Here is a 72,089-nt window from a genome sequence, read left to right as displayed (position 1 = left end):
AACATCAAAATCAAGATTACGAACATGAAATGTTCCAACAGAAACCATAGTCAATCTCAATATCAATATCTCAATCGATGTCAATAGATCCATCTGCATAATACAAGGAGCACTAGCGGCCTCATTCATGTAAATCATAATGAATCAGGTAAGAGCATAATAAACGACATAAACACATTAATTGTTTATACGAGTAACTGGACATTACAACATACGTCTCGATTTTAACCCGAATCGACTAAAAATTTTATCAAACTTAAATCATATCTTATTAACACCTAATTAACCCTTTTTCAACCTAATTCAAGCCGTTTGGTATCTTTAGAATAGCCTAGACAACCACTAGAATTTTCTGCCCATATTTCGAAAACCCTAGCCTTAACCAACCATAAAGTTGTTCGACCCTAGACCATAACCGAGTGGACCAGACCCTGACCAACCCTCCTAAGACCTAGATCGAGCCCTTAGCAAGCTGCTGAACCAGCCTCTACAGCCCATGCACTTGCAACCATAAGTCGTGCCCCTACAAGCCTTGCGCGATCATGCCTCACGCTCCATGCCCAGCCCTTGCACCAGCCTCCACTTCACCCCTATAGGAACATGACTCGACCCCCTAGGGATCTCTAGACACATCCCAACAGCAGCTAGTAGCCTGCTCCTTCCTAGACACCAAATCGAAACCTTAACCCCCTTACAACCCAAATTTTTGTTCAGGATAATTCCCTTCTTGTCCAGCCCTTAGCCATGCCTCTTATGACCCTTAAACCTACTGAAAAACATCTATCTTCATAAGCCTATCATGGCAGCCTCTTTGTGCAACAAAAACATGTACTTAAAAGCAAGAAAACTCAAGTTTTGTTCATTTATTGCAATAAAAACGAGAATATAAGAAATTGTATCATATCTTTCATGCAATCATGTTAAATACACATAATATGGTATGAACGATGAATGAAAAAAGATTAAGCATGTCATTGCGCGTTTCACGCACGAAAACAATCATTGACGCGAGGGACGTTGGCGGAGAGACGGGAACTTGCTGCGTTTTTGTCCTTCAAACTCACGTGAACAGCCCTTAACATGGTGTGTGTGCATGTTGCTGCTGTTGGAGAGAGACCTAGTTCATTATGATGTTGTGTGTGTGAGTTTGGCTTGGAAATTAGGGTTTAGAAGATCAAAATTTGATATAAATAAAGATGTAGTAAGTTAGGCCCAATAACTTAGGTATAATTGGCTCATTAGAATAAAGGAAAATTATTTCGTGTGTATTGAAGTTACTACACTGAGACATTTAGGAGAATGTGCATTAACTTTTGTGTGCAATGCTTAAATTGAGTGAGGCTAACGGAAAATGAAAGCCAAGACATGATATCCAATTTTTATGTTGACAACTTTTGCTAATTCAAAGTGCAAATAGAGTTTCGGATAGAAAAAAGCATGCACGCGTGTAGTGAAGAGACACGCCCACGCCAAACACCTTCCAGACAGCACCAGGCGCCAAAATTTTGCACACATACCGCTTTAGCTGCGTGAGATTTAAGGCTGATAAGCATGGTTTTGGCCATTATTTTCAGATCTTCTAGACCAATCATTTATATAGTTGTCATCAGCTTAATTTCTTTTATCATACAGTTTTAATCAGATTGATATTTATTCTTCGTAGATTAAAGGTTTTTACATTACTCTTTGGTTTAATAAGGGTTCAATAACAAATGGTGGTGGTAACTTTCCTTCCAAAATCTTTTTATTAGAACTTAATTATTGTTATAGAGCTTGAATTCTTGTTTGAATATATTCTAATGTTCCAAGAATTTCTTCTTATTTTCAAGGATTTTTCAATTTTATGTGGTAAATAGTATAGCTGATTGCCATAGTTTTGTACCATCTTTTGGATCTCTCTAAGATCTCCGAGACTATTTCTAGGAATCTATTACTTTGAATAATAAATTTACCTTAGAATTCTGATGTATTCCTCTTTGCTCCTAATGTCTAACATTGGTTAGTTCTTCTTGTTAATATTCTAAGGTATTAGAATAAGTTTTGTAAATATTTATTTTTGAACATATATTAGGATCCATAATTTTTGATAAAAATCCCCTCCTCAAACATTTAATTACAGAGTAATAATAACATTATATATTTGAATTAATTTTAACTCAACTCTGATGTCATTTCTGGCCCAATTATAAAACCAACTATAATTTTTATATTTTGTCAAAATTGAAGAATTCAAACTAAAATTTTATGTCATAGGAAGTAAATCATAAAGTGAAACTTGAATTTGATATTTTTCTCTAATTTACCATGTTAAATCCCCTTATTACTATTATTATTAGTAGTAGTAGTAGTAGTACGTACATTAATATTATCATTAGGGCTACAACAATTGTAATTAATAATAATTATATTAAAAAATATTGTAATAATAAATATATCAACAACTTTAAACTTTATTATTTTAATTTATCTAAAAAATTAACAGTTTAACTTATAAAACAACTTATAAATTATTTTAATTAAATTAATTAAAAATCATCTAAATATTGTTTGATGGATCGGTTCAGGCACCTGTAAGGATGCTTCAAACACAATATTCTCAATGAGCTGCAATAGCTCGTGTTCTAAGAATGCATACACCGATGAATTAGATCGAGTTTGGTTTCAAATCGAGCGGAAAATACTCGAAGTAATCATTCGTTAAGAAAAATTGAAAGATTTTAATATCTAATCACTTGTGTAAACTGATCGAATGAAATACGGGGAATCAGTTATGGCTTCTATCAATTCAGCTATGGACAGAACTGAACTGATATCAGCTGAAATGATCAAGTCAGTTTAAAAATACAGTTAAGCAGTTAATACACAAGATATGTTTATGGATGTTCGGAGACTTCAACTGCTCCTACGTCATCCCTTCTACCACCTCGGGTAAGATCCACTAGAAGATTAATCAGTTGATACTTTCATTTTGCATTCTTCGATAGCTTCAGTTTTGGCTCGATAACTGATCAGTTCGAGTCCTGATCAGTTTCAGTTTCTGCGCACTTAGGTAAAATAATCAGAAATAAAATAACAAGTTTTGTTAACATCAAAATCAAGATTACGAACATGAAAAAAAACTTTTAATTTAACATTATATTTTATATATTGTTGTTTTCGTCGTTGTCCTCAATTTGAATCAAATTTTAAAAACTTATTTAACTTTTTTGAATCTCCAAACGTGATCCCACAGTATTTTGCTATATATTTTCAGTCTCAGTTTTATAAAGATCAAACTTTTTCAATCATTAAGAGCCATATAAAAATAATAAAAAAACATTATTATTTTACTCGTTTGTTCAATTTTAACTTTAATATCAAAATAATTTTTTAATCATTTCATAAAGTAATTAAGTTTCCATGTTACAATTCATGTAAAAAATATCGTTTTGAAGTTTAATAAAGTAGTTAATAATATATTCAAATCTTCTAAATTATTGTTTTATAGAAGTGATTAAATCTATAGATTGTTAAGAAGTAGAATCAGAAGTAGCCAAGTGGTTAGTGTTTGGAAATAAAGCTGTCTGACAAAATTAGTAAGTTCCCACAAAAACTCAAATTCTATGAAAGGAAATAATTATCTGGATGTGTAATTATGCATACAGTAATATATGTTTGAATCATTTGTTTCTATTCATTTTTAAAAATAATGTTTTCAAGATATTTCGAATTCCTTTTAAAATTAGAATTTGAATATGAGATCTCTTGCAAATATAAACTATATTTAAATGTTTTTATTTATTATATCAACTCATTTTAATTTTTACTATCGTGTTGTACATATAAATATAAACTCTCAATTATTTCTACATAATCCAATACTGTTAGGATCGATTAGGGGGATCATCGTTGAACTACAATAGCTCGGTTCTTAAAATATTGAACACCGATGAATTAAATCGAGTTTGGTGTTCAAACCAAGCGGAAAATACTTGAAATAATTCTTCGTAGAAACCGATTAAATATTTTGTAAAGCATTTAAAATATATGCAAGTTGAATGAGTAAAAATATTTTAGTTGAAGCATTTTATCATACACTTGGTATGCAATATTTTGGTATTTGAAAACACATAAAATGCTTCGACAATGTATCTTTAAAACTATGAAAAAAATAAGTAAATACAATAAACAAATAGACACGAATTTTTTTATGGATGTTCGGAGACTTCAAATGCTTCTACGTCACCCCTTCTTCCCCTTAGGAAGGATTTACTAGAAGACTTTGATCGATACAAAGGTTTGTACAGACCCACTCAGCTTAGGACTTACACTACTTCCTAACTGAACTCCTAGCTCTCAAGATCGTAGGCAACACCTCACAATCAGCATATTGTTTAATGTCTCATATGCAAAGACTACATACACAAGTTTATTATCTTTGTGCAAGACTCACTCAACTAATCTTTGAAGTTCAACTCTCTTGTATATGTGTGAGTGATGGTGTGTGAGGAATTTATTATTTACAGTGTACATCTCAAATGTATACTCACACAAGGGCTTGTGCTCTCAACTAGCTGATTTCTTCATGCTAATTGCCCATGCTTTGAGTCCTCTTCAAAAGCTCTTGTTTGATCTTCAAGATGTTGTATTTATAAGTCCCAATAATGATATACACGTTAGACACAAGAATATGACTGTTTGGAAAGTTTCTGTACTGTTTCTGAAATTGCAACAGGTCAAATTCTGTCTTGCTAGGCATTTTCCGACTGGTCGACTCTGGTCAACTCAACTGATTTTTCAGTTCCACTGGTCAGCAGCTGGTTCAAATCAATTCAGTTGGTCAGCTGTTGATTCGGTTCAGTTCAGTTGGTCTGCTGGTTCAGTTCAACTGGTCTGATTCAGTTTAATTGGTTCGGTTCAGTTTCAACTAGTTCAGTTTCAGTTGGTCAGCAGCAGCTGGTTCAGCTCAGTTGGTCAGCTGCTGGTTCAGTTCAATTCAGTTCAGCTGGTTCAATTGGTCTGGTTCAACTGGTCTTCAGCTGGTGTGCTGAAATCAGCCTAGCTGATTTCAGATCGTGCAGAACCAGTAGCTTCATCGCCATTTGTTAGCATCTTAAGCTTCGATTCAGACTTTTACTTCTGAAGAGGATTTGTAGATCATTGTCTTATCATTCCAACGCATACTAAATCGCTTCATTTCGATAACCGAGCTAAGATATATGACCAAAATACCGCAGCTGCTCAAACCCAATTGATTGTTGTTTTCGTGTGATCAGTTTGGTAATTCAGCGATCAGTTAGACCATGATAACATCCGACTTTGCCCAACTGACATGAAATATGACTTGTTTCAAATTGAGTTTTCTGATCAGTTAAGTTGGCGGATTGTCATTTGGATAATCCAGCTGAGAGATATCTTCAAAACACCAAAGCTCGCCAGAAATTCAGTTTGGCTGAATTCCAATTCAGTTTGCTTCTTGTGTTTACAACTTCACACTTGAGTAAATATGTTAGAAAGACAATAACTAGTTTTGTCAACATCAAAATCAAGATTGAGAACATGAAATGTTCCAACAAATACATATCGACAATCATTTTTCAATATTAATAATAATAATAAATTTGATTTCATTGTTCAGTGTCATCAGTAAAAAAAATCATTCGAAAATATATAGGATGGTTAAACTCTGATTGCTTCATTGTTACGACCTATTTTCGTACAAAAACGATGAAGTTTTCAGTCTGGAATGCATCTTCCATGATCAAGCGGTCATTAATTTTTTCATTAGTTTTTTTCCTGATTAGAAGGTGTATTTATATTTTTTTCATTGATCTAAATTTTCTAGAATTTTAAATGTTATTTTTTTTTTAGATTTATAATTGATTTAGTCTTTATTTTAAATAATTATTCAAACACCCATTCACCAATTTTTCTTGAGACTGATATTTAAATTTAACTCAAACTCAAAAACTAGCTAACTGATAGATGATTATCCAAGTATATTTATACAACTCCCAAAGACTTAATACAGCTTGTGTTGGAATATTTCATGTTCGCGATCTTGATTTGATTTTATCAAAACTTGTTGTTGTATTTCTAATATATTTACTCATATGTGAAGTTGCAAACATAAGAAGCAAACTGAAACTGAATTTAGCCAAACTGAATTTCTGGCGAGTTTCAGTATTTTGATGATATCTCTCAGCTGAATAATATAAATGTCACCAACTTAACTGATCAGAAAACTCAATTTGAAACAAGTCATATTTCACGTCAGTTGGGCAAAATCGGATGTTATCAAGGTCTAACTAATTGCTAAATTACCGAACTGATTACACAAAAACAACAATCAGTTGGATATGAGCAGTTGCTGTATTTTGGTCATATCTCTCAGCTCGGTTATTGAAATGAAAAAATTCAGTATATGTTGCAAAGATAAGACGATGATCTACAAATTATCTTCAGAAGTCAAAGTCTGAATCGAAGCTTAAAATTCAGATAAATGACGATGAAGCTACTAGTTTTGCACAAACTGATCAACTAGGTTGATTTCAGCATACCAGCTGAAACTGAACCAGACCAGCTGAACTGAACCAAACCGGCTGAGCTGAACTTAACCAGTTGAGCACTCGAGATAATGGCCAACAAGGCGAATTTGACCGTTGCAATTTCAGAAACAGTACAGAAACTTTCCAAACGGTCATATTCTTGTATTTAACATATATATCATTGTTGGAGCTTATAAATACATCTTGAAGATCAAATAAAAGCTTTTGAAGAGGATTCAAAGTATGGGTAGTTAGCATGAAGAAATCAGCTAATTGAGAACACAAACCCTTGTGTGAGCATACATTTGAGATGTACACTGTAAAGATTACAATGTAAATGATAAATTCCTTACACACAATCACTCACACATATACAAAAGAGTTGAACTTCAAATATTAGTCGAATGTGTAACGTCCGAAAAACCAACCTACGTAAACCACATGCATGTGAATTATTTAAATTGCTTGATTGTTTTATTTAATTGATTTTAAATGCTACCATGATATCTATTAAATGATTAAGGGTATGACTGCATGATTAAATGATTATATGACATGATTTCATGAAATTAAAGGATTTTACCCGAATATTCGATAATAGGCAGGGGAAAGGAGACCGGGGACGACCAAGACAAGAATAATTATTTTTCATTAAATGTTTTCAAGGCTTCCTAATATAATTAAAAATGATTTAATTTTTCTAAAAATGTTAGAGTTCGAATTATTTTACGAGTCAAGATCGATTTTTCCTGAGAAACCGATTTTGGGAAAACGAAGAGTTTTAAAAGATCAAAAATATTATCTTTGGGAAACTAATTTTGTAAACTATTAATTTTTCATTAAATAAGTGTTATTGGGCCCAATTTAATTATTTAAAGTAGGCTCAATTACCCTTAAGCTTTCAAGCCCAAAATCAAAGTCCATTAACATGTTATAAACTCATAATTCACCTTCATAGCAGCCGAAAAACACACCTTACACAAACCACTAATTTTAGAGAATTAGGAAGAAGGAGGAGATTGGGTTCTTCGTCGTCCGGTCGTCCAACTTCGCATGCTCGCCGATGATTGAGTATTCGAGCGTTATAAATGCAAAGTCATGTTTTCTAAACTCTTTTAAACATCATACAAATGATAATATGCATGTTTTAATTGCTTATGTGTGAAAAATACGTTTGTACAATTGGTTCAACGTGTTGTCAAATATTTTCAAAGTTTCAACGATTTAATACTTGGTTTTTAAAATGTTATGAATCCAATGGAAACGCTGCCAACATAGGATGTTATATGAATGAAATATGGTTAAAACATTATAAAATTAAAGTGAAAACAGGCTGGAAACCGTAGAGACGAGAAGGGAGGAACCGTGGGTTTTTGTATGGTTTGTTCAAGGTTCAAGGGGCGGCTACTGTGCATGGGGGCTGGGGCTCGGCCAGGACTGGTTGGGGCTTGGCTAAGGTCATGTACTAGGGCTAGGAAGATTCCTAGCATGGCTAGGGCTCAAGGGGAGTGTCTAGGGAAGAGTCCACTTGAGCTAGGACTTTTCCCGAGCGTGCGAGAGGGAAGGGTTGAAAAGAGGGGCTTGAGGCTGGCCTGGGTGCAAGCCAGGCTGATCCATCAGGATCCAATGGAGATGGGCAAGGGTCGGGTCAGGGGTTGGTGCAGGTGGGTGTGCTGTTGGCTCATGGGAAACGTGAAGAACACATCTTGCGCGCATGTTGCAGCTGGTGTGTTGGGGCTGCTCGCATGGCTTGCTGCATGGAGTAGGGGCTCGGTGTTGGCCAGGCTAGGTCTGGGCGTGATCCAGGGTCGGTGAGGGTCCGAGGTGATTGCTGGTTAAGGGGCTAGAGGAGTCCTAGTTGGCTAGGAGTCTTAGGCTAGAAAGGAAGGGTGCACGTGCAGCAAGGGTATTCTGTCCAGGAGGGTTTGACAACCTAGGGTCTGGTTCTATAGGTCAGGACTGGTCAGGAGGGTGCCTAGGTGGTTTGGCTTGGGTTTGGCTGGAGGTGGCTCGACCATGGCTCGAGTAAATTGGGAGATGGCTTGTAATGTTCAACTATGGGTCAAAAACGAGAATTAATGAATGAATATTGGAACCATGAGTCCACGGGTGTGGTTCATGGCTCACAAGGGTAATTTAGATAATAAAAAGGTTATGTTTAAAATTTGGGAAGAGAATATGGAGTTTTGAATTTATTCGAGAATTAATCGCCTCACGAAACATTAATTAAAGAATTAGTTAGAAAGCCTAAATTTAGGCTTAATAAAATTATGAAAAATTAGATTTAAGCTTAAATAATTATTTAATATAACCCATAACATTAAAATTAAGAAAAATATAAAATCGAGAATTTTACGTCTATGGGCAAAACAGTCATTTTACACTTGGAAAAATACGTAAAAGTTTGACAGCGTCCCGAAAGATCATAATGCATGTTAAATGATATTTTATGATTTTAAATGATGATTTTTATGAAAATTTGAGATTTTATGATTTATGGTAAAGCTGTGCAGTTTTTACTGTTAAAATGTTATTTTTGGAAAGTCGTGTTAGTTAATGTTTTTTTAAAAAAATGAAAAATATTTTGAGGGATGTGAATTGACTGTGACAAAAGATATGATATATGATATATGATTTTGTGGGGATATCGTGAGTGCCAAGACCCAAGAGGGACCCTGTTTACGAGGCCTTGGCCCTAGAGAGGACCCACAGGGAACCCCGACAATCGTATTTCTACGGTGGAGCCTAGTGCCCACCCTCATGGGCCATGTGAAGCTGAAGACTGGTCAGTCGACCAAAGGATAAAAGCTAGTCACCTTCAAGTATCAAACTTCACCCAAAATGATAAAAGATTGAAAGCTTACGATTAGAATGGTTTTATGATATATGATTAAAAGTTATTTTTAAAACGACTTATTTATGATTAAAGTTTATTTTAAATGATTTATTTATTCTTAAAGCTATTTTAAAAATTTTATTTATGTTTCAAATGATTTTAAATGATTTATTTTATGATCAAAAACTATTTTAAATAAAAGTATGATTTTTAATGCTTGTGATTATATATGTATTATTTGCTACTCATATTTAGAACGTGCTGAGTCATTAGACTCACTAGGTTTATATGATGCAGGATATGATGATATTATGCGAGGCGCGGACGATTGAGTAGATCGAGTGCTGTAGTACACTCTTGAGGGACCTTTATTTTTCGCACTAGCTTGATAGATAAAAGATTTAAAGATTTTTGCTAATGATATTATTAGGGATTTTTTATGCTTTATTTTATGTTAGTTGATCTTTTTAAAGGTCAATTTAGAAAGTTTTTGTTAGTTGATGATTTAGGAATATTTTTATACACTTGAGATTTTAAATGTTAAATAGTATGATTTATGAAAATGTTAAGTTATATTGTTTAGTATTTTCGAGTTTATGATTTATAAATTAAAAAAAAGTCGACGTCGTTTCAGAATGAGTCTTCACACAAAGAGGTAAAATAATGTGTTTGTAGTCTTTGCATATGAGACATAAAACAATATATTGATTGTGAGGTGGTGCCCGCAATCTTGAGTGCTAGGAGTTCTAGTTGGGTGATGCCCTTCTGGAGTGAGTTTGTACAAGGTGTTGTATAAATCAAAGTCTTCTAGTGGATCCTTCCCAAGGGGAAGAAGGGGTGACGTAGGAGCATTTGAAGTCTCCGAACATCCATAAAAAAATTCATGTATATTTGTTTATTGTATTTACTTAACATTTCCATTATTTTAAAAATGTATTATTGAAACATTTTACGCGTTCTTCAAATATCAAAATATTACATACAAAGTATTTGATAAAATGTTTCAACCAAAATATTTTTACTCGTTCAACTTACATATATTTTAAATGTTTTACAAAATAATTAATCGGTTTGAAGGATCGTTTGCTGGGCATCTTTGGGATGCTTCAAACAAAATATTCTCCAATGAGCTAGCAATAGCTCGTGTTCTAAGAATATTAACACCGATGAATTAAATCGAGTTTGGTTAAGAAACCAAGCGGAAGAAACTCGCAGTAATCCTTCGTGAAGAAGACTGTTATATTAGAAAACATTTTATCTTATGTTAACTGAATAACCGAAAAGGAACAGATTAGTTTTTGCATTCATCTGTTCAGTTATGGTGACAACTGAACTGACGGATACTCCTACTGATCCAAACAGTTTGAAAACAATAGTTAAACAGTTAAAGACACAAGTTATGTTTATGGATGTTCGGAGACTTCAACTGGTCCTACGTCACCCCTTCTACCGCCTCGGATAGGATCCACTAGAAGACTTTGATTTATACAACTCTTTGTGCAAACCCACTCAGCTAGGACTTACACCACTGCCTAAACTGAACTCCTAGACTAGACTGAAGGCAACACCTTCCAGTCAACACTTTTTTAACGTCTATGTGAGAAAGACTACATACACAAGTTTAACGTCTTTGTGCAAGACTGTATTTGAGTGAATGAGAGTGTTTGTGTGTGAGAACTGAACAAAGATGTTCTCACACACTGAGGAAAATAAGCTTCTAATCTAAGTTGATATAACTGTGAAGAGTTTCCTCTGGGCTAATTGCTTCTGGAAGCTGATGTGCAATGAACGTGCCCTTTCTTTTCTCTCGTATATGCTTAAAAGCTTTTTCAGTCCTTATTCTTGTTCTTGTTATAGTTGTTGTTGTTGAGTCTACACTGATCTTTTCTTTATATAGGCGATGAAAACTGATCGTACAGTGAGACTCATTGGTTGTATCCGTTGCATCTTGAATTCGTTTCTTGGGCTTTGTGTCTCGACTTTTCGACTGCCCTTCTGAAACATTTTGTCTTTAATGCTCTGATGAAACGTCCATTATTGTCCTTTGACTGGATAATGGCTTTGTACCTTTACGTACAGCTAGATTCCACTTGAGAGAGTTTGTCTTCATCCATAACTGAAGGATTCTAACTGATGCTTCGAACTGGTCAGTTGAACTGATCTTTCAATTGGGCTGGTGAAATCAGTTGACTCGTTAGTTGAACTGATTTCACACTCGTTCAGTTGGACTGATCAGCTGGGTTTCTTCATCAGTGGAACACTCCTTTGACTGGCCAGGCTTATGAGGTTCTCCTGCTGAATCACTATCAATTGGACAATCAGCTGGACTGCTCAATTGACGAAACCATTTAGACTGATTCATTTTGTGCGATCAGTTGGGTCTTCAGTTGTGATATGTAAACAACTCGTGAGTGATCCTAGATGATGCACACTAAGTTAGATCATTAGTAATACAATTAACAAGTTTTGTTATCATCAAAATCAAGATTGCGAACTTGAAAAGTTCTAACACGTTTTTTACGAAATATTATTTCGTGTGTCTTCTGCTTAGTTTGAAAACCAAACTCGATTTAATTCATCGTTGTTTAATATTTCAAGAACCGAGCTATTGTAGCTCAATGATTATCCCCCTAACCGATCCCATCAGCTTATGTTAGACATTTAGCACTATCTTCACACGTCCAGGATCGAACAACTAGAGTGTGAAGTTTTTACAAAACATTATCGGGTGGACCATAGGACAGTACAACTCATAATGATGGGTATTGTCTCTAATATCATGTTAATATTGAGAATTGAACATAATTCAACCACAAAAGCTAACTCAAGGAGAAGATTTTCCAAGTACAATGTACAACTCGCAATAACATACTTAATTCAACCAATGTGAGATATTTAACACATCCCTCGCGCTTAGGAACAAACAACTGGAATGTAAAGTTTTTATTGACATTATCATGTGGCTCATAGCTGATAGGACAGTCTATTGGGGATCGATAAGGAGTTTTTTTTTGGGGGGGGGCGAATAAATTCTTTCCTTTGTTTGACAATTTTGTAAAGGGTGCTAGAATCCTGTTAGAGATTATAGCTGGTCTTGTTCGAATGTAAGTCCAATAGATCACAATAAGTGCGGAAACGATCCAATGGAGTACGATGAAAAATAATAAAATAGTAAGCAGTAGAACAGTGGTTGTTTCTGGAAGTTCGAAGATAAAATCTTCTACGTCTCCCCTTCTTCTGTTTCCAGAAGGCATCACGAAAAGACTTTGGATTTTACAGTACAATACTTGTACACACTCACTTCAGTAAGACTAACCCTTAGCCTACTAAAACTCTTAGTTACACAACTCCGTAAAAACGTTTACAACAAAGTTCTGGAAAAGACTCTTTTCCAGTTTACAAACTCTTCTCAATGATATAGTAAAGTGTTTTAGCTTGAAGAGAGTTATGAGACAGTAACAGCACAAAATGATCTTAGAAGATCGGATATTGAAAATAAGGCGTGTGCTGTTTTCTGTATGTTGAGCTTTGAAAATAAGTAGTAGTTGATGATAGCTCAAAATCACGTTGGAATAATCATTGTGTTGATAAAGATAATAACGTTGTTTTCTATAAAGAATTGATCTTCTTATATATAGAAAGTTTGAGTCCAACGTAAACAAAAACGGCTTCTTTTAACTTCTGATAGAATCAGCTTTAAAACCTAAAAAGATTCCTGCAGAAAGCTTTCAGAATAATCAGTCTTTGATTTATACCAAAATTGGCAAAGCGTAATAAATAACTTCGTACAACATTAATGGTGCAGTTAATACTTGTACTAGGTAAAGTAACGGTAACATTTAAGATAGCAACAATCAAGTAAAGGGTGTTAAGTTACTTCTGCTTAAACTAAGTTCTGATTATAAAGCTACGTTCTGCTTCTGGTTTTTCTAAGCCGATAAGTACTCGAAGAGTACTGCTTTTGTTAATGCGATACTAGAGCTTCTGCTTTTATGTAGTCTTCTGATTTTAGCTAACGCGACCTACTGGTTTTGACTCTCATCACCACAATCAAATAAATTCTAACACAGTCCAATACATAATTATGAGCCTTGTTTCCCATATCATGTTAAGATTAAAACTTGAATCTAAATCAACCCCAAAAACTAACTCAATGGAGAGTATTGTTCAAGTTCATATGCTGATGTGAGAGATTTAACACACACATCCTCGCGCCCAAGAACAAGCGACTAGATTATGAAGTTTTTACAAAACATTATTGGGTGACTCATAAATCAGTCCAACACATAACAGTGGATTTTGACTTTAATATCATGATAAGATCGAGACTTATACCTAGCTCAACTTCAAAAGTTAGCTCAAGTGAAGAGGATTATCCAAGTACATATACATAACTCCCATTGACTTAATCCAACAGACGTGGAATATTTAAAAATTTTAATCATTAATTATAAAGAATAACGTCGTGTGAATCAGACGGGTGAGATATTAATCTTGTAAAAGATAGAGTTTGATAGTATATTGTGAACCGTAAATGGTGTGAAAAGTAATTTTGGATTAGACTAAAATATTAGGGTATGTGTGTCCAGAAAAAATTATAATTGTTTATCCAATACCGAAATCTTTTATGTAGAATCAGAATCGACGTGAAACTAATTTCAGGGTGTGAATTAAATTGAACAGAAGCATAAACAAAATTTGGATTAAGAAAAAAAATTGATTTTTTAACGTGTAAAATATACAATGAATAATTAATTTTTTTAGATGTTGCAAGAATTCGAGACAATTCATTCAACTATATATTATTTTATATTTTCTTTATAATATTTTCATAATCGGATCGGTGATTGAATAGATTTAGTTTGAAAAACAGTTCAACCGGTCTGACCGATTGAACCGAGGATCAGACTGAAAAACCGTTATATTATATAAAATATTAATATAATATAATAAATAATATAATTTAAATTATAAATATTTTAAATGTGTATGTAGATAATAAAAATGATATAGTTATCCAAGTTTAAAATCTAAACTTACGTATAAGATGTATATAAATATACAAAAATTATATTTACCAAAGTTTAAACCCTAAATAACTATATGCATATATTCAAAATAACAATTATAGTTATATATTTTTTTAAAAAAAATAAATTAAATAAATTATATTATTACTAAAGAAATATTTTTAACGAAGTCCAAATTTCAAATAATCATATCTATAAATAACAAAATATTAAATTTAAGGTTTAAAAAATTATTTTTTAAAATAAATAAAAAAATCGAGGTTCATAGCCAGTTTGACTGGTTTTTGATCAGTTTTGACCGCTTTGATCGCTAAAATGATTTTTAAGGTGTTTCGAACTGGACTCATGACGGGTTCCTGGTCGAACCGACCAATCTGTGCTTATTTGATTATGAAAACACTGACTTGCGATCAAGTGACAATACATTTAAAACCTTTAATTGCGTTATAAATCATAATATTATTGCTAACTATCCGTCTTCTTTCAACCAGTTGGGCTAATAGAAATTGTAATGCCCGAAAATTTAACCCTAATAATCTGTAATTATTGATTTATAATTTGATATGATTATGAAAGGATTAATCGGGACACGATTTGAAGTAACGTGTGAAAATGTATGTGCGAGGACAGTACCATCGGCGCACATGCGCGACATGAGACGCGCACATGCGCGAATTGGACAGAAGGTCTCGCGCATATGCGCGAGCTGTGTGAAGGTTCAATCACAACTCCAGAGAGTCTCGCGCATATGCGCGGAAGGTGTCGCGCATATGCGCGAGCTGCCGAGAAGAAATGTGCGAAGACCAGAAGGTCTCGCGCATATGCGCCGATTTAGGTCGCGCATATGCGCGAGACGCTGTTGGATTAAAAATCAAGCCACGTTCCTTTCTCATGCAATGTGTAGGGATATATATATACATACAAGCGTTCATTCAGAAAAAGGAAGGGAGAAATGAAAACCGAGGCCAACTTCAAGTCTTGATTTTAGATTTTGATTTGCGATAAATCCGTCCGTCTGATTTTGAATCCGACTTCGGTACCGAGTTCCTAGCAACGTAGGCTACAACTGGACGTAAGTTTTACTACGTTTTGACATGTTTTGAAATTATGATGTTGTTGGAATTGAATACACGTCATATATGATGTTCTTGACATGTTAGACATCATAGAATCAAAGTCAGATTAAGAAACGGACTGATTATGGAATTGTTCTGATTATATTGATCTGAAATCGGACAGATTTGGATTATGGATGGATTACAAATTGTATCGGATATGAGTTATGATTTGTAATTGATGTCTGTTGATATGGTATTGACGGGGATACTGAGATTGTGCCGTTATGCTGATATTTGAATTAAATCCGGATTAATCAGATTCAGTGTTGAATTGAGAATTGAATATTGATATTATGATTCTCAATATGTCGTTTCAGATTTACAGAGACAATCTTGAGTTCAGAACTGATATTGCTTCAGACAGTGACTACAAACGAAAGGTATAAGTCAATGTGGTATCGGGAGATCGACTTAAGTCGGTTTAGACTTGAGTTTCCCTAAATCACATACTTTACTTTATTGCATTGATATTTGCATTGATTTGATTGATGTACTTGTTTTCTTGATTAATAGATAACAGGTATTAGACGAGTAATCTTGTGACAGAAGTGCCTGATAGTGGCGGGATCGCCACGGGCACATTGCACGATGTCACAAGATAGTGTATGGGCGATAGTGCCAAAGTCTGTCACCAGATGATTGGCTATCGATGTGGATAGAAATGTGGCTTCTTCTATTACTGGTGATCGGTACTGTATCGATGTGGATAGAATCGTAACTCTTCTATTACTGATGATCGATATCATATCAATGTGGATAGAATCGGAGTTTCTTCTATTACTGGTGATCGATACTATATCGATGTGGATAGAATCGGAGCTTCTTCTATTACTGGTGATCGATACCCTATCGACGTGGATAGAACTGGAGTCTTTTCTATTACTGTTGGTCGATATGGGAATGCCAACTTCTGGAAACCGGGATCCCTAGGCTAGGATTGAGTCTAGTCTGAATTGTAGAGTTAGGAGTATTGTCGACAGTCTGATATTGATTATGTTTCAGATTTTGATACATATTGATGTTATCTGTTACATGCTTTATATTTGGTTATATGATTGCATGTTTCGTTGATTTATACTGGGATTATATTATCACCGGAATTATCCGGCTGTTGTCTTGTTTGTATGTGTACATGACAACAGGTGGGACAGGATCAGGGTCCAGGAGATGAGGAGAGATCGCGATAGAGTGGAGACTTCGGACTTTGATGTATATAGGAGTTTTGGCACTTGATAATTAGATGTTGAACCTTAGTTTTAACTGATTGACGGTACAGGACTTGTACTTTATTTTATACTGAGTTGTATATTAGTTTGATTTCACTACATTCCGCATTAAAAAGAAAAAAAAATTTTATGACCCTAATTACTTGATTAGTAAATTGATCCTGATGACGATTAAGAACTGATTAGCGTCCGGGTCCCCACAACAGGTGGTATCAGAGCGATAGATCCTTGAGACTGAGATAGGAGCTAGTGAGCGGGGTAGATTGAGGTTTTCTTTCCTGCTTTTGATTGCTAGCATGACTTACTGCTTTATAATGCATGTTTATCTGTTTATCTGACTTGATTTGAAAACTTGTGTTATTGAAAATGGATCAGCACCGATTCTGGATCAGCAGTAAGATGATCGGAGGAGGACTGAAACATATTTGTGAATTGGGATTACTAATCCTTTTGATTATCAGATATGCCTCCGAGAAGAGTACATGAACAGGGTAGTACTTCAAATCCTCCAATGGACGTTACAGCCACTCCAATGGAGACCTTGTTAAAGAGATTTCAGTCGTTCCATCCATCCACTCTGAAGGGTACGGAGAATTCAGTGGAATGCGAGAGTTGGTTAGATGATATCGAGATGTTGTTTGAGTCTTTGGACTATACTGATGAGAAGAGGGTGAAACTGATAGGGCACCAGTTACATGATGTGGCAAAGAACTGGTGGATTACCACAAAGCGGGCCTTGGAACAACGAGGTACGACTATAACCTGGAATGTCTTTAGAAATGAATTTTATCAAAGGTTCTTTCCAGTGTCGTATAGAAAGGACAAGGGAGCCGAGTTTGCAAACTTGAGGCAGGGCCAGATAAACATTGAGGAATATGTGGCCAAATTCTCTACACTGCTCCGATTTGCTCCCCACGTAGCTGAACATGATGAGGACCGTTGCGGACCAGTTTATAAATGGCCTAAATCCTGAAATCTTTACCTTGGTGAATACCGGGAGGCCAAACAACTTTACTGATGCCTTGAACCGAGCCAAGGGAGCCGAAGCCGGTCTGATGAGACAGACAGAGGCTTCGCCTGTGCCTGCAGCACCAAGATCATAGATGTTTCCACCATCTTCTCGATATGAAAGCGACAGTGGTAGTGAGAAGAAAGATTTCCTGAAAGCTACGAGACAGCAATTCAAGAAACCTGGAAGTAGCTCATCCAGTTCGAGTGGCTCTAGACAGACTGGTCAGGGCCAGAGTTATACAGGACCTTACTGTAGCACTTGTGGAGGGAATCATTCCACATAACAGTGCCGAGGAGTCTTCGGCAATTGCCGCATTTGTAAACAGCATGGACACTTTGCCCGAGTGTGTCCACAGCGAAGTGCCCAGGGATCCCAGGCCGCTGAGTCATCTAGATCAGTGGCTCAGACAGGGAGACGATCTGCTGCCGTTCTTTCCTTCCAGCCAGCACCGCCTACTCAGTCACAGCCGAGGCCAGGAGGGAGCCAGACAGCGAGCCAGCCTCCTAGACAGCAGGCCCGAGTGTTCGCTTTGACTGAGGAGCAGGCACATGATGCACCTGATGATGTTGTCGCAGGTAACTGTTTTATTTCTAGTTATCGTGCTTATGTATTGATTGTACTTTATTTTATACTGAGTTGTATATTAGTTTGATTTCACTACATTCCGCATTAAAAAGAAAAAAAAAATTTATGACCCTAATTACTTGATTAGTAAATTGATCCTGATGACGATTAAGAACTGATTAGCGTCCGGGTCCCCACAACAGGTGGTATCAGAGCTGATAGATCCTTGAGACTGAGATAGGAGCTAGTGAGCGGAGTAGATTGAGGTTTTCTTTCCTGCTTTTGATTGCTAGCATGACTTACTGCTTTATAATGCATGTTTATCTGTTTATCTGACTTGATTTGAAAACTTGTGTTATTGAAAATGGATCAGCACCGATTCTGGATCAGCAGTAAGATGATCGGAGGAGGACTGAAACATATTTGTGAATTGGGATTACTAATCCTTTTGATTATCAGATATGCCTCCGAGAAGAGTACCTGAACAGGGTAGTACTTCAAATCCTCCAATGGACGTTACAGCCACTCCAATGGAGACCTTGTTAAAGAGATTTCAGTCGTTCCATCCACCCACTCTGAAGGGTACGGAGAATTCAGTGGAATGCGAGAGTTGGTTAGATGATATCGAGATGTTGTTTGAGTCTTTGGACTATACTGATGAGAAGAGGGTGAAACTGATAGGGCACCAGTTACATGATGTGGCAAAGAACTGGTGGATTACCACAAAGCGGGCCTTGGAACAACGAGGTACGACTATAACCTGGAATGTCTTTAGAAATGAATTTTATCAAAGGTTCTTTCCAGTGTCGTATAGAAAGGACAAGGGAGCCGAGTTTGCAAACTTGAGGCAGGGCCAGCTAAACATTGAGGAATATGTGGCCAAATTCTCTACACTGCTCCGATTTGTTCCCCACGTAGCTGAACATGATGAGGCCGTTGCGGACCAGTTTATAAATGGCCTAAATCCTGAAATCTTTACCTTGGTGAATACCGGGAGGCCAAACAACTTTACTGATGCCTTGAACCGAGCCAAGGGAGCCGAAGCCGGTCTGATGAGACAGACAGAGGCTTCACCTGTGCCTGCAGCACCAAGATCATAGATGTTTCCACCATCTTCTCGATATGAAAGCGGCAGTGGTAGTGAGAAGAAAGATTTCCTGAAAGCTACGAGAAAGCAATTCAAGAAACCTGGAAGTAGCTCATCCAGTTCGAGTGGATCTAGACAGACTGGTCAGGGCCAGAGTTATACAGGACCTTACTGTAGCACTTGTGGAGGGAAGCATTCCACAGAACAGTGCCGAGGAATGTTCGGCAATTGCCGCATTTGTAAACAGCATGGACACTTTGCCCGAGTGTGTCCACAGCGAAGTGCCCAGGGATCCCAGGCCGCTGAGTCATCTAGATCAGTGGCTCAGACAGGGAGACGATCTGCTGCTTTTCTTTCCTTCCAGCCAGCACCGCCTACTCAGTCACAGCCGAGGCCAGGAGGGAGCCAGACAGCGAGCCAGCCTCCTAGACAGCAGACCCGAGTGTTCGCTTTGACTGAGGAGCAGGCACAGGATGCACCTGATGATGTTGTCGCAGGTAACTGTTTTATTTCTAGTTATCCTGCTTATGTATTGATTGATACTGGTGCATCCCATACATTTATATCTGAGCGATTTGCTTTGATGCATTCTTTGCCTATTGAGTCATTATCGGCGGTAGTGTCTGTCTCTTCTCCTTTGGGGACGGGTTTGATATCAGTGAAATCTGTTAGATCGTGTATACTGCAATATGATGGGCATGAAATTGAGTTAGACTGTATTGTGCTTGGGATATCTGACTTTGATTGTATTATCGGTATCGATACGTTGACCAAGTACAAGGCTACAGTCGATTGTTTCCACAAGATTGTTCGATTCAGACCTGAAATGGCTAAGGAGTGGAAATTTTACGGTAAGGGTTCTCGAGCTAGAATTCCTTTGATATCTGCAATAAATATGACTCGATTATTGCAGAAAGGAGCGGATGGATTCCTGGTATATTCAGTTGATTTACTGAAATCGAGCCCATCATTGGCGAATTTGCCAGTGGTGTGTGAGTTTGCTGATGTCTTTCCAGATGAGATTCCTGGATTGCCTCCGATTCGAGAGATAGACTTCAGCATTGAGTTGATGTCGGGAACAGTTTCGATTTCGAGGGCTCCGTACCGGATGGCACCTATCGAGTTGAAAGAGTTGAAAGAACAGTTGGAGGATTTACTGGCCAAGGGATATATCAGACCGAGTGTATCTCCTTGGGGTGCTCCAGTACTGTTCGTGAGAAAGAAAGACGGTTCCATGAGACTTTGTATCGACTACCGGCAATTGAATAAAGCAACGATAAAGAATAAATATCCATTGCCTCGTATTGATGATTTATTTGATCAGTTGCAAGGTTCTTCGGTGTATTCCAAGATCGATCTGAGATCGGGATACCATCAACTGAGAGTCAGGGATTCTGATATCTCAAAGACAGCATTCAGAACCAGGTATGGACACTATGAATTTATTGTCATGCCTTTTGGTTTGACGAATGCACCAGCGGTATTTATGGGATTAATGAACCGTGTCTTTCAGAAATATCTCGATGATTTTGTGATTATTTTCATCGATGATATTTTGATCTATTCAAAGAATGTGATGGAGCGTGCTGAGCATTTAAGAACTGTATTGAGAATTTTAAGGGCAGAAAAACTGTATGCTAAACTGTCGAAATGCGAGTTCTGGTTGAAACAGGTAGTATTTCTGGGGCATATTATATCTGGAGACGGGATATCAGTTGATCCCAGTAAGGTTGAGGCAGTGATTTCGTGGCCGAGACCGACATCTATACCAGAGATACGCAGTTTTATGGGTTTGGCAGGATATTATCGCCAATTTATTAAAGATTTTTTGAGTATTGCCAAACCGATTACACAGTTGACTCAGAAAAATGCTCCGTTTGTTTGGTCTGAGGAATGTGAGACCAGTTTTCTAGAATTGAAGAAGAGATTGACCAGTGCTCCTGTGTTGACGATTCCTTCAGGCACTGGTGGATTTGTTGTTTATTGCGATGCATCTCACCGAGGATTGGGCTGTGTGTTGATGCAGCGAGGACATGTTATCGCTTATGCCTCGAGACAGCTGAAACCCCATGAATCTCGTTATCCAATTCATGATCAGCCATCGTCTTTGCATTGAAGATATGGCGACATTATCTGTACGGTGAGAAATTCGAAATCTATTCTGATCATAAAAGCTTGAAATATCTGTTTTCACAGTCCGAATTGAATATGAGGCAGCAAAGATGGCTTGATTTGCTAAAATATTTTGATTGTGAAATCAAATACTATCCAGGAAAGTCTAATGCAGCAGCTGATGCACTGAGTCGAAAGGTATGTTCTCTATCCTTATCGACTAAGGGGTGTTTCAAATTTGATTGAAGACTGCTGTTTGTCTGGATTAGCCTTTGAAACAGACTGTCGGCCTCTAAGATTATATGCGATTCAAGCTGAACCATAATTGATATTGAGAATCAAAGAGGCACAAAAATTTGATCAGAATGTACAGAATTCGATTGCAATGGTCAGAGCTGGTCATCAATCGGAATATCATGTTCGAGATAGTGTTTTGTATGTGAATAATCGTATTGTTGTGCCAAATGTTTCAGAATTGAGACAACGAATACTGACAGAAGCGCACAACAGTCGTTTTAGCATTCATCCTGGTGGCAGGAAAATGTATAATGATTTAAAGACACAGTATTGGTGGAAGCAAATGAAATCTGATGTTACTGAATTTGTAGCCAAGTGTCTGAATTGCCAACAGGTGAAAGCTGAGAGGAAGAAATCCGGAGGATTGTTGCAAAGTTTGTCGATTCCTGAATGGAAATGGGATCACATTTCCATGGATTTTGTGACACAGTTACCGAGATCCTCCCGAGGTTGTGATGCGATTTGGGTCGTGATTGATCGATTGACCAAATCCGCATGCTTTATTCCATACAAGATGACCTATAGATATGATCAGATGGCCGATATCTACGTCAAGGAAGTGGTTAGACTGCACGGAGTGCCGAAGTCGATTGTTTCAGACCGAGATCCTCGATTTACTTCGCACTTCTGGCAGAGTTTGCAGCAAGCTTTTGGTACAAAGTTACATCTGAGTACCGCATATCATCCTCAGACTGACGGACAGTCAAAACGGACGATTCAGACATTGGAAGATATGGTGAGAGCTGTAGTGCTTGATTTTAGCACTAATTGGCAAGATGCATTGCCACTTTGTGAATTTTCGTACAACAATAGCTATCAAACGAGTATTGAGATGGCACCATTTGAAGCGTTGTACGGAAAGAAGTGTCGATCCCCTCTTTATTGGGATGATATCTCTGAAGTTCCGGAGACTAGACCTGATATGACCAGAGATATGACTGAAAAAGTGAAATTGATTCAGAAGAAAATGAAGGCAGCCCAGGACAGACAAGTTAAATATGCCAACATTCGGCGACGACCGTTGGTATTTGAAGCAGGAGACCGAGTGTTCCTGAAGATCTCTCCTTTCAGAGGTGTGGTCCGATTTGGAAAGAAAGGGAAGTTGTCTCCACGATACGTCGGTCCTTATGAGATTCTTGAAAAGATAGGAGATCGTGCCTATCGACTAGCATTGCCACCTTCATTATCTGGAATACATGATGTCTTTCATGTATCAATGCTGCGGAAGTATCTCCCTGATGATTCACATGTTATTCAACCCGACGAGACCGAGCTGGATGAGACATTGAGTTATGTTGAGAGACCGATCAGAATTATCGATCGTAAGGAAAAACAGCTCAGAACGAAGATGATTCCGTTGGTGAAAGTACAATGGACTCGTCATGGCGTTGAAGAAGCCACTTGGGAGACTGATGTAAATTTTTGTTCAGTTTTATTACATACCTTCTTATTGATATGATGGATTGCATGTGATTTCGGGGACGAAATCATATCTTAGGGGGGGAGAAATGTAATGCCCGAAAATTTAACCCTAGTAATCTGTAATTATTGATTTATAATTTGATATGATTATGAAAGGATTAATCGGGACACGATTTGAAGTAACGTGTGAAAATGTATGTGCGAGGACAGTACCATCGACGCACATGCGCGACATGAGACGCGCACATGCACGAATTGGACAGAAGGTCTCGCGCATATGCGCGACAGGAAGGCGCGCATATGCGCAAGCTGTGTGAAGGTTCAATCACAACTCCAGAGAGTCTCGCGCATATGCGCGGAAGATGTCGCGCATATGCGCGAGCTGCCGAGAAGAAATGTGCGAAGACCAGAAGGTCTCGCGCATATGCGCCGATTTAGGTCGCGCATATGCGCGAGACGCGTTGGATTAAAAATCAAGCCACGTTCCTTTCTCATGCAATGTGTAGGGATATATATATACATACAAGCGTTCATTCAGAAAAAGGAAGGGAGAAATGAAAACCGAGGCCAACTTCAAGTCTTGATTTTAGATTTTGATTTGCGATAAATCCGTCCGTCTGATTTTGAATCCGACTTCGGTACCGAGTTCCTAGCAACGTAGGCTACAACTGGACGTAAGTTTTACTACGTTTTGACATGTTTTGAAATTATGATGTTGTTGGAATTGAATACACGTCATATATGATGTTCTTGACATGTTAGACATCATAGAATCGAAGTCAGATTAAGAAACGGACTGATTATGGAATTGTTATGATTTTCTGATTATATTGATCTGAAATCGGACATATTTGGATTATGGATGGATTACAAATTGTATCGGATATGAGTTATGATTTGTAATTGATGTCTGTTGATATGGTATTGACGGGGATACTGAGATTGTGCCGTTATGCTGTTATTTGAATTAAATCCGGATTAATCAGATTCAGTGTTGAATTGAGAATGGAATATTGATATTATGATTCTCAATATGTCGTTTCAGATTTACAGAGACAATCTTGAGTTCAGAATTGATATTGCTTCAGACAGTGACTACAAACGAAAGGTATAAGTCAATGTGGTATCGGGAGATCGACTTAAGTCGGTTTAGACTTGAGTTTCCCTAAATCACATACTTTACTTTATTGCATTGATCGATACTATATCGATGTGGAATAGAATCAGAGCTTCTTCTATTACTGGTGATCGATACTATATCGATGTGGATAGAATCAGAGCTTCTTCTATTACTGGTGATCGATACCCTATCGACGTGGATAGAACTGGAGTCTTTTCTATTACTGTTGGTCGATATGGGAATGCCAACTTCTGGAAACCGGGATCCCTAGACTAGGATTGAGTCTAGTCTGAATTGTAGAGTTACGAGTATTGTCGACAGTCTGATATTGATTATGTTTCAGATTTTGATACATATTGATGTTATCTGTTACATGCTTTATATTTGGTTATATGATTGCATGTTTCGTTGATTTATACTGGAATTATATTCTCACCGGAATTATCCGGCTATTGTCTTGTTTGTATGTGTACATGACAACATGTGGGACATGATCAGGGTCCAGGAGATGAGGAGAGATCGTGATAGAGTGGAGACTTCGGACTTTGATGTATATAGGGTTTTGGCACTTGATAATTAGATGTTGAACCTTAGTTTTTACTGATTTGTAGACGGTACAGGACTTGTACTTTATTTTATACTGAGTTGTATATTAGTTTGATTTCACTACATTCCGCATTAAAAAGAAAAAAAATTTTATGACCCTAATTACTTGATTAGTAAATTGATCCTGATGACGATTAAGAACTGATTAGCGTCCGGCTCCCCACAGAAATCGACGGGTGACTCTTAGCCAAATAATTAAGAATCCATTGATAATATTGGTTTAATGAAATTTAATGGGAAAATATACATACACATGCTATATTATTAAAGTTGACGGTGTGCTCTTGAAAATGTTCGAGTTGATGGAGTAGGTAAGGGCTTGGCTAATTGTCAGAACTTCGATACTTCGATTCTCTCTACTTTTACTTGTTTGGCTGAGCTTGTCACACAGTATTTGACCGATGAGGTTTACCTAGCTAATGTGATTGTAGACTATAGCATTAGCCCGTGAGTTTACTTATTGCACAATGAAGGATAGTTGCAGCGAGCTATATGTCATTCAAAAAAAATTTGAGGAAATTAAAATAACTAATTTTAATGTCATTGTATTTTTTATAAATCAAAAATGCTTTTTTTCCTCAAACTACAAAATAATTTATCTTTTATTTAATAAAAAATGACATTAAACATATTTTAATAAATTTGCATATTATCTATATATTATTATGTATGCACGCATAAGATAATTATAACTTCTCGTGCTGATAAACTGTCACCAAACACACACTCTTTTGTATGTAAGTGTATCAATATGATAATATAAAAAATTTGTGAGACAGTGTTACAAATGAATTTTGTGATACATATCTCTTATTTGGGTCATTTATAAAACAATATTACTTTTTATGTCAGAATTATTACTTATTATTATTGAATGACCAATTTTATTGTTAAATTTTTTTAAATACGTAGTTAAAAAAATTTCTAGATATGCTCGTATATTTGACAACATAATTATAAATTTTATCAAATATAGTAGCCATGTAGTTGCATGATTCAACGAAAATGACTAAAATTGATCAAAAGAACATAATTACAAGTATATAATTGATTCAATAAAACAACATAATTAAAAATATCACACACGATAAAATTGACATTTTGCTTTAAAAAATAATAGATAAAAATAATTCATGTATCATAGATAATTATATGATATTTAATGTTTGATTGAATTTATGTCAAACAATCAATAAATATCCTACAATCTCACCAAATAATATCTAATTGATCATGGTTCAAATTTGAAATTTGTTATATTTAACAAATAAATTGTTAAAACAAAAACCATTTGAACTTTAATGTCAAATATATAATTTAAAGGAAAAACTTGCGTGAGACGGTCTCACGGATCATATTTTGTGAGACAGATTTCTTATTTGGATTATTCATGAAAAAGTATTACCTTTTATGCTAAGAATATTACTTTTTATTGTGAATATCGGTAGAGTTGACTCGTCTCACAGATAAAGATTCGTGAAACCGTCTCACAAGATACCTACTCTCTTTTTTAATACCAATTGGGTTTTCACATAAACAGAGTTCGGATATTTATATTTTTTTAGTCTAACCAAAGCCAAAATAACAATGAACGGTTATAATATTATAAGTTATCTTTCATTCAGCTAAATGACCATGTATATACCTAATAAAATAAGTTACGGATCGAGCACTTGTCGCTTTATAAAAAATTATAGCTTGTGATAATTATGTAAGTCAAATCTTTTAAATCATGCAGCAGCTCAATAAAAAATTAGACGAAGAGTGACAATTTTTTTTGAAAAATCTAGTTTTTTTAAAAGAAATCAGTTATTTTGGTTACCAATTTTTTACTGGTTCGGTTTTATCATCTTAATGGCTAAAATCAATCGGTGAAGTTAAAATTCAGTTTGTTCTGTTTTGTTAATTTCGGTTCGGTCTGTTAGGTTATAACTGATTGCACACCCTTAATCATAGGACTGATCATTGTTCATTTCACCAAAAACTATAACCGGTAGTATTAGTCAAATATTTTAAATCGAACAACAACTCAAACGTTATGTTTCAATTAATCTACTTCATTGCACCCCAACAAGTTATCCTGATCAATATTTAAAACAATAACCATGTTGAAATTTTGGTTTCGGTGTACTAAATTTGATTTTTTTGGCTTTCAGTAATATTTCGAAGGAGTCCTGACGTGATATCAAGAAATATTGTCATGACACTAGAAATTAGACCAAAATAGAAAAATTAGTTTACCATAACCAAAATCTGAAAATTTAATAACCAGCATCCAAAATTGAACAAATTAATAGAAAAAAATTTCCTAATTTTTGATAAATTCCTGAGAAATATTACTCTTAATACATGTTTCGATAGAATCGTAATATTTTTGTATTCATTTTCACATAATCTCAACATTCCTTTGATAAAAGTAATTATCGAAGAGTTTATTCTATGATTTTCAAAATAAGTGTCTAATGAATGCTTATTGACATTTCAATTTGAAAATTCAATACTTAACATCAACATATCAGTTAGTTTCTTTGATATTAAACGATTTTTAATATCTATTGTTTTATTTATTATTTCAATCATTTAAATAAATTTACAATCAGCTAATTAAATATTGTAATTAATGTACTCTTCAGCAAATAATTAAAATATTTATTTTTTAAAAAAAAAATACGGATGAAAATATTGAATCTAGGGAGAAATTTATTATTACGGGCTCGAATTCGAGAAATCGTCAAAAATTTAAATGAAACATTTCATATATTTCTATATTGGAGGATTGACTTGACATATTTAAATAAAATATAACAATAATTATAGTAATAATAATAATCAAGATTTATAGTAGCAGAGTGGCACACAAGGTCAGGCCAGGTCCAGCGTCTCTTTTTTCAAGATTTGCCCGAAGTTACTTCAACTCAGGTAAACTGAGAACCCGCAAGAATTCACATTTATCTACTCCTAGAGTTGGTGTTTCATGTGTCAGCGTGAGCGTTCAAGCAGTCACGATCAGAAGAAACAGCAGGTTATGCAACGCTTGATTTACGGGGGTCTTTGCTAATAAAATCGTTGCGTTCTAATTTCAGGGGTCATCAGTTGGGAGGTGATTGAGGCTTCTGCATGGGTGTTTCTTGGATTTCTCGAGTTTGAGAAGTAATAGGCAAGTGGGTTTTCCAGCATCTCGTTGTTGCCGGCTGGCTTGATCCAATTTGATCGGGACCTTTCTTGTGTTCTTGATTTGGCGCTGAATTGTGGAACACTCAGGCGAACGATGCGGCGTCGGGCAGCCGACTATCGCCGCCCGATCCGTAGGAGGTTATCGTATTGGATCTGCGCACTTCTCGTGGTATTCTCTTTTGTTGGATTTCTTTTGTTCATTGTTCAGCATAACCATAATGACGAGGATCGTGCGGAACAGCCGGTAATGGTAAGATTGGTTTGATACAGTTTTTTTTTTTTTTTTTGTTGACATTTCTGTTTCTTTTTTGCTTCTGATTCTGTTATTTGGATGGTGCAAAATCACCCTTCTCATTGGATGCGAGTTTTGTTATCTATATTCAGATCTTGAAAGGATTTTCTTACTAGGAATCTGTTTATCATTTATTTTCCATTGATGTTGGAAGTTTTGTACCATGGTACTACCGTACTAGAGTTTTCGGTTTGTTGTGCAGCTTCTCATGATCCTCGAGACTGTGCTCTTAAAAATGACCACGCCTGTATAGGGTATGACTAAATTAAGTGTTAGAAGTTAACCTCATAATTTAGAGTTTTGTGTTGCAAGTTCAGTCTGTGTCCATGGATGTCCTTGAGATGGAATAGTTTGGAAATAGAGAGGTTGATGCTACTGCAGGTTTTAAACATGAACACTTTGATTTCGTAAAGCATTCTATTCTATGTCTTGCTAGAGTGAGGAATCAAGTTATGCGTGCATTGCTGATGCATCACCTTATGTATGATGAGCCTATTTGGATATCTCCATCCTCACCATGGTAGATTGATCTGGTATGAATTTATGAATAAATAGATTTTTTTGGTTAGCTGGCAGTTTACGTGATATGAAAAATCATTTGTTTGATTCTTATGCATTAAGTGTGGTCTTTGGCTCGAAGATTTCATAAATTATGTGGGTTGATAAAGACGACCTTTTATTATCATGTGTCTTTAGGTTTTTGAACTATAATTATGCACACTTGATATTTTGAGATGGAGTAAAACAATTGTCCACATTTTTGGAGTTTAATGATTCATTTTCTGTGTATATTTGTTCGAAATAGAGTTAATTATTCTTCTGCTTTACTTTTGAGTTTTGCCTGTCTTGTCAGCTAACTTCATTTCTGCTGGAAAAGGATTCAGTTCATAGCAAGATGAGGATCTTCATAGCGAGATGCTGATCTGTTATCTGACTTATCTTTATTCTTTCACATTGAGAATGCATAATCGTATGTTACAGATATGTGACCGTATCCATGATTATACTGGAGAAAATTAGATACTGAAAGACCACGGAGATAACTTTAAACAGAGACAAGAATCTCGCAAGTGGAATTTAGAAAAATTGAAATTGCTATATATATGTGTGTGTGTGTGTGTGTGTGTGTGTGTGTGTGTGTGTGTGTGTGTGTGTATTTCACTTAAAAACAAGAGGATTTGTAAACTTGTCAGTTCATTCTATCCTCTTACTTTCATCTGTTATAATTTGTTGTGTACAGTCCTCTGTGCCAGCAATGTGATTCTACACTACAATGCCGCATATTTAATGATGTGGATTAGCCTTCCTTTGTGAACTAGTTTAAGATCTTATTTCACATATTATTTTTTCAAAGACAAGGAATAGTGATGCACATATCATTTGTATTTTTAATCCTTCAAACAATATGTGTGAATATTCAGTTCTGTCAAAGTGAATCTTGTTCAGAAATTTTGTATACGACGCCTAAAACCATTTTCTGGCTGAACTTAACCTATACAGGCATCTCCGTAAGATTGCTCTTGGTCATATAAATAAAACAGCTCCGTGATTGTTTCAAAATACTCAATTAAATTATTCAAGACATTTTGATTGTTTTTCAAGATTGTTTCTTTTTTCATAAACAAAATAAGAAGGCTTTGTTCTTGATTTCCAGTTTTTCCCTGGTCCAGCTTCATTTTATGTACATTGAGTAAATATCACTGTTATATTTGTTTGGAAGTGTTTTATGCTGAGATGAAATTAAGTAGCATCATGACCTCTCTCTCCCCACCTCCACGCACACACTCAACTATCTTACGGTGCAACTGATTGCAACTCATTGAAAATATGAGAGAGACAATATTTGATCAAAATATTCATTAAAATGAGCCCTATTTATGTAGTGGTGGAATTAATCCCCCCTTTGCCCAGCCCTATGTCGCAGAATAATCAATTCAAGACTCAAGTAGCATCTTTGTGAGAGATAGGGTGCACTGTGACATTCTTTGCTCTTAGTTATTTAGCCCTAGGTTTGCCGCATCGACCCAGTTCAATGAAACAAAGCTTTGGCTGTTTTGAGTGCTGTTTGAGTTGGCCGAGGGGTCATAGATTAAGTTAAATGTTATTTAGGACCAAATTACGACATAGTAAAAAGCTGAAATGAATTAGTTCCCTGACACTGGATTTGATAATTTTTTATTTTGCTTTTGATTCATTTCCTTAACTTGAGGGACAGGTCTAGCTTACAGATTGTTATATTTGATTAATGAAAAGTCAATAAAAAGAGAAGTTTTCCTGCATCCTCTCTCTTCAGATACTTTTGACCTTGTATAACTTTTTGGTAATTTCAAATGTCTGAGAATGTTAAACTTCCAATTCATGGTCATTTTATTTATTGGTTGTGAATCACGCACCTAGCTGGGCATAGGTTACATTTTTTTATCACAACTTTTTCCATTTTAGACAATGAAAGATGTGTACATGTACCTATGTTTGGACACCTCTGGTATCATTTTTTGCTTTTTAGCATGTTTCCAGAAAATTTAACGGCTTTTGAAAATTTATCTAAATTTATAATTTACTACGAAATACAGAATAGTTCTATCTAGTCGAGAACAGTTCACGGTTTCTATTTATTTGTTTCTTCAACTTATTTCTCTTTTCCAGGAGTTTAATGACCATGTGGTTCACGAGAATCGAAATTCTACGAAAGATATGTCAAGTGCCAGATCATATGCCAGACAATTAGGAGAGCAGATGACCCTTGCCAAAGCTTATGTTATTATAGCCAATGAACATAATAATCTTCATCTTGCTTGGGAGCTGAGTTCAAAAATAAGAAGTTGCCAATTCTTGCTCTCCAAGGCTGCAATGAGGAACGAGCCCATAGCTCTAGAGGAGGCCGAACCAATCATTAAAAGTTTATCATCCCTAATTTTTAAGGCGCAAGACGCCCATTATGATATTGCGACCACAATAATGACCATGAAGTCTCATATTCAAGCTCTGGAAGAACGTGCAAATGCCGCAAATCTTCAGAGTACTGTATTTGCACAAATGGCTGCTGAATCAATACCCAAGAAGCTTCATTGCATTGACATTAAACTCACGGCCGATTGGTTTCAGAGCAAGTCCATCCAGGAGCTTGCAGATGAGAGTAGGAACTCTCCTCGATTAACAGACATCAATCTTTACCACTTTTGTATATTTTCAGATAATATTCTGGCTGTTTCAGTTGTCGTTAATTCTACAGTTTCTAACGCCGAACATCCAAAGCAACTTGTATTCCATGTTGTTACAAATGGAGTAAAATATGGAGCAATGCAGGCTTGGTTCCTCGGTAATGATTTCAAAGGTGCTGCAGTTGAAGTCCTAAATGTTGAAAACTTTACTTGGTTGAATGCATCCTATTCTCCTCTTCTAAGACAACTCCATGATGCTGATTCACAGAAATACTACTTTGGAGGTTTGCAAGATACTAGTCTTGATCCAAAGTTTCGTAATCCCAAGTATCTGTCTATTTTAAATCACCTTCGGTTCTACATTCCCGAGATTTATCCCCAATTGGAAAAGGTAGTTTTTCTCGATGATGACATTGTGGTTCAGAAGGATTTGATTCCTCTCTTTTCCTTGGATTTGCATGGAAATGTAAATGGCGCAGTTGAAACTTGTCTTGAATCTTTCCACCGCTACTACAAGTACCTCAATTTTTCGAACCCACTGATCAGCACAAAATTTGATCCTCAAGCGTGTGGATGGGCATTTGGGATGAATGTTTTTGACTTGATTTCTTGGAGAAAGGCAAATGCGACTGCAAGATATCATCATTGGCAGGAACAAAATACCGATAAGTCACTTTGGAAGCTCGGCACACTTCCTCCTGGACTTTTGGCTTTCTATGGATTGACGGAGCCACTTGATCGGAGATGGCATGTCTTAGGGCTGGGTTACGACATGAATATTGACAGCCGCCTAATCGAGACTGCTGCCGTTATTCACTTCAATGGGAACATGAAACCCTGGCTAGAGCTTAGTATAGGCAGGTATAGACCTCTATGGGAACGGTACGTGAATCAGACTCACTCTTATATTCAAGAATGCGCGACAAGTTTATAATTGGTCTTTCTAAGACGAGGGTAATGTATCATCATCTCTCTTATTCTTTCTAAAGGAATCTGATTACATAACTGTAGTTTAGAACAGAAATTTTTTGACTTATATGGAGAAGCCTTTTCTTTGCACATGTTTCAAGTTAAATATATGTTGAAGGATAGAAATTTTGTTAGTGTAGCTTGGAACCAGATATTTCATTTTTGGCGGATGGGATTCTTTTAGCTCCCTCGTAAATGCCACGTCGATATGATCGAACTATAGTTTTCTCTTGCAAGATATACTTCTTGTATTGTCCCTTTTTAATGAGAAGTTTGTTGCATGGATGGTAATGACTAGACTAAACAATCCAGATATCATGGGCTTCGGTCACAGATCGTGACGTGCTTCAGCTCATGTACAACTACTGCAGTCACGTTGATATGATCCCCATACGTACCTTCAAGAAAACCTGAAAGGTCGAATATGGGAATTGGAATGTAATTGAAAGTAATTAAAGAGTTCAGGATTACGAATTGAATGCATTCTTATCATACATGTATTTTGGTTGTGTATGATAGAAAATATCATGGGCCAACGGGAAGGAATGTATCCTTTTGTTGAGCTTCTATATTACTAAATAACAAAAAATTTTGCAAGTATTCATTCATCTGATTGTAACATACTCGTCCCTCGGTTTTAAAAAAATTGTAAATATTCCAATAGATTTAAGTAGTGTTACTTGAAAATTGAAATTACATTATGATTGAAGCATTTTAAATTAAGAACGCATTCATATAAGAAACAAACTTAAAAAATGAAATTAAATTTATTATTACCTACCCATTGAATTCTAATTTTTTTGCCTAGCTGTTTATCTGCTTTATTTTTACCGACAAGGGTATATAATTATAGCACATTTAGACAACATCGTACGTCTGGTTGGCTTGTCCAAATAGAAACAACATTTGAACTCAAAAAATAATTATAATATAATTTCAGGACCTAACGTTAAGCCGATCATTTATAGTATTTCTTACAGCTACTACTGAACAAAAAGGTAGAGATGGTTATGCTTAGTTCTTCCTCTTCTTTGACTCGCGCTTTTTTGTTCGTGAGGATGACTTCGAGGATTCAGGATCCTCCTCGTCCATCAAATGTGAATAATCTTCAAGGCTCGCGAAAGGAGACACTCCAGAATTTTCGCGGGTTTTCCGTTTCTTTGTCTTTAGTTCAAAGCTCTCATCAGAAATATTCCCATCATCTGCTTCACCAATGGCAACATCATTACCACTGTCCTCGGAACTAATTTCACCATTCACAATTTCTTCATAAGCAACATCTGAAGATAAGTTCGTTTCTTCATCACTGGCATCACCAATCAAGTCATCATCATCCTCATTAGCAATTTTGTCCAAATCCTCGTAGTCATAACCACCTTCCGTCTCGAAAGAAGGATTTCCAGAATCCACGAGATTGTTAATCTCTTCATTGTCACTTTCATCCTCATCTCCATCAACACCAAATATCTCTTCAGCAGCCTCGTCATCTGCTGTCTTCTTCTTTTTCTTTTTTGGTTTCTTTAAGGAGTTCATTTTGTTCATGTAAAACTTGTGGAAAACAACATCCTCAGGGGGTACATCAGCTTCAGCAAGTGATATAATTTCTGCTCCAACCAACTGGTGGTTCATTTCAAGCTGGAAGAGACAGGTAAGTTGTAGATTATTTGTGTCACCAACAAAATATCAACTTGCCATCATGAAACAGTGGCATATCTACAAGATCCACTTGGTATGATTGTAAAGCTTATGGAAAACAAACAATAATAGGGAAAACCCTTAATCCAAATTGTCATATCTAAAATATCCTACAATAAATAATTCCTCTAAGAATACCAGTCTCCAACTTTTAAACAAGAAAAATCCAATTCATCAGAATTTAACTATTTCTTCTCTGAGATGCCCTTTGTTGCTTTGATAATAAGATGATATTAATTATAATTTTATTTATAATAAAAAAAATTAAATCTTTAATAAAACAGTTGATGGCGTAGAACTTTTATGTTTATTGATATAAACAGGGCTTTCTAGTACAAAGAAATGGTAGAAAGGCTTTTAGGCAAGTTTCCCATATTAGTACTTACTATCTGCAGTATTATCTAAATTGATAAATTAGTTTCAGATGAGTAAACTCAAAATAAAAGGCCATGAAAAAGTATTGACCACATCACACACTTTAGACTAATTGTTATATTGATAAATGAAAGATTAGTAGCAGAATTTCAATTTGATCATAAAAAAGAAAACGAGAACATGTTAAAAAAATTAGATAATGACACTAATAACTGTGATTATTGTGAATGAATGTGGGGCACAGAATAACTAACCTTCTTGGCAGGTTCAATCTGCGACGCACCATGCCATGTATTTTGCCTGGCCTTCTTTTCCATGAACTTGTCCAGGAAAGCACCAAGTGAAAGGTCATTGATCGGATTGCCATTATACACAATATTGACCCCAGAAAGAAGGGTTCTAGCCATTGCAGCAACTGACGGGTGCACGTGAGAGGCGAGTACCGTTAGCTCCCACCAGCCAACCAAATCCGCATTACTGTTGCTCATGGAAGTTCAAAAATATAAGGATACACAAATGAAAGACAACTAATCCAGTTAAAATTGAAATAGAACACAAATAAGTGACACAATAATGACAAATTACTATCTAACAGAACAAAACTATACACATACTAGATCTTGTCCATAGTTGTCAAGGGCTCAAGGCGCATCGAGGCGCACGGAGCCTGAGGCGAGAAGCGTACCTTACCAAAGCAAGGCCAAATTTTTAAATTTTAAAAAATATATTTACCATAGAATAAATATATTAAAATACGAAATCGCATTATCACATAAAACAAAAATAATTAACAAGTTCATAATAATTAGTAAGATGAATAAAATTCTTCAATCATCCAAATCAAGTTCATCTTCTTCCACCAAATCATCAGAGAGCCCACTTGTGTTCTTCTTGTAATTCACCATTTTCTTTATCAATATTAATTTCTTCGTCATCTTCATCCAAAAGATGTGAAATCGATCTTTTCCTAATTGTTTTGGATGTAGATTCGCTCACCTCGTTCTTCTGTTCAGAGCTCTCTTCTTCTGATATTGGCTTGCTAGGGTTTTGGTTTGTTTTATTTGTTTTAAACAAGTAATTAAAAAAATTCACCCAAGCACGCTAACTTCCAAGGCTAGTCCAGACGAGTGCCTAGACTCGCTTTGGTGAATTGCTGCGCCTGGTGGACTCGCTTTAGTGAATCGCTTGGGTCCTCGTCTGGTGGCGCCTCTCGCCTTCACCTTTGATGACTATGATCTTGTCCCCATTTTTTCTTATTTTTGGAGGATAGCAGGCATCATTACTTGTGAAAGATCCCATGTATGTCATTGAGGGGCTTAAAATGCATGAACTTCCACCAGCGAACATTCACAAAAAACTTGCCACACCACTAATCACTCAGTTTTACACATGCAGTAAAACCACTCGAGCTAAAAAGGCACTAGAACCAAACAGCAAGTACATAAAAATTACCAATAATTAGGTTCCCTATGACGTGGGTTGTACCCACTGGGTAATGCAGGACCATCATTTAAACCATGAACTTTGTGTGCTCCATTGCCAGATGTCAAATTAACGTTTTCCACTTTTTCTAGACCACCTTTCCCAAGCAAATCATCCGATTCATTAAAACTATCATATTCGGAACTAGAAGCCACAGAATCATCTTCATCGAGTGAAGCATCACTATCACCATTACACTCATTATTCTTTTGCACAACAGAGTCTTTATTGTCTGTCTTATCCAGTTTATAATTGACACGATTGTCATCATCTTCTCGAACGTCCTCAAAATGCTCAAGATCTTCATCAGCAACAGAAGTTTCATTTTGAAGCACCACCTTCCTGCACAAGGATTTCCGATTTCAACATCGAATAAGATCATTTTATTTGATCAACACCGAAAGACTACTTCCTTTCTGACACAAGCTTACCAAAGAGGAGGGCGTGCTCTAAGGACTTCAGAGAGCATAAAAAGGCATCCACATGCATACTGAGGCGCCAGCTGAAGAGCAACCTACTTGGCAACAGTGGGGTCAATAGAAATAATAATAATAACTGAATGTTATTGCAAAATTTGATTTCAAGGTGCTGATAACTTTTGAAGTTGTGGAAAGTAGAAATGCAGCAATAATGCTAACATAGTGTTATTTTGTGTCTGGGTGTGATGCTCTATATCCACACAAAACAGCAGTTCAAGAACACTTAAATTATGGATTGACCAAGAATTGAATTGAAACTGAAATTCATTTCTTCACTAACCTGTAACAGTCGCTTTGAGAAAGCAGCAACTCGCTTCATATTAACATCATTCTTCATCGACCTCGATAGAAGCCCAATGAACATTTCCTCCTGGAAAATTTTAAACAAAACATCACATAACACATACATAGAACAGTAAAGAGACATGCCTTAGGATGGTTCGTCATCATTTTTCAACTAAATTCTATGTCATCCTTAAGAAAGGAACTGATAATGGCAGAAGTGAGTAAATATCAAAGTGTAAATCATCAACCCGAAAGCTAGCTGATAGCAAGTGTTCTAAAGTTGCATGCATGTAATCGTTGTAGTTGCTTTCACTTGGATGGTCATTTAATACTGTTTGCTTCTCAGAATAACAAAAGAAGCACAAAACTCTGGAAAAAAAATCATTCAGAGAGATTTCCGGAATACAAGAACATACCATAAGGGAAAATTATTAACTGGTTACTTTCAGTTAAGAGTGAAATAAAACAAAATAATATAGCATAATACTATAAGGCAAATTATTTAGGGACCTTGGAAGAATTCATCGCAGAGGGAAGCAGGAGTTTTGAGTACAAGGCACGATAATAACGATCACTGACTATCTGGTTTTTGGAAGAGATTTTGTCAAGAAGCATCAGTGCTTGAACTCCAACATTAAAGTTCTTAAATGAACCTGAAACCCAGAAATCAAATCTGCTGAGAGCCTGAGATTATTATCTTGAATAAGGATCATCGTGAAAAATCAACTAACAGCTGCAACTTCCAAGAATTATAATTCCTAACATCCTCAGGCATACCAGTTGAAACAATAGTGGTGCCTGGACCTCGATCACATCATCAGTTTCATCACTGGAAACAAAAGGAAAAGCTCTATTAACACCCTGCAACAACAAAAAAGGGAGCTTGTAAGAACTTATCTGGAATTTCTTGTGTTAGGCTGCAATAAACTTGCATGTGTAAACTACTTTTACTTGGATTCTTTCAGTCAATGTCTGATAATATTTAGAGTTCGACCAAACAATTCTAAAGCCTGCAATGAATACTTAAAATCCAATATTAAAAAGAAACTTTATTCTGAAGTAAGTCTCGAGCATCACTAACAGATTACATTAATAGTCGATTCACATGAAAATTTCCACGGTTTACAGATAATTATATTAGAGAAACAGCTTTTACAAACCGTTAATAGAGCTGATAATATCCGTGAATCCATCTCAAGATGTGTATCTGATGAGACTTTTGTTTTATTCACTTTCGAGGATATGAAAGTTTTTCTGTCTTCTTTGCCCTGCTTTGCCACAGGTGGAGCTGTACTAGCCTCAGAAATCAAAATCTGTTAACATATGATTAGAATTCTATTAAAATCCATAAGCGAGAGAGGACTTAAAAGTCACCATGATAATGTTACTCAGGCAGAATAGCTGGGATGACATTTGGATGAAATGCAGGTATAGAACCCCTAAACATAAAAAAATAGACTGAAACTTTCATAGAATCGATAAATCTTCTGACAATACCTTAAAGAGAGCAAAATAGATATCTATCAACCGTTTTGCAGCTTTTGGACCATCTCCCTTGTGACCCAACCGGATTTGACTTAAGAAGTTCACCTGTGCAACAATAGACATCAAAATACAGACAAGGTTAACGACAAAATTGACGAGATAACATTGACCAACTAATTATTACAGAAACAGAAAAAAAAGGTGTAACGATGCATACAGGCAACAGAAAAACAATATTTTAGACATCAAAAAATTGTTTGAAACAGATTATACACAGTATTTCGAGCGAAGTGTAAGACATTTAATGGAATAAGTTGCAAGAAATCTTAAATTTCAACCGCTGAATAAGAACAGCGCTTATGGTAGAATTAATTTTAAACCGAAATGAGAAACAAATCATAAAAAGTTAACAAGGATCATCTGTTCACTAAGAATATAGGTCTCTGTTTTGTTTGCCTCTTTCTTATTGATATAATTATGGCAGATTTTTCATGACATCTTATTTCCCTTTCAAGGTCCATTTTACTTTTTTATTTTTTAGTTATTATCTCTCAATATTCATGTCTTCTTCCGTTGTTTTTGCTGTTTCTTCTTGATACAAGTGCGCATAGTAGGCAACATCACTGTTGTTCCTCATGTTACTCTATAATCATCTTCTTTCAGTTATCAGACCATTCGCTTCTTTATCAGTCATACCAGCATAGAAATGAATAAGACTGAACCAAGTGGAGCAAGGATGAGTTTATTAGAAACTCTCATTAGTGTATGCATGCTGCCAGGTTAAAGAGGACAAGAGGAATGTAATTGCAATAAGAGGCCCAAAAAAAAAATTTCAATGATGACACGGACCCTCAAAACTTGCCAATTCAAATCTTTACAGGAGCGAGATGGAAATTTTGTTTTCTAGGACCATATTACAATGATCAATATATCAGAGACACGATATTCCACGCGTTTGTGGTCTGTGGATAGCATTCCAACAACTTAATGCAACCTCCACCAGACAACATAACACATGAATACTGTTATCTCAAAAGCTAACAGGTGAGGCAAAAAATAAAACCAAAAAACTAAAACATACTGCATGATATTTGGCTCGTAATCCTAGACGAGGCCGAAAAAGGAAATTATCCACTTCGTCAATCACAACTCCCTGTAAAAATTCACAGGAAATCAATTACCATTAAAGTGAGCGAATTAGAAATACAATGGGATAAGCATATCAGATCAAGGCACACTCTCTATTAAATCATAAGTTAGATAATAATAACTAATAAGAAAATTGGAAAAGACATCAAGCTCGCAAAGGTCAAAGCTCAAGTGATGCCTCACCAATTATCGGTTAAAGAATCAATAATCACACCCCAAAGACTACTTAGAAAACACACAGACTCATTCTTACACTATGCACTTCCAAAAAACCATCTACTATTTATTATTTACTATTAACTCAACATAAACCTAATCCAAAGCCTATTTATGTTTCTGACAACACATATGCTAGAGAAGTTCATTACACCTACTTACAGACAACTACAAACTTTCTTCCAAAGACAATGTGGGCCACTATAATGACCACATCAGTCTCTTTCATAATATACCCCTAGGTTTGCTCTTGTACCATTTTGAAATAACAAAATGTCTCAATATTAAATATTCACCACCAGCCAAGAGATTCAATAATTCAAAATAATTTGCAAGGGAAGTTTATATCATAAAAAGGCATTTCCAACATCAATCGACATGAAAATGTTGGATATTCAAACTTGTCATTTGCATCTGAACATTCTCTATCTTTACATTTGACTGGCACAAAACAACTTACTTTATGTCATTCCTGGAAGCATAATAGATAGTTAAATTTCACCCAAAATGACACTGGTTAAACTCATACCGAAGTCTCAGAAGTAGACCTGTGACAATTCATATAGTTTTACAAGTGAAAAGCTTGCAAAACAACGAAGATAGATTATTAAAACCAAAGAATAAAGTGTAACAGGCTTATAAGAATACCAAGTTTGATTTTTCAATCACAGAATATAATTTGTTTGGGAACAACGGCCCCTTTGGAAATGGCTTTATCGAGTATCACTATGCAGCATGACAGGGTACAGACTAGGGAAAGCAATAATCTCACTGCATCTATCACTTAATGCAAGAAACACCATAAGCAATACATTATTTTGTTCAAGAAAATTAATGTACTGAGGCTACAAAAGTACCTTCATATTTGGATGGTCAGCTAAAAGATTTGCCAAGTGATAATCTGCATTTGATGCAACTTTGTTTTCAGGATCTCCAAGCTGTATTAATGCCAAGGATAAGATCATAACAAAAAATATTCATTAGGACATGTGTAATTGGATGAGAGAAGAAGAAAGGGACCTTGTTCACCAATGACGATAGTATACGGCGCTCTTCTTCTGATTTATTACTCAGCAACGAATACATGGTCTTAAAAAAACAATGGATCAAACATGAGAACAAAGGAAACATTCAATAACTTGTCTTCATTTAGTATGAGCACATACATATTAGTCCCAATCACATCAAAAATTCATTAAAACAAAACAGTTACATGTAGCAAGTTAAACCACAAGGATCTCTATATTTTGTATAGTAAAAGAAAAGGAAACAGCATGATTAATTTATCTTAGTGTTTATATATCTTATAAATCCTAGTAAATACATGTGAGCAATCAAGGATGCGTAAACCACAAGGATTACAACAAAAATTGTAGATCAATTGCCAACCTTCAGAGCCATGTTCTTGAGCTTGTCTAGAACATCACGCGAAGCTTCCTCAAGGGCAGAAACAAAACGTCCATACCTGCAAATTAACAAGCAAGTTTTATGAATCCAATAGAATCTATTCAACAGAAAAACTTTGACCAATTTATATTGCCCCGGATTTTCATGATCTTATTTTACTATTTTACTATTTTACAACTCACCAGTAAAATGACTCATCACAAGTATCTGTCTTGGAATTAAATGAGATAATATTACCTTTCCTTTAATCTTTCCTCCCAATACCAGAAAAGTAAAAGAGAGTAGTCATCTTTTGTATCAGAGAGGCAATTTAGGGGCCGCTGAAATAGTATCTTCAGCTTGCGATCTGGTAGTAAACTGGCAAAGTAATGGACCCATAATCAAATAAACCATCGAAGCCATCATGTAATCAAATAAATGGTAAAGACGATAAAGATGTGATTGTATTCGTAAAACATACATGGCCTGAATTAGGTACTGCATGTAATTTCTTATTGCACAACAAACAAATACAAGGAGCTTCACAATTCTAGAATAAATGCTACTTCTCATGCCCCCATACTGTTTCATTCAATGTCATTACAAAAGATAATTTGGAAATTGGAAAAAAATCATAAATGGAAATTTTTTCTATTGAATTGAAAAAACTAAAGGGAGAAAAGAACAAATGCATCCTCACCTAATAAATAGTTCTTTCAACACTTCAAAGGCTGTTAACGCATGTCGTTTCCCAATTTTTGATGTCACCATTCCTGCATAAATATATATATTTTTAAGATCAGGCAATGAACATTATCTGAGTCATCAGCGTTCTGAGTCATCACTAAATCGGCAATAATAGTTTTTCATGAAAAGCTAAACATCTGTAGCTGGATACGGTGTTAGAGATGCCCCAAGTTGAAAATTTTCTTATACAGATCAACTTGCATCTGAAACTAATAACCTGCTAAACTACCTCGAGGGACAGACCTGCATTATCACATGTTCTTCTCGGAATCATCTCAAACATAAGTTATACCCACAAAAACTGAATATAGATAAAAATGAAAAGTTACCTATCCAAACTAACTCCCTCCAAGAATTCAAAAAACAACCCTCTCCCCACAAACACAAGGTTATATAGATATTCTCCACTTCTGAATCCAACTTACTGTTCACCAATGCATGACAAAACATCAAAAAACGAAAACTCGTTTCTCAGAACAAAATTATAACAGCCAATATAAAGCAAACATTACCCAAAATCATATCAATTGATCGCAAATTCGCTACAGGATTATCCCCAACCATGACCGACAAGGCAGACACCTTATCTGCAGCAGTCCCCGACCTTTGAGTAGCCACAAGCATCTTGATATCCCCGCTTTTCCCCCTGGAGGAATCGTAATCTCGGGTATATTGCACCAACAGCCGTTCCCCCAACTCTTTCTTCTTCTCCACCAAAGTGTTCCATTCCTCCACACTATTGAACTCAGCTCTCTTATTATCCCCAATCACCTTTTCCTCCAGCTCAGCAACATCATTATACCACACGCCCAAAGCATTAGCTTTCACCAACGGAAGCTTTGGGAGGTTCTTAAATCTGCTATCGTCCTCCCTAAACAAATGACTACTGTTTAAACCACTGTTTTGAGCTGGAGATTGCTCGGATTTGCGTCCAGGATATGATTTACTGTCTTTGTTCCTAATTTGGCTACTCTTCTCCTTCAGGGGCCTGTTTTGGTAGGAAACATTGGGCGCTTGAGTACGGGGTTTAAGTGGGCCCTTTTTGCGAAAATCAGCGTCGTTGAAGCCAGAGGAAGGGGCGCCGCTAGAAGGGAAGCCGAGGGATGAGGCAAATGATGCGACATCAGACTGAAGGTCCACTGCTTCATCAACGGTTTTTCGATTTCTTAACAGACACCATTTACGGCTCTGAACTTGAAAAGTAGCCCTGTCGGGCGGCAGCGGAGGCGGTGGTGGCGGAGGAGGAAGAGAAAAATAACGATGAGGAATTAGGGCTGGGGTTTTACAACTTCAGATGGGCGACGTTTAGAATAACAAATTTGGCTGAAGAAATTATAGCTCTATTCTTTAGTTAAGCCCATTGGAGTTGGAATGAATTTTTTTATCAATTAATCATATCTTTGGCATATTTTAAAGATATATATATATATAATTTGTATGAAATCTCGAAATTAGCTATTATAAGTTTGAAATTTTAATATTCAGATGATGTTTGATAGAACTTATAAAATCTCTCAAACAGTTTTAGAGCTTATAATTTCTGAAATTTTGTTTGGTAATTTTAAAAAAACAACTTATAAAATGTTTTTTTTTAAAAAAAATTTGGATACCCACCTTATTTTTTAAGATCTTATTTGAATATCACAGTATGACAACTAAAAGAAAGCCAATCCGACAAATTGAATTAGTCAATGCGTTAGGTAATCTCCTTGTATGATCGCCTCATAAACATTCTAATCGATGGTCTCGGGAATTTTCTATCCACTCATTCACTTAAATATGTCTATGGTTAAATAATTGAACACTGCTGAAATAGTTAAAATATCTCAAACATATTCATGTATAACATAATACATAAATTGATTAATAGCCAATTATTTTTTATTTTTAATATATATTCTGTTATAATTATTAATTAATTATAATAACGCTTTTATTAATAGTATTTTAATAATATTATTATACATATGAGACTTGAAATAAATTGAGCTAATAAAAGGAGGTATTTAATTCTTGAAATAATGATTAATATGATATTTACATATGGAACTTTTACAAGAACATAAAAAGATTTAACAAAAATATACCAAAAAAATAAATTCATAAAAATCACCCACAAATCCCTTAAACGTCATTTTTCGGTTAAATAGGCTAAAGGACTACAACATGAATTTATAATTTCCTGATTAAACTCGAACATTGCATTTACATATTTTGATTCATCTCTTACCTTATGTTTTAACCAAATAAACCTTATATTAATTCTTAAAATTCCAAAACTTAAATAAATCTTTTGTTATCTCATATTGATTACAAGTTACAAATAAATATAGACCATATTATATTAAGACCAGGATTTAACACAAATAATGTAATCTATCGTTCAGGCTAATCTATATCTATGTATTATTTAATTTTAAATTAAAGACAAAATTAAAATTTGAACTTACAAATTGATATATCAGCAAAACCTTGAGCTTTTATTCAACACTTCAAATATATTGCCGGGAGAGAGTGTGTGAGCACACTCGACTGTGTCCCTCTAATAAAAATACAAGTTATTTATAGATGGAAGAGCCGGACATGAAACCCCGAATTCCAAAACTAAAAAATAATAGTGTTGCTTTTATAAAAGCAATTAGTACAATGATAATAATAATGGGGACCCATTTTTTAAATATTATTTTTTTAATAGAGCCCTTTAATGAATTCTTTAATTCTTCGAAGGCATTATTCATGGAAATATCTTCAGGTATATCATTCTCTGGATCTTGAGCATCTTGATCATCATGTGCTTTCATTAAATTGATGAATTGAGTATCACTAGAGTCTGAAGCAATTGATTTATCGGATTTTGAATCTGTGCAGCCAATGTTTTTGAAAAGATCTTTTTCATTTCTTGAATATATAAATCAATGATTTTTTATTTGGAGTAAATATCAAAATATTTCTGAGTAATAATTTTAAAAGAACTTAAAGACTCTTGTCATTTTTTTTTATTCTTGTTTTTTATAATAATCATGTTTATAGGTTTGAATTTTTTTCTCCATTCGATGAAGAGTCTCATATCCATAAAAATTTTCCCGTGTCATGATCTTCTCGGAGCATTTTGTCCCAAAATTTTGTGAGATTGACACGTCATAAGCAAGGAATTCTAATATCATGATTCGGGTTTCCATTTCCAAACCTATGGAATACCAAATTCTGTGAAGAATAACATAGGGTTTTCCCATTGATTCAATTTTGAGAGAATTAAGCGGTGACACTTGGAGCAAATGATATCCATTCGTCAATAGGATTGTTACAAATCTCACGCAAAAAATTTGGAGAGGGACCATATGATTTCCACTAATTAAAAAACCAATTAAGAATTGGATGATTAAAAACATTTTCACGGATCTTTAAGAACTATGAATATTTTCTTTTTTCATTTTCATATAATAAAGTTTTATGAAAACTTTCAGTATAATCCAAATAATTAAATTTAAAATTTATTTGATGAATAGAAGAATATAATTCTTTTTCTTAATGGAGATATACTATATTCTTCAATATGTATAATTTTCTTGATGATAAATTTTGAGAAGTTATAAATTTCTTTCCGCTGAGTATTACTGAAAAAGTGAGTAATTTCTACACTTTTTGAGGATAATAAAAGATTTTCATAAAATCCTCTTTGTTTGTATGATCCATTAATATATGATGTATTAGATAAATATCTTTGCATGATAGTCCATGGTTCATATTGAATATCCTTTTCTTCTATAAGAAGAGTCAGATCTTTATGTGAATTTTCTGTGTATAAAGTTTAATCATTATCATCTTCTTTGATAATATTGACATATGTGTCGAAGAATCAGAACTATTTTTCTGTTTGGATTTCAAAAATTCTTGAAATTCATCATGTAAAGGATTACTAGTATCCATATTATTACTGGATGAAGAACTAGTAATATTTTGAGCTATTAATCTCCGTGTTCCATGTTGTGCAATGATATTTGGTGGGTCTTTCCCTACCACCTCTTCCTCTATAAAAAGAATCACCGCGACCTCGTAATATGTAATTAAAATAAATATTCACGAATTAAAAAATATGGTAAGTGATTATCTTCACCTTTTTATAAGTAAATTTCAAAATCAAAAGGGGCTAAATTGGCTGGACATCTTACAAACATTTACTTAGAGACATCATGTTTAAAATCTTTTTGAATTATAAATTTTACATATTTGTAATATGTTTTTATATAATCGCAAGCATAAGACAATGAAGATTTGTAACTCTCTCTTTAATATTTTTAACGGCTTCAGTATGTTTATTTGTCCAAGGTAAATGATTTTTTTAATCAATCATATAAGATACTAGATGTAATGCCCGAATTTTAAAAAAAATTATTATTCAAGAGTTACTATTCAAGAGCTGTGGCGCTAGAATGTAGCGCCTAGGAGCTAAAGGCACACGATTTTTGGCGCATAGGCGTTGGAAAGTGGAGCTTTGGCGCTACAGACGCGAAAAATGAAATAAGTAACCCATCTCCACTTCACATAATTCATTTCTTCTCCTTCTTCTTCACCTCATCCCTTTCTTTCCTCCATTTTCGAATTTCTTCCTCATTTTATGGGTGATTCACTCAAGAAAAATATGAAAAGAAAAGTAGATTTGTGATCCTCTCACCATGTGTTTCAAGATGATGTAAATATTTCTCACTTTTATTCAAGTTTGTATATGAGTCAGTTGTAGTTGGATTTTGGTGTTAGGGTCTTAATCAAACTTGTAGATCATTGAGTTATCTTCGATTTGGTTCTTGGATTCCAGGAAGAAATAAAAGAGATATGTGATTTTTACTCACATTAGTCTGGAATTTCGAGTTAGTGCATATTTGTATGTGTGCCTTTTGTCTATTCGAATTCTGAGATTTATTGGTTGGGATTCTGGATTTAATGTTCCAATCAAAGCTATAGAACATTGTCTTGTCTTTGAAATGATACCAAATTGGCTTTATTCCATTGGATATTGAGGAAGTTATGCTTAAAATACTAAAATGTGCCATAAATGTATTGACGCAGAATTCGTGGGAATTATGTTGTATGTTTCATATTATGAATGACTTGGAAATGACTTTATTCGACAAAACTTTGTGAATAATAATTGTTGGGCTTTGAGTTTTCTTGCATATCCAATTTGCGGGTTTTGATTCGAAGCAATATTGAATTAATTATGAATTTTGTACACACTACAAGAAATTTGATCAATAATGACAAAAACTTAATGAAGGTATACAAAAGTGGTCATTAAAAGAGTATTTTTTTGATGTTTTTATGAGGGTAAAAAAAATATGGTTAAATAGTTGAATTATTAGTGACGAATTCTTAATTTCGTAATAATAGATAACTAATCCCGTCATTATTTAAATTAAAATTAATAATTCCCCTCATAGTATAGTTGGATATATATTTTTGTGTAGGAAAAGAAAAAAAGAAGAAAAAGCCAAAAAAAAAAAAAAAAACCCGAACCCTTTCCCCTACATCCTGTCGGCCACCTTCCTCCTCATCCAACCATCACCGCGTCGCCTAAACCAGAGCTCCGGCCACCGCAGCAGGTAAGCCTTGACCCCAGGAACTCGATTAGGGCTGGAATCGAGTGAAAGTTGAGCTACAACGAGTCATGTAGCGAGCTGCTCGGCGCGTGTTCTTCCTCCAATTTTTGGTGAGCTTTTGGTTCGATTTCTTGGTTCATTTGTTGTCTTTTGGTAGGGATTTGAAGCTTAGTATGTCGTTTGGTTTTTCCCCTGTAATTCCAGCCTTTTCCAGCCCATTTTTCAGCTCGTGAACAGTAATTCCGACGTGTTCCCGGTGGGTTACCACCTCGAGACTGCTAGTGACTAGAGTAAGCTTTGATCCTGCGATTTCCGGGTCCAAAATTCCAGCTTTTGTTCGGTTTAGTAGGCTGCTAAATTTTGGATTTTTACCCGCTTCGATTTAATTCGTGTTCGTCGATTGTAATGCGTTATATTGACGTATATATCGGGTTTATATTGTAGGTTCGATTGTTTGAAAGCTTTGAGGTATAATTTGACGAGTTTATAAATTAGTATCGAATTAATTGTGCGATTATTTTGAGAATTGTGATTATTTAGTTGATGTTTGGAATTTATTGATTTGATTTGGGAAATATTTAGTAAATAAAATCATATTGCTGAAAAGTTGGAAATTTAAATTGAAATTGTTGATTAATTCGATATTTTAATCGAAGTTGGGATTTAAATTGTGTAATGAATAATTATTGGAACTATTATGCGTATTAAGGAACTGAATCTTATCTCTGCGGAACTGAATTGAAAAGTTAAGAATACCCCGATTGTTAGTCATCTTTCCCTATTGGTTTCAGTATCTTTTTAATTTTATGATTTATTTAGTTGCATTTGATGTTTTCTTTTTCAGCTGTATCTCCATTTTTTGGCATTTGTTTGCGTTGCTATATTAAACTTGTATCGACTGTGAAATGGTTGGGTTGGACAAGAATTGTTTTTTGTGCCTCATGGACTAAAAAATTGTTTTCTTGCAAGTTTTTTATGGCTGTTTTTGGCTACAAGATGGTTTGTCTTGTTCTGCTTGTTTCTTTCTGCATATAATTTAGATATATTCAAGAGCAAGAGAGATTTGAAGTTATTAAACTTTTTACAAGCTTGCTTGAAATTCCTTTTCGTTGAGATCATACTATAAAATTGGTGGATTTTTATGTTTTGATTGTTCTAGTGTATTTACAAGAGTTACCTGTTAGGACCTGGATGAAAATGCCCATAAATATGGAAATCTTCAGAGTATACTAGTATGCAACGAGGATGAAGACCTTTTACTGTTTGCTATTTTGTTTAATGTGTTCGTTATTCCTCAATTCTACTGAAATAAAGTATGATAAATAGGTTGTACTTCTAAACGAGGATGATGACCTTTTACCCGACATGTGGTATGTTGAGCTTGCACTGGGAGGCAGCAAGGTTCATGCTGGCTGCAATGGGAAGCTAGTGTGGCGGCATACTCCTTGGCTTGGTGCACATGATGCTAAAGGACCTGTTAGACCCCTTCGTCGCGCCCTTCAGGTAAGGTTTTTTATTGTTGATGATGGACTACTTGTGAAAGTACAATCATCATGCTGTAAAGCGTGTGTTGATTTTGACTTCTAGACTTGAGCATTGCTTGTGGCATGTGTTAAAAAGCTGGTGCTTATGGGAGGTGGCGGTATAAATAATTTTAAACTTTAACAACCTATCAGACTTAAATGAGGTTCATGGCTCTCTGCTCATAGGGTCTTGATCCAAGGACTACATCGAACATGTTTACTACTGCGAGGTGCACAGGAGAGAAGAAAATTGGTGGAGAAGATTGCTTCATTCTCAAACTCGATGGTGATCCTCATACATTGAAAGCTAGGAGCGAAGGACCTGCAGAGATCATTAGCCATGTTTTATTCGGCTACTTCAGCCAGAAGACAGGTCTGCTTGTGCATTTAGAAGACTCCCATTTGACCCGTATCCAATCGAATGGAGAAGATGCTGTGTATTGGGAGACTACTATCAATTCGTTTCTTGATGACTACAGACCCATTGAGGGAATCACATGATTGCTCATTTTGGTCGATCCGTGGTTACTCTCTTCAGGTTCGGTGAAACAGCAATGAGCCACACCAAGACTAGAATGGAAGAAGCATGGACCATCGAGGAAGTTGCATTCAATGTGCCAGGTCTATCCATGGACTGTTTCATAAATTGGTTGATTTGAAAAGTTGGAACTTTAAATGACTTGTTGGATATTTTTGAATGTTATAGTCGAATATCGAGTTTAGTTTGGGAAATAGATTATTGTTGGATTTATTGTGCAATTTGCGACCCTGCGCGCGCTACTTCTTATTCATTTTAGGTGAGCTTTTGGGCTTCGTTGTTCTTGGTTCTTTGGAGTGTATTGAGTAAGGATTTGAAGCCTTAAGTTTTCCCTGTATCGTTGGTGATTTTGCGACTTCTTGTCTTTGTGAGATTTTTTATGTTGCATGAAGTGGATCTGGGTATTTGGTCATTTGAGTACATCTTTATTTTAATTGACTTTCCTATTTATATTTTACAGATGTCACACTGACGGGACTTAATAGGTTGCCTTAATCGGATGGTGCTTCAAAGAAGAATTCAAGCATTGATAGATTAGAAAATTATTACTTGATAGTTTGTATATTTTGAATATATGAATAGATGCTGATGCAGTTGTTTTTATAAAATATTTTGTTCAACAAAATTATTTGTTCTAGAATTCATATTTTATTAGTAATGTCATCTTTTGATATAATGACAAATTAATATAAATTTTTTTTTATAATTTCATCATAATTAAAAATATTTTGTAATGAGGGTAATTAATAATTAATGAGGGATAATTTTATTGTTAAATCGATTTTTAGTGAGGGGTAAATGATGATATAATGAAGAGGTATATTGTATTAAAAAACTATTTAATGAGAGGCAAATGATATTATAATGACAAAATTTTTCGTCATTTAAATTAGTTTTAATGACGGTAAAATCTCGTAACTAAATATGCTAAAACAATAATGACGGGATGTCATTCTCATCACTAATTACCTTTACCTAGGAGGGCAATAACGACGGTCCATGACGGGAAATTTCCCGTCATTAAAAGTATTTAACTACGGGTTTTGAATATTTAATGATGATATTTCCCGTCACTATAAGTCTATTTTCTTGTAGTGACAGAAACTCCTCTGTTTTGTTAAATGATTCGAGTTCTTGATTTATAGTAGACTTCATAGGTTCCTAGCATGGTTAGGACCTGTGGCTAGTCAGTTAGGAAGGGTCCATGTGTGGACCCTTCCCTTGCATGTAATTGGCTCAGCCAAGTGCTGCAGCCTTCGAAGGGTTCAAGGGCTAGGCTAGGTCGTCTAGGAGGTGGCTCAGGATGTTCCAGAGAAGTTCAAGAAGGTTGGGACTCGAGGGTGGCTCGAGCAAGAGTCCTAGTCGAGGTAGTGAACTCACAGCGCCTAGGAAGATCACCTCGCGCGGCTGCTGGTGCAGCAGGCTTGCAGCGCTTCGTGCGTGGGTTCAGGGGTCTGGGCTGGGCTTGGTTGGGTCTGGGTGTGGTCCGAGGTTGGTGAGGTCAGGTAGGCTCGGTGGTGGCTCGACCAAAAGAGTCCTAGTTAGCCAATAGTCTTAAGCGAGAGTGAAGGGTCACATGCAGCTTTGTGTCTTCCAGGAGATTTGCATGAGTTATGGTCTGGTTCTAAGGGTCAGGGTTGGTCTGGAGGGTGCCTAGATGGGTTGGATAGGGTCTGGCTTCAGGTGCCTCGATCATGGCTCGATGGAATATGGAGATGGCTCGGTGAGTTCCTTGAAGGATAAAAAACGAGAATTTTAGAATGGCTCGGTGAGTTCCTTGAAGGGTAAAAACGAGAATTTTAGAATATAAATTGGAACCATGGGTCTATGGGTGTGATTCATGGCTCACAAGGGTATTTTAGGTAATAAAAAGTCTATGTTTAAAGTTTGAGAAGAAAATATTAAGTTTTGAATTTATTTCGAGATTAAACGCCTCATGAATATTTAATTAAATAATTAATCGAAAATGCTCGAATTAAGATGAATAAAATTCTGGAAAATTATATTCAAACTTAAATAATTATTTGGAATAAGACAATGTCAGTAAAAATTAAAAAAATATAAAAGCGAGAAAAATTATACGTCTAAGACAAAACGGTCTTTCTACACTTGAGAAATACGTAAAAGCTTGACAGCGTCCCAAAGGAATCATAATGCATGTTAAATGATATTTTATTATTTAAAATGATGATTTTGACAAAAATATAATATTTTATGATTTATGATAAAACTGTGTAATTTTTACTGTTAAAATGTTATTTTTGGAAAGTTATGATATTTTACGCTTTTTTAAAGAAATGAAAAATATTTTGAGGGATGTGAATTGACTGTGACAAAAGATATGATATATGATTTTGTGGGAATATCGTGAGGACCAAGGCCCAGAGGGACCCCGTTTACGGAATAAGGCCCCAGAGGACCCCCGACGATTGTATTCCACGGTGGAGCCTAGTGCCCATCCCCATAGATCATATGGAGCTGAAGACTGATCAGTCGACCAAAAGATAAAAGTTATTCAATTTCAAATATCAAATTTCACCCAAAATGATAAAGGATTGAAAGCTTTACGATTTATGATTTATTTATGCTTAAAATTATTTTAAATGGTTTATGTTTAAATGTTATTTTAAATAAAATATGATTTTTAAATGCATGTGATTGTATATGTATTATTTGTTATCCATGTTTAGAACGTGCTGAGTCATTAGACTCACTAGTTTTGTATGATGCATGATTTGATGATATTATGGGAGGCGCTGATGATTAAGTGGATCGAGTGCTGCAGTACACCCCCGAGGGACTTTTATTTTCCGCACTAGCTTGATAGATAAAAGATTTGAAAGATTTATGTTAATGATTTATTAGAGATATTTTTATGCTTTAATTGTTAATTGATATTTTAAAGGTCGACGTAGAATTTTTTGTTAATTGATGATTTAGGGATATTTATAGACTTGAGATTCAAATGCTAAATCATTACGATTTATGAAAATGGTAGTATTTTAATTACTATTTACGATTTTAAGATTTTTAAAAAAATGTCGAGGTCGTTTCAATTTTTTTATCAGTTTCTGCACAATTGGTTGAAACATGGCCTCTTGTCTCACATGTACAATAATTACAATATTTAAAACGTTCATTATCTCTTATGTGAGCTATTATAAAAGTTTTTCTTGTTAATGTTCATCCCGTGTTTCGAGATGTGTTTGATGTTTAGGATAACATCTTACTTCTTGATGATCCACTTCTTTGTATGTATTTGTAAGATCCGACTTTTTGTTTATAGCATATGGTTTTTGTTTTCCAATAACTTCTTCCACTTTTTCTACTTGTGGTATATGATGAGATTTAAAACTCTTCATTTCCTGTCTTTGTGGTTTGCTTCCAAAAATTTTAGAAGATCATTTTCTCTACAACATAAATAAATACGTTTGTTTATACTCCTTAATCTTTCATAGTTTTTTTTTATAATGCTGCCAAATGAAAATTCTATCTATTTTCTTTTAAGAAAATAGGATCTTTTAGCTAGAGTATCTGGATTGCTAAGGATATATTCTCTTATTACCATTTCTATCTAGAGACACGACATTTATTAATCTACTAAACATATGTTATGTAATTCAAGAATATACAGAGTTTGTGTATATTTCATATTCTTCTATGTATCTTGACTATTGAAATAATGCATCCCTATAAATTGTGCCTAAAATAGAGTTGTCATTTTCCTAACATTTTATAAAGATATCATATAATAAGACGAGGGTTATTTCGATATTTTTGGCAGATATTTATGCCTAATGACCACATTGGGCTAGTTATTGGAAAAATAAATGACCAATTTGTGAACATCCAAAGAAAAAAGATCAAATCGAGATCTTGTCAAACGTTAGGAATCAAATTTAGTTTTTGTCCTCTTTTAATCACTTCAAATGTAAAGCACATGGTATTTTGTGAGGGGTGCATGAGTAATTTCCATTCGGTCTCATCAAATTCATACGAAAATAATCAGTATAAGTGGCTAAGACCAGGGGTGCATATGAGGCGAGTCGAGCTTGAGTACGGAGTATCATACTACTCGATATCGACTTGATTTAAATTTGTAAGCTCGAGTTTGACTATAACTTAATCGATTAATTTCAAGTTCGAGCTCAACTCATAAATAAGGATGACAAACCCAGCCCTGAATTTAAACTGTCCCACCCAATGGGGCAATAATTAATAATTGAATAAAAATTGATATATTTTTATCTGGGATAATATTTTTGTTCCTAAATATTATTAATATAGAGATGAAAAATAATTTTAATGATTAATTGATTTTCAGCAATTTTTATTTTGTATTTTTTTAAAAAAAATTGATTGGCTCACGAGTCCAATTTGTCTCGAACTCGTCGGGTTCACGAGACAGGGAGGGCCCAATCTGAGGTGGGACGAACCTCAAGTTTGTCCAAACCCACTTCGAACTTGTCCCGTTGTCATCCCTACTTGTGAAATTATCGAGTTACATAAGTACATGCTTGAAAAGTTAGAAAATATTTGTAGCATAATTATGATGTTTAAATTTTGTATTTATATTAAAAAATATCCTTAAAATTTATATATTCTATTAAAAAAATTAATATATAGTTATTTGAATAACTCGCCATCTACTTAAATAGAAACAATTAAGATTTGCTCTTTCATAGCACATTGCCACTCCAAAATTGAAAATAGAATTCTTATTTTTAGTTAATTTTCAATGTTTATGTAAATGTTAGTAAGGAAAAAATTTATTTAAAAAATTGTTAGGATCAAACGCTTACCACTAAGCCAAGACAAAAACTTGTGTGAGACGGTCTCACGGATCGTATTTTGTGAGACGGATCTCTTATTTGGGTCATTAATGAAAAAATATTATTTTTATGCTAAGAGTATTACTTTTTATTGTGAATATCGGTAGGGTTGACCCGTCTCACAGATAAAAATTCGTGAGACCGTCTCACAAGAGACATATTCCTAAGCCAAAAGCTATAGCTGTTAGCCAAGACACAATTTTATTTTTTTTATACTTGTGGCAGCGCATAGTGCACCTACTTGAGTGTTAATGGGTCGGGCTGTAAGACCAATGAGTTCGTGGAAGTGCGTGTCTATCTGCCGGTACTGTCTCCTATCTTTTAGATATCAGTCTTACCATTTTCTCTACCGTCGGCCATGTCTACAGCAGAGAGAGTATTACATGTTAAGATCTAGTGTTAATCTTTTACTGCCCACTTAGCCAACCAGATCAAGCAGCTCAATTTCAGCAGCTTGACGCATGAGAATTTTCCAGGAAGTCACACATCATAATACTACTCTCACTCATGCACGTTTAACCAAACAAAATGTTCGAGAGTAAAAAAAGAAAAAGAAAATTATTTTATACCGCTTAGACATTTATAAAACTACCAAAAGCTACTCATGTCCCCTTTTTAAGAAAAATATTTATGTATCGAGAAATAAATAAAGTACTTGGATCTAAATGTGTTAAAAAACAAACTTCATGTAAAAACTCAATGTGTGCGCCTTGATGTACTAGTGTACATAATAAGAAGTTGCCCGGCTTAAATTCATTATTATTGTCAAAAGTATTCTAGAATTTTGACTTAGGCAACTGTTTGAAGGAAAGATCGAGAATACTAAAACATATTATCGCTGGCGGCTGGCTTATGGAAAGATAAGAACTCATGTCTAAAATTGCAGAAGAGTTTGTACTTTGTAGAATAACACTATATGTTTTGAATAATTAAAAATGGGATTTGGATTTGGATTTGGATTTGAAATCCATGAATTTATAATTGTATCGTAGTATTGACTAATGTTATTTAAGAATTGGAATTGATAGCTAAAATTAATTTTGTTTGTTATTTTAACAAAATTGTTTTACTTATTATTTTTAAATTTCTTTCTTATTAATAATTATTAATATTCACATATTGTTTATACATGATATACAAGTAAAATGATTTATAAATATAAGGAATATATATTTTTATTAAATAAATTTTTTAGTAATGAAAAAAAGTTTATAAAAGAACACTGAGATAAAGTAGTAAAATTATGATAAATTAAGTTTTTAGTATTTTTAAAATAATCGATTATCATAAGAAAAAGAAAAAATTTACATACTTTTTTAAAATACTTAAACATTTTTCGGTAATTTGCTGAAAAATGCATCTGTCCAATATTTTGTTATGATTCAGTACCTATGAGTTTATTTTTGTGTTTTAATACCTAAAACAGTCTAGCTTTATTTTTAGTACATGTGTTATGCAATTTTACATTTTTACCCCTTTTTAATGAATAAAAAATTATAAGAATCCCTCCCTATTGCTGTTCATCTTCCCTCATCGGCTCTCTTTCCCGCTTCCCCTCCTGTTGTCTTCTGTTCGAGAAACCTTTTTTTTTTCCCTTCAATTTCTTAATCGGCTCTCTTTCTCGCTTCCCCTCCTGTTGTCATCTGTCCGAGAAACCTTTTTTTTCCTTCAATTTCTTACACACCCTTATCTATAAACCCTCTCCCGTTCTCCATCGGCCCAATTTACCATATTTCCGCAAGTGTATGTAACTAACTCTTCGCACAAACCCGTAGCTCAAAATCGTCAATCTTTGTAACGAAGCGTAGAAATTTCCCAGCAAAGCCGAGTCCCTACCAACGCTACTGTTGCTGGAAACTTTGCAAAAACCAGAACTTCTTGGTCGAAGCAATTTCTGGGTCGAAGCAGCGTATGTGAGGAGGAGAATAAGGTTGAACAAAGTAATATGCTTGATTGAATCCAATTTATGTTTTTTTTTTGTTAATAAAATTTGGTGCATTACCGTGAAATTGAATTTTAGGCCAGTATTGTGAAATTGAATTTTGTTGTTTTGACCGAATACGGACATTAATGTGCATGATATTGGGAACAAGTTTTGTTTACAATAAGTTGTTAGTTTATAGAATATACTTTGAATGATAGTTATGTGAGATTAGTTTGGCTTGTGAAAATGAGATTGTTTTAGTTTATTTTGACGGAATGTTTTTGATTTGGTTTGATAGAATGAGATTGTAATTTGATATTAGTTTCCACATGTAAGATCTTTATCATGTTTCCACTTGATTTCTTTTGTGCACTATTTTTTTTTTGACTTGACTTACCTTTTATCAAACAATTTTGAGAAGAATTGTTGAACTAGTACGATGATTTTGTAGAAAAATAGTTCTAAAATTGGATGATTTTGTTGAACTATAACGTGAATAGAAAAATTTCTGCTTCAATATTGTTTGAGCACAAAGGTCGATTTTGGATAAGTTGTGATTTTATTTTATGTAATTCATTTATCCCCATTATTTGAGTTTTTATTTAATGTAAGACATTGTAGAACTGATATTCTGTTTTTGGATTTCCAATTTATTTGACGCCTAAATCGGCAGAAGCAAATATTAATAATTTAGATATTCGACGATCGATTTATTGATGGAAGTCGGTTCGGGGAGCGCAATATTTTCGTTTCTTGGAAGTTGCCGCTACGTCAATGGTCTTTATTTGATTTCAATTCCTAATGGCGCAACTTTGTTAGAGATATTCGAGAGTTTAGGACGAAAATGTGCGGCTATTAATTCTGAATTAACGTTATTGCAATACATGGCACCCCATGATCATATTGCAGTAACCCTGAATGAAGATGACGATGTTCGAAATATGATAAACCTTCACAGTTGTTTGAAATTAAATATAATCAAATTGATAGCATTTCCAAAAGATGATCAGAGCCCAGTCATTGCGAGGTAACTTCCTTTTTTATTTTTGTTTGCATTGTTTTTATTGTTTGTTTGCAGGTTTCAGATATTGCAGAGTTGGTAAATGAGTTATTGTTTGTTTTTTACTGTTGTGCATGGCTTGAGTATTGTTTGTTATATTTATAGTTCACTTTAAATTATGTAAAAGAATATTGATGTGTTTCCTCATGTATTTTATTGATTTGTATTAAAATGATTAGGTTTGATTTTGCTGATGAAGTTTGTTCTGATGGAGGTCACGAGCTTGACGTTGGCACTTTAACCAATTCTATTGATGCTTGGATTCATTGCATACGTGGTGTTGGGCAAAAATTTAAAGATGCAGCTGAATTCAGGATTTGTCTTAAAAATTATGTTATTGCCAGTAGAAGATCTTTTAGGTACAGGAGAAATGAAAGTGGTAAGATCTTAGTTGTTTGCAGCAAAGAGAATTGTGAGTGGAAAATTTATGCCTCCAAACATAAATCGGACAATTCATTCGGCATAAGAAAGTGCAACCTAAGCCATAGTTGTGGGGATGATAATTTGCGGAGTAGAGGTCATCCTAAAGCTGATTCATCCTGGGTAGCTAATGTTGTGAAGGAGAAGTTAAGGGGAGAGCCATCATATCGCCCATGTACAATGCTGAAGGACATTGAAAGAGATTATGGAGTAGAACTTGAGTATCATAAAGTTTGGGCGGGTAAAGAGATGGCAATGCATGATATTTATGGAACTGATAAGGGGTCGTATGATAAATTACGATGGTATTGTCATGCTGTTAAAGAAACAAATCCCGGGAGTTTTGTTGAATGTGAAATTGATTCGATGACAAACAAATTTAGACGGTTATTCATATGTTTTCATGCATGTCTGGTTGGTTTTATTAGTGGTTGTCGGCCATTATTATTTTTGGATGGAACTCACATTAAGAACAAGTACAAAGGATGTTTAATAGGCGCTGCTGGCAAAGGATGCGAATGATGATGTTTTTACACTTGCGTATGCAATTGTTGATGCAGAAAACGATTCTAATTGGGAATGGTTTTGCTACCAGTTAAAACATGTCTTGGCATCCCAATACATAATGATATTCCGTAGCTACATTTTTTTCTCTGACCGACATCCTGGACTTATCAAAGCTATTCAGACTGTGTTCCCTGGTAGTCACCATTCTTATTGTTTAAGACATCTGGTCGATAACTTTGTCAAGCAGGTTTGTCTTATGGTGATTTTTCAATAATTTAGCCATCTTTTTTTTTTTTTTGTTATTCTTCATTAGTTGGTTATTATCTTTAATGTTTTTAAATTTTTTTTGCAGGTATTGCGTAGGTATCCTCTCCATAACAAGAAATATTGGTCTTCTGTTTTGAAGAAAGCTGCGTACACCCCATCAAGACATGAATTCTCGCAACATATCAAAAGCATAATCGATTCGATGCCGCTCGCCCAGGAGTTTCTTGTGAGTGTGCCCTCAGAAAATTGGGCCAATTCTATGTTTGTGGGTGAGCGATGGGGTGTCATTAATAATAATATTGTTGAAAGCTGGAACAATTGGGTAAAACAAGCGCGATATCTACCTATTGTGGGTATGATAGATAACATACGAATTCAAATAATGACCACGATGCACAAAAGACGAGAAAAAACAATGGCGATGATCGGAGAACTAAGTCCAAGAAAGGAGAAGGAGGTGTCAATTGCATACGGACAATCTCGAAGCTTAAAGGTGCACAAGTCATGTGGAGCTCTGTTTGAGGTGATAGATGGGGACAAAAGTTTTTCAGTGGATTTGAATTCATGTCGTTGTTCATGTCGATATTGGCAGATGTATAGGCTATCGTGCAAGCATGCTTGCTCGTGCATAGAATCAAAGTCTCTGTCGGTTTATCAATTCTGTGATGGATATTTTAAGATGAACATGTACCGCCAAGCTTATAAAGGAATCATAAATCCAATTCCAACAAATGACATGAGTGAGGGTTATCTGAATGATGGACCTACCATTTATGCTCCTACAACCCTTAGCCAGCCAGGACGTAGAAGGAGCAAACGGATACCTTCTCAAGTTGAACAACGTGTGACAACGTGTGGGAGATGTCATGGGCGAGGGCATAATAGACGAACTTGCAAAGAACCAGTGCCATAATTGGTTTGATTGACATATACATTAATACTATATCGTTTACTTCCATTATCTTAAGTTATTTGTAATTTAATTTATTTTAAAAATTCCAAATTTCTATCTTAATTTTTTTAATTGGTTGCAGGCATGTGTTAGAGTAAGAAAGCAGCTTGGAAGGTTGTTCAAAAAAGACAACAAGATGTGGTGGCATTTTGTGAATATATTTGGTGTTGTTCATAGAATTAATCGATCTTTTGGATCATTACGTTTATGGTAGCCATTTTTTGTTTGCTATTTTGACGTGATGGTAAGACTTATCGTGCGTTGATGGCATGACATTTTTTTTGTAAACAAACAGTGAATCTGTTCAATTTACAAGTATTAGGTAGTATTTGAAGTTTGTAATGAAGAAGACTAATGTGTTGCTGTCAAACTCAATTGGTTCATTGAGATTGGAAAACTGTATGCTGTTGCAAAACAACAGATTATGTGTTTGGAATTGCAATTTGTAGATGTGTAATGAAGTGATTATGTCTTAATCATTAAACTGTATTGTTGACAGATAGTTTCATATTTGTTGTGAGTTGTGGTTTGTTATCATTACAAATATTCCCTTGCAAATTTTTTCCAGGAATGTTTTGCCAAATATACCAAATTTTAAGCTTCAGTACATTTTTTTCCTTAAATGATACCCAAATTTGTTGTTACTTAATATTATAAATTGAAATATCATTTTTATGCATTCTGAAAATATTCAGTTATTATTAGTGTTTCCATGGAACATTTGGAAAAAAAAAAAACAAATTCGCAACTACGCATAGAACATCTTGAAGTACTTACTTTTACTTGCGAAATACATATTTCCAATTTTAAAATACTTGATTTGGTAAATGAGATACTTGTTGGAATTTTGGTGCTTAATGAATGAAAATTAATCAAATAAATCAATGTGTTTGATTTGGAAAAATTCGAAACGAAGAACGAAGCTTGATGAACCAATATTAAGTTCGATTGTTCTGAATAAAACTCGAAAGAGTTCATCATATGTTGAAAGAACATAAAACGAGTAGTCGGAACGTGTAAGGGACGAAAATCGGAAAAAAAAAAGTTGCGCGTGAACAGTAGCAGGCGCGCACATGCGCGCGGGTCTGCGCGCATGTGCGCGCGCATGCCAGTGGCAGGCGCGCACATGCGCGCGCGCCTGCGCGCATGTGCGCGCGCATGCCAGTGGCAGGCGCGCACATGCGCGCGCTCCTGCGCGCGCTTGCCAGTGGTTAGCGCGCACATGCGTGCGGAGCGGTGCGCATGTGCGCGCGCTGCTCGACAGCGTGCGGGCGGGCGTGCGCCCATACAAGATGAATTTCGATGACATGTACATTTCACTTAATTTTTTTTTAAAAAAAAAATTCGCAACTCAAGTTTTTGAAGTACTTATTTGTACTTGTTAAATACAAAATTTTACAATAAAAATACTTGATTTGGCTCAGAAAATACTCATAATTGATATTAAAATACTTGATTTTCGAATATGCCTTTCACTTAAATACCCTCACACTTTTTTAAGTACTTATTTTTACTTGTTAAATACTTAATTTTACAATGAAACTACTTGATTTAGCTCAGAAAATACTCATAATGGATATTAAAATACTTGATTTTCGAATATACCTTTCACTTTTTAATATCCTCAAACTTGGATGCATTTCGATGACATGTACATTTCATTTACTTTAAAAAAAAAAAAAAAATTCGCAACTGAACTTCTCGAAGTACTTATTTTTACTTGTTAAATACCTAATTTTACAATGAAAATACTTGATTTGGATCAGAAAATACTCATAATGGATATTAAAATACTTGATTTTCGAATATGCCTTTCACTTAAATACCCTCACATTTTTTGAAGTACTTATTTTTACTTGTTAAATAACTAATTTTACCATGAAAATACTTGATATGGCTCAAAATATACTCATAATGGATATTAAAATACTGGATTTTCGAATATGCCTTTCACTTTTTAATATCCTCAAACTTGGATGCATTTCGATGACATGTACATTTCATTTAGTTTTTTTTTAAAAAAAACAAATTCGCAACTGAACTTCTCGAAGTACTTATTTTTATTTGTTAAATACCTAATTTAACCATGAAAATACTTGATTTGGCTCAGAAAATACTCATAATGGATATTAAAATACTGGTTTTTCGAATATGCCTTTTAACTTTTAAATATCATCACACGTTTTGAAGTACTTATTTTTACTTGTTCAATACCTACGTTTACAATGAAAATACTTGATTTGGCAAAGAAAATATTCATAAGAGATATTAAAATACTGGATATTCGAATATGTCTTTCACTTTTAAATATCCTCACACTTTTTGAAGTACTTATTTTTACTTAGTAAATACCTAATTCTACGATGGAAATACTTGATTTGGCTCAGAAAATACTCATAATGGATATTAAAATACTGGATATTCGAATATGTCTTTCACTTTTAAATATCCTCACACTTTTTGAAGTACTTAATTTTACAAAGAAAGTACTTGATTTGGCTCAGAAAATACTCATAATGGATATTAAAATACTGGATTTTCAAATATGCATTTCACTTTTAAATATCCTCACAATTGGATGCATTTCGATGACATGTACATTTCATTTAAATTTTTTTTTTTAAAAAATAAAATTCGCAACTGAACTTTTTAACGTACTTAGTTTTACTTGTCTTTCACCAACTGGATATTCTAGTAGGCAACATAAGTTCACCAATTGTTGGTCCTTCCGTGCAAGATGCAAGTAAAACTAAGTATTTTAAAAGTTTCATGCTTAGTTGGGAATTTGAAATTTTATTTACAAAGAAACGATAGCATGTGAGACGAACATGTCATCCAAATACATCTTGAATGTAAATGCAAGTACTTGATGAAGTTACATTGCCTAATTCAATATCCAGTATTTTAATATTCATTATGAGTATTTTCTTAGCCAAATCAATTACTTAAAATCGAAATGCATCCAATTGTGAGGATATTAAAAAGTGAAAGGCATATTCGAAAATTTAGTATTTTAATATCTATTATGAGTATTTTTTGAGCCAAATCAAGTATTTTTATGGTCAAATTAAGTATTTAACAAGTAAAAATAAGTACTTCAAAAAGTGTGAAGATATTAAAAAGTGAAAGGCATATCGAAAATCCAGTATTTTAATATCCATTATGAGTCTTTTTTGAGCCAAATCAAGTATTTTTATTGTAAAATTAAGTATTTAACAAGTAAAAATAGGTACTTCAAAAAGTGTGATGATATTTAAGTGAAAGACATATTCTAAAAGCAAGTATTGTAATATCCAATATGAGTATTTTCTTTAGCCAAATCAAGTATTTTGATTGAACAATTAGGTATTTAACAAATAAAAATAAGTACTTCAAAAAGTTCAGTTGCGATTTTTTTTTAAAATTTAAATGAAATGTACATGTCATCGAAATGCATCCAAGTGTGAGGATATTTAAAAGTGAAAGACATATTCAAAAATCCAGTATTTTAATATCCATTATGAGTATATTTTGAGCCATATCAAGTATTTTCATGGTAAAATTAGTTATTTAACAAGTAAAAATAAGTACTTCGAAAAGTTCAGTTGCGAATTTGTTTTTTTTTTTAAATTTTTGTTAATGAAATGTACATGTCATTGAATTGCATCCAAGTGTGAGGATATTTAAAAGTGAAAGACATATTCGAAAATTCAGTATTTTAATTTCCATTATGAGTATTTTCTGAGCCAAATCAAGTACTTTTATTGTAAAATTAGGTATTTTACAAGTAAAAATAAGAACTTTGAAAAGTTCAGTGGCGAATTTGTTTTTTTTAAAAAAAAAAATTTAAATGAAATGTACATGTCATCGAAATGCATCCAATGTGATGATATTTAAAAGTGAAAGGCATATTCGAAAATCCAGTATTTTAATATCCATTATGAGTATATTTTGAGCCAGATCAAGTATTTTATGGTAAAATTAGGTATTTAACAAGTAAAAATAAGTACTTCGAAAAGTTCAGTTGCGAATTTGTTTGTTTTTTTTTTAAATTTTTGTTAATGAAATGTACATGTCATTGAATTGCATCCAAGTGTGAGGATATTTAAAAGTGAAAGACATATTCGAAAATCCAGTATTTTAATTTCCATTATGAGTATTTTCTGAGCCAAATCAAGTACTTTTATTGTAAAATTAGGTATGTTACAAGTAAAAATAAGTACTTTGAAAATTTCAGTTGCGAATTTGTTTTTTTTTTTTAAAAAAATTTAAATGAAATGTACATGTCATCGAAATGCATCCAAGTGTGAGGATATTTAAAAATGAAATGCATATTCGAAAATCCAGTATTTTAATATCCATTATGAGTATTTTCTTTGCCTAATCAAGTATTTTCATGGTCAAATTAGGTATTTAACAAGTAAAAATAAGTACTTCAAAAAGTTCAGTTGCTAGCACTTGGTGAAGTTACATTGCCTACTCGAATAGCCCGTGTTTTATTAAATTTTATACGTATCTCATTTACCAAATCAAGTATTTTAAATCTGAAAATAAATATTTCGCAAGTAAAAGTAAGTACTTGAAAATGTTCTATGCGTAGTTGCGAATTTGTTTTTTTTCCAAATGTTCCATGGCAACAAAAATAATAACTGAATATTTTCAGAATGCATAAAAATGATATTTCAATTTATAATATTAAATAACAACAAATTTGGGTATCATTTAAGGAAAAATATGTACTGAAGCTTAAAAGTTGGGATTTTTGGCAAAACATTCCTGGAAAAAATTTGCAATGGAATAGTTGTAATGATAACAAAGCACAACAACTCACAACAAATATGAAACTATCCGTGAACAAAGCAGTTTAATGATTAAGACATAATCACTACATTACACATCTACAAATTGCAATTCCAAACACATAATCTGTTGTTTTGCAACAGCTTTGCAACAGCATACATTTTTCCAATCTCAATGAACCAATTGAGTTTGACAGCAACACATTAGTCTTCTTCATTACAAAACTCAAATACTACCTAATACTTGTAAATTGAACAGATTCAGTGTTGTTTTACCAAAAATTGTCATGCTATCAACGCATGATAAGTCTTACCATCACGTCATTTTAGACCTTTGAACATGCCTCGTTCATCAGACAAAATTGCCGAAGCAATCCGAGCTCTATACCCTTCCATTGACGTATTCCATTCTTCATCCCAAAATGTCGGGTTATCTCTTGCAAAACATTCACCCCATAGACAAACATAAACACCACAATTTAAATCATTTCCTTGTTGCCTACATTTTAACCCAATCACTTCACCTTTGCCAATATCACAATTTTTCACATTCCAAAGATATCCAGACATAAATTTGGCCTAAAAAAGAAATTCAATGAATATTAGTTTTCAAAAAAATCATAAAAGATGTGTGTGTGTTATGCACTTTTGCTTAAAACAATTTTTTTTTTTTTGTATCCGACTTACAATTTTCTTGGCTGCACCTTTGTAAACAAGGACCACTAAGAGAATCTCTTAGTGTGAAATATTGATCGCCTCTAGTATAACCCAGCAAGATCCAATGTGCTCTGTAACTAATCGGGAAAATTATGTGCTTACAGCGTTCTAGAACCTCTTTGTTTAGTTCGGACAGCTTGCTCAATGTACTCCCATCCAACTGTGATGTAAATTCTGAAAAATCTTTATCTTTGACCCTCTTCTGCTTCATTTTATCGAGCATCCGAATCACGTTAATCTATGCAAATTTTTAAAAATATTGTTAGCTATCATCTTGATAAAAATATTTTTTACTTAACATCAAAAAATTTTACCTGGACATTGGGAGACATGCAGTATATGTCATGCCCATATTTATGTTTTTTATTGCTCAAAGTATTGAAATAGGCATGAATAAGGTCAGATCGTAGTTCGCTGCCAAACAAACAAAGCAGTAACTCATGCCCATGCAATATCACGTCATCATCTTGCCAAACTACACCACTACAAAGACAAAATAACAAAAATAACAACTCAAACAAACAAAAAATGAAAAATTATTATTTCGCCAAAATTTAAAAAAATAAGATCTTCTTACCCCAAAATATCCCCGCAAATGTACTTTTCAATTATGTCTCTCTCTTCCTTTGATATCTGATCATGACCATCATAGTCATGTCTACTTCGGAACTCTTGCAAAGATTCCTCAACGGCACTTTCAGCTATACCTTTAGCATCAATAGCATCCTATATAAAAACAGAAAATATGCAAATACAAAATTCATTAACAAAATTTAATTACTAACAAATCATACAAAATTTAAATTATTTTTAGCTATTGCCAAAGCAAATTAAATTTAAATTACCAGATCCAAGATGAGTGATGATTCTTGTTTTCTCTGTCGCTTTGGGGTCGTACTAGGAGGTGTCAAATAGTCAGGATGTTTTCTCTTTTTCAACCGATCTGTTCTTTTTTGAACCGTCTTCACAATCGATGATTTTGGATTATAAATAATCATCTTTTTCCCTTCTCCAATGTCAGTACCTACGTGCACGTCGTCTGCAGAATTTGTGTTCATTTCCACTTCATCTACAACCACTCTCACATAACTCTCCATTTCAATGTTGTCTTCTGTGTCCGTTTTCACTTTGTTCTCAACCACTTCATTCAAACTTTCAAATGCAGCATCAACATGTCCATCCACATCTTGCTCGGTATGACCTTCATCATACATATGTGTCGCATCCTTGAAGACAAATCGGGTTGTATCATCTTCAACCACTTCATTTTTTTCCTTCTACACTTTAATCTCATTTTCAAGCCTTTTTATCTGTTCCAACAATTCTGAATCATTGTATCGAGACTGAACCTGAAAATATAAGTGCTCATTAAATATGGTAATTCGTTAAATAGCATACTATTTAAAAATTGACTATCATCAATTACAAATGTTTACCTCAACAATCATCTGTACATCATCAACGAGTTTTTTTTCCTCCTCAAATGGTTTGATCGCCACAATCTAACAACATTAAACACAAATTCTTAGTTTTATTAATACATGTACTCAAAAATATAGGATGATGTAGATTAAATTGCGCAAACCTTGTTCGATCTCACAGCCATTAGAGCAAGCCTCAGCCCCTTTAGGATTCACGGGAATCTTGCTCTCTCCCCACTTGAATAAACGAGGAAAAGCAATGTAAAACACGAGGTTCACCAAGCATAGGAACTCTTTCATACACCCAAGCCTGTACAAATAAAATGATTAGCATTTACTACAACCAACAATAACATATATAAGCTTCAAAAAGAAAAAGATAATACCATCAATCCAACTATGCAACCTCCCATATATTTTTTATCCTTTCTTCTTACTTTAGAGAATCCAAGATGATCTTCAATTTCATCACGCAAAAACCTAAAGGCTGCATCTCCCCAACCATATTCAAAAAACGTTTCCAAATTGTCCAAGTATGGGAAAATAAACTTTGGTGTTCCAAAATTACCAATAGGAAATATAACACAATTAAAAAGAAGCAAAATAAAAAATCTAAAAAAATCATCAATCTCAAGCTCATTTCTTGCCAAATCAAACAACTTATCTATTATGACATTTCTCTACACACAGTTCACCCCCTTGAAATGACGGTCAAGAAAGTTTGAGCCCAACTTTAAATCCAGGTTAACGGGTTGACCAACGCTCGACAACCCTATAACGATAGAGAATTCCTTCGAAGTAAATGGCACCATGATATTGCTTCCAAAACAAAAGCTGCATGTCTCTACTTCAAAGCGTTTAAGCATTGAGTAGACTCTTGATGTGCTTATAGAAAGCTTCTTGATCTTCAACCAAGGTGCCAGAGGTGAAGCTTCTATCCTCTTCAATTGTAACTCACCCAATCTAGGAACCAATTGCTCCATCACGGCTAAAAAATTTGTTGGCGAACACCTTGAGTAACCCTCTTTAACATATGGACCAATATCTGCATCATTATCAGGCGTATTTTCTTCACTCTTTCTTTTAGTCTTCGTCATTCTACTCCACATAAAAAAATTAAAATATTACACACGAATAATAAATCAATAAATGTCACAATAAATTGACACAAATACTCAAGAAATTAGACAAATAAGTTGCTACAAACATGAACAACCAATCTCAAATAAATATCTCACGACAGTACATAATTATATCATCTATCGAAAAATTGATAATGATCTTACATACGAAAACTAATATCAAATAACAATCTCATTCTGTCAAACCAAATCAAAAAATTTCTGTCAAAATAAACTATAACAAACTCTTCTTGACAAGCCGAACTAATCTGACATAACTATCATTCCAATCATATTCTCTAAACTAACACATTCAATTAAAAAAAATTGTTCCCAAGATCATGCACATTAATGTCCGTATTCGGTCAAAACAACAGAATTCAGTTTCAGAATAATGGCCTAAAATTCAATTTCACAATAATGCACCAAAATTTATTAACAAATATAAAATCATATATGGGATTTAATCAAGCATATTATTTTGTTCGACCTTATTCGTGCAAATGGTGTTTGAGTGACCAATTCTCTGCACTAAAAATTCAAGCTTCTTGCCGCTGTCTTTTACGTGGCGATGGTTCTTTCCGCAAATGACAATCTTATTGTAAACATACGTCAGAAATCCATTTCTATATCCAAAATTAGATCGAAGAAAAGAAATTGCTCTTAAACAAACAAAACATTACAACTACAAAAATGATCAAAAACAAACTAAAATTGAAATGTGTACCCTTTAATTGTCCTTTATTAGTTTTATAGGGTGGTAGCTCCACGCAAATCCGAAAATGAAGCGCCTACTTTCTCCTCCTCACCTAAGCTGCTTCAACGCACAAAATGCTTCCACCCACAAATTGCTTCGACCCACAAATTCTGGTTTTTGCAAATTTTTCGGCAACAGGATGGCAATGGATGCTGGGATGTGTGGTTTGGGCTGGTAGGGACTCTACTTTGCTGGGAATTTTCTACGCTGGGTTACGCACGGGTACGGTTTTAAATGACGAATTTGTCGCAAGATTCAGTAAAATAGACTGGCAGAAACAAGGGTAAATTGTGCAAACGAAGGACAATGAAGGAAAATGACCAGTAAAAGAATGAAAGAAAAACGAACAAATTGTCACACAGAAGAAAAGAGTGGGAAGCGAGAAACGGGAAGGGGGAAGGAGGAAGGAGGAGAAAAATAACATCACCAACAAATTTGGGGACTCTTATAATTTTTTATTAATTTAAAAAGGATAAAAAGGTAAAAACACAAAAAACATGTAGTAAAAACTAATTTGAACTTTTGTTAGGTATTAAAACACAAAAAAAGACTAAAGGGGACTGAATCCTAATTAAAACATGCTCAGATGTATTTTTCGCTAAATTCCCCAACATTTTTAGATGATTTTAAAATAATTTTTTCAATTGTACGATAAAGTACGTGTGAATTAAATGTAATGTTTTTAAAAAATGATATTTTAATTAGTTTTGAAAAGGAAAAAAATTATTTTCTTCATCTAACTCAAATCCCATCAAATATTTTTCATTTTTGTTAAGATTTCAAATATCTCAGTATAAGGTCTAGAAATTCAAACGACGTAACCTAATTGTATGCAAATCTAGAGTATTATTAAAAATGTTTAATGAAATATTTTAAATGCATTAAATGAATGTTTATGACATAATTACATGTTTGACTGCATGATTTACTAGACTACATGTATTAGGGTTTTTTGCAGCTTGAAAATGGAACGGAGACCGGAGACAGTTTAAGGAAAATATTTATTTTTAATTATTTAATATATGATGTATTTAATAGGTTATTTTTTAAAAGGACTTTATGATATTTTTACACGTCTAGCCATATTTTAAACCAGTAGTCAATTTTTGGCAAAATTGCGGACTCAGGTAATACATTTGAAAACGTACTAAAACGAAATATTTTACGTACATGATGTTGGGCCTAATGAGCTTGTTTTAGTAGATGTTTGGGCTTAGACTACCCTTCTTAGAAATATCAAAGAAAAATTTGACCCAATATTTGATATTATTTCTCTACCACTTCACGCCTAAACCTAACCACCCTCCCTCGTTACCTCTCGGCAGTCAACACACGAGAAAACACAGTAGCTTTTGATCGTTTTTGCAAGGACTTTTCAAAGAAACGTTCTCCCGTCCCTCCGGTGTTCTTCCATCGTACTATTTGCGTCGTTTTTCGAGCGTATATACGCAAATGCACGCCCTAAAACTTTAATTTTCTCAATTTCACATCATAGTACATATTTTTAATTGATCTTGCATGCCACGCATTGGATCTAGTGATATGAAACGGTTTACATGATATTTTACATTAAAATAATGGTTTTATGTACATGTAACTCACGTTTTTGTGTACTGTTGGAAGGGGACTGCCTGGATCGTTGTGTGGGAGTTCATTAACAGCCGGTTATCATTGTTACATGTGAAAATTCATATCTGGAACATCTTTGAAAATGGAACCGATAGTATCGATGCTTTTGGAGTGGGTCACGCTTCGATCGGGCATAGGAGGAGGGGCTGTTGTGGGGACCCTGACGCTAATTCATTTCTTAACCATCTTTGGGAATAATTAACTCAATTAAGATAAATAGGGTCTAAATATTTTTTTTAAAATACAAGTGCGGAAACGTAATGTAATCAATCTGATATACATATCAAAAGTAAAGTACATGTCTTGTACTCAATACATTAAAATCAAACTAGGGTTCAACTACTATATATCAAGTGCTGAAACCTATTCTACTTCTGGGTCCGAATCTCCACGCTAAAATATAATCTCTCATCCTCGTCTTGACCCTGATCCTGTCCCACATGTTGTCATGCACACATACAAACACAACAACACCCGGATAACTCCGGTGAGAAATACATTCCCAGTATAAATCATGTATACATGCAATCATATAAACAGATATAAAAGCATGAAACAAATGTCAATAACATGTATCAAATCTGAAAGACTGAATCGATATAACACTGTAAATTAAACTCCGACTCATACTCTCTGACTCGACTCGTTCCTAATCTAGGGATTCCGATCTGAATAAGAACGTAACAATCTCCCACATACTCTCCCGATCGCGGTGGCGGTACGTTCTTATTTACGGACTTTGGTCCTGTCCATATCGAATCTCGGCGATAGAAGTCGCTCTACTCCTAGGCAACATCGATATGACCAAACGTCCGGTGTCTTGGCACCTCTGCCCAAGACTTGGCATCTCCGCCAAATTGGCATCTCCGCCAAATATCAGGCACATCAGCCCAAGGACTAGGCACATCCGCCATGACTCCTCACATAACATATGCTTAACTATAAATCAATAGAATAAGCACAACAATCTCAAACATTGCAACATATCGAGGCAATGACAATCAAGTATGTGATTTTGGGAAACTCAAGTTAAATCAAACTCGAGTTGTGCAATCCCGGATCAACATTGATTTATACCTTTCTCTTCTCGGTCTGACGAAGTCGAAGTCTTGAAATTCAAATCTGTTCATACTCAATCTGGTAATGACAATATCGAGGAGTACAATATCAATACACCACTCAAATCAATACTGGATATAATCAGAACTCAATCTAATTCTGTTTTAACGGCATAACTGCACAATTTCAATATACCCAGCAATACACATATCAACAGATACAAATCTCAACTCATGATTGATAACAATACAAATCTTATATCAAATCTCAATCAAATCTATTCTGAAAATCATAACAATTTCATACGGTATCTGTTCTTCAATCCGGTCTCGATTATACGATGTCTACTATGTCAAGAACGCCATATATCAATCATATCTGATTCTGGCAAAATTTCAAATCATATCAAAAACATAAGAAACTTACGTCTAATTGAAGCTCTCGTCGATAGAAACTCAGTACTGAAGTCGGATTAAAAATCAGACGGACGGATCTTGCGTGAATCACAAATCTCTTGTTTGAAGAACTTAAGCTTTCTCCCAGCTATTCTTTTCGTTTTCTTCCACTGAATCTGAAGAATTGCATGATTCATTTATATATATTGCATGACACAAGGGCTAGTGGCTTCATCCTTATGCTGCACGTCTCGCGTATATGCGCGTCCCTCCTCGGCGCATATGCGCGAGACATTCTGTCTCGGCGCGTAACCTCACGGTAGCTCGCTCATATGCGCGCCCTCGCTCGGCGCATATGCGCGAGGTTCTTTGCAATTCTCTGCCATACTCGCGCATATGCGCCGGTCCTTATCGCACATATGCGCGAGGTTCTCTGTATACCTCGCGCATATGCGCTCGGCGGGGTCGCGCATATGCGCGAGGGCTCATCCTCGCACATAACTTCAATCTTCTTTCCGGCTTTCCCGGTCTGATCCGTTCCGTCTATAATCACTTCAATTATCAACAAATCATTTCAGATTACAATAATCAAAATCTCGGGCATTACATTTCTCCCCCCCTAAGATACGATTTCGTCCCCGAAATCACAGGCAATCAAATCATATCAGAAAGAAATGTATAATAGAAGTTAAACAGAAAACTCACATCAGTGAAACAACTCGGGAAATCTCTGTCTCATGTCT

The 72,089-nt window shown here is 34.8% G+C and overlaps 4 protein-coding genes and 1 pseudogene across 5 annotated transcripts; 4 read left to right on the top strand and 1 right to left on the bottom strand.

Moving 5' to 3' along the window:
- Positions 1-27,781: 27,781 nt before the first annotated feature.
- LOC142540952 (hexosyltransferase GAUT11-like) lies at positions 27,782-32,793 on the top strand. Of its 2 annotated transcripts, XM_075647443.1 has the most exons (3): positions 27,782-27,876; positions 28,041-28,381; positions 31,070-32,793. In XM_075647443.1, the coding sequence occupies exons 2-3, from the start codon at positions 28,226-28,228 to the stop codon at positions 32,516-32,518; spliced, it is 1,605 nt and encodes a 534-aa protein (XP_075503558.1). In that variant the 5' UTR covers positions 27,782-27,876; positions 28,041-28,225; the 3' UTR covers positions 32,519-32,793. The 2 variants fall into 2 exon arrangements, with proteins under 2 accessions (XP_075503558.1, XP_075503559.1); XM_075647444.1 differs by lacking the exons at positions 27,782-27,876; positions 28,041-28,381 and adding an exon at positions 28,866-28,956.
- Positions 32,794-33,417: 624 nt separating this feature from the next.
- LOC142538553 (protein SLOW WALKER 2) lies at positions 33,418-43,142 on the bottom strand (the record flags this gene model as incomplete). The annotated part of the gene is made up of 16 exons (XM_075643867.1): positions 33,418-34,188; positions 34,878-35,100; positions 36,076-36,447; positions 36,537-36,619; positions 36,865-36,954; positions 37,380-37,522; positions 37,643-37,730; positions 38,030-38,182; positions 38,367-38,459; positions 39,436-39,507; positions 40,577-40,657; positions 40,740-40,808; positions 41,109-41,184; positions 41,364-41,483; positions 41,806-41,878; positions 42,365-43,142. Coding segments are annotated over 16 exons (3,135 nt in total), but the record flags the coding sequence as incomplete, so codon positions are not given.
- Positions 43,143-48,811: 5,669 nt separating this feature from the next.
- LOC142540950 (uncharacterized) lies at positions 48,812-50,106 on the top strand (annotated as a pseudogene).
- Positions 50,107-57,147: 7,041 nt separating this feature from the next.
- LOC142538552 (uncharacterized) lies at positions 57,148-58,265 on the top strand. Its single transcript, XM_075643866.1, has 3 exons — positions 57,148-57,290; positions 57,342-57,362; positions 57,503-58,265. Exons 1-3 carry the CDS (start codon positions 57,148-57,150, stop codon positions 58,263-58,265), a joined length of 927 nt encoding a protein of 308 aa, XP_075499981.1.
- On the top strand, positions 58,260-59,438 carry LOC142539062 (uncharacterized). The gene is made up of 2 exons (XM_075644356.1): positions 58,260-58,497; positions 58,603-59,438. Exons 1-2 carry the CDS (start codon positions 58,369-58,371, stop codon positions 59,428-59,430), a joined length of 957 nt encoding a protein of 318 aa, XP_075500471.1. The 5' UTR covers positions 58,260-58,368; the 3' UTR covers positions 59,431-59,438.
- Positions 59,439-72,089: the final 12,651 nt, after the last annotated feature.

The sequence above is a fragment of the Primulina tabacum genome, chromosome 3 (genome assembly GCF_025594145.1).
Source record: "Primulina tabacum isolate GXHZ01 chromosome 3, ASM2559414v2, whole genome shotgun sequence".
Lineage (NCBI taxonomy): Eukaryota > Viridiplantae > Streptophyta > Magnoliopsida > Lamiales > Gesneriaceae > Primulina > Primulina tabacum.
This window is presented reverse-complemented; position numbering and strand designations above follow the sequence as displayed.

What these genes read in the sequence shown, in the direction of transcription:
- LOC142540952 (XM_075647443.1), top strand. Translation starts at nt 28,226, where the DNA reads ATGCGGCGTCGGGCAGCCGACTATCGCCGCCCGATCCGTAGGAGGTTA. An exon ending in GTGCGGAACAGCCGGTAATG is followed by an intron (nt 28,382 to 31,069) that starts GTAAGATTGGTT and finishes TCTCTTTTCCAG; the next exon opens with GAGTTTAATGACCATGTGGT.
- LOC142538552 (XM_075643866.1), top strand. Translation starts at nt 57,148, where the DNA reads ATGGCACCCCATGATCATATTGCAGTAACCCTGAATGAAGATGACGAT. An exon ending in CAGAGCCCAGTCATTGCGAG is followed by an intron (nt 57,291 to 57,341) that starts GTAACTTCCTTT and finishes GTTTGTTTGCAG; the next exon opens with GTTTCAGATATTGCAGAGTT. An exon ending in TTTCAGATATTGCAGAGTTG is followed by an intron (nt 57,363 to 57,502) that starts GTAAATGAGTTA and finishes TAAAATGATTAG; the next exon opens with GTTTGATTTTGCTGATGAAG.
- LOC142539062 (XM_075644356.1), top strand. Translation starts at nt 58,369, where the DNA reads ATGATATTCCGTAGCTACATTTTTTTCTCTGACCGACATCCTGGACTT. An exon ending in TCGATAACTTTGTCAAGCAG is followed by an intron (nt 58,498 to 58,602) that starts GTTTGTCTTATG and finishes TTTTTTTTGCAG; the next exon opens with GTATTGCGTAGGTATCCTCT.